The sequence below is a fragment of the Oryx dammah genome, unplaced genomic scaffold (genome assembly GCF_014754425.2).
Source record: "Oryx dammah isolate SB20612 unplaced genomic scaffold, SCBI_Odam_1.1 HiC_scaffold_12, whole genome shotgun sequence".
In the NCBI taxonomy this organism is placed as follows: domain Eukaryota; kingdom Metazoa; phylum Chordata; class Mammalia; order Artiodactyla; family Bovidae; genus Oryx; species Oryx dammah.
Genome location: NW_024070196.1, coordinates 53,228,024 through 53,288,730, shown reverse-complemented (window position 1 = coordinate 53,288,730; position 60,707 = coordinate 53,228,024). Strand labels below are relative to the sequence as shown.

The following is a 60,707-nucleotide window of genomic DNA, read 5'->3' as shown; positions in this document are numbered from 1 at the left end:
CCAGAAGCCTCGAACCAAAAGCAGCACCAGCTCCATCTACCTTGCCACCGGTTTGAAATGTTAATGAAGCTATTTCTGGCCGGGCCTTCACACCGACTTCATTCTGCATCAGGTGTTCAGCGTCTCCTTAAAGGAAGCAGCCCGCCCCTCCGCCTTGTCAGGAATTCATTTCCAACTGTTAAAGGGAACATTTATTTTAGAAGTGCTCTGCTTCTGTGGGGTAACTGACAACCTGGGCTTTTCTTGCTTTGGGAGGGGGGAAAAAAATAGTTTACCGACCCCTTTGAAAAAGTTTTGGTTCAAGCTACCTTCTCCCCCCAGCCATGGGACACAGTGTGGATCTTAGTTCCCTGACCAGGGATCAAACTCACACCCCCTGCATTGAAAGGCAGATTCTTAACCACTGGACCACCAAGGAAGTCCCTTGAGTTACTGTTTTGAAAAATGCCTGCTTGAACACACAGGTCCCATGGAGCTGGACTATTTAGGAAAAGTTTACTCTCTTGCAGGCTAAGGAGTCAGGGTTGCTGAGTGGGAGAGACTTCTTATGGCCCCCCTCTTTCTAAAGACTGGGTGAGGGCTGGGGGTGGCACTGGTCTTGAACTCGCCAGAACTGCCTTGCATTCTGCTAACAGCCCTCCTTGTTGGCACTCCTTGGCACTCCCTCTTAAGTAGAGCTTTTTCAGCCTTGCATCCATGGATGACCTTCCAGGAGATTCTGAAACCCCTAAAACTGCAAAGTGAGGCACCTGGGGCATTTCTTCTTGCTTTCATCAGATTCTCTGTGGGGGGAGGGGAGTCTTTAAATAGCAACAGCTGCTCCTGACTTGAAGGCCAGTATTTCAGGGCTGTTACTTCTGCAATAACGGAACAGGAGTCTTTCAGACTTCATCCACTGTTCCCTGATAACAGAGAACTGAAGTTCAAAGCCAGTAACGCAGTGCTGTGGGCTGGATTCACATTTGAAGTGCAGGGAACCTTCAGCCCACAGTCTGGAGAAAGCAGCAGTTCTAAAAGAGTCTCCAGACGTCATGAAAACTGGCAACCATCAAGGCTCTGCAGAACACTGACTTCGTTGATAAATTCGGAGCCTTTTCTGAGCCTGTTTACAGATGATGACCCGTAAAATGGGCTCAATACCCACCTTATGTGGTGAAGTTTCACGTAGTATGACTGCCCACAAAATGTATTCAGTGTGTGATTAAAACTGCTCCCATAGCGGCTCACCTGTTTGGTCTCCACCAGAAGAATCTGTCTGGCAGTGAGCTGCCTCAGAGCAGTGTGTTGCAAACTTCAGCATCAAGAGTCACCTGGGGCTGTCTGAATGGCCCTGGGGATCTGAGTTGCTAAGCCACTCCTAGGTGATGCTGATACTGCTGGCGTGGGGACCACCCTCTTAGTAGGGAGGTACTCTCGTGCTCAGTCGTGTCTGACTTTTTGACCCCATGGACTGTGGCCCACCAGGCTCCTCTGTCCATGTGATTTTCCAGGCAAGAATATTGGAATGGGTTGCCATTTCCTGCTCCAGGGGATCTTCTGGATCCAGAGATCGTATCCTCATCTCCTGCATCTCTGCATTGGCAGGTGGATTCTTTACCACTGTGCCACCAAGAAGACCCAGGGAGGTACTAGGACATGCTTAAATTAGGGACTTGCTGAGTACATCAGCTCTGACTCAGGCATTCAACTTTACTGTCAGCCTAAGGAAGGGAAACAGACATGAGGACAGGCGACCTCAAGACCACTGACTTAATTAAACAACCAAAAAACATCCCCAAGAGGCCCAGACTTTGCACCATTTTGCTGTTTATTTCAAGTTCACAGAGAAGCTTAAAACATTTGTGGAAAAACACTGAAGGCTTATTTTTCTCTTAAGTTCATATACTTTTCAGTGATAAATACACAGTATTTAACTTTGTACACCTGATGAAAGGAAAATGCATAGTAGAAAGGATCAGGAAGAAAACAGAAGCACTGGGCATGAAGTCAACCACAGAATAGAAAAGTCAGTAGTCCCATGAAACTTGGCCTGTAAAGCTGGAGAGAAGATTGAAATCAACGACCTTGAAACCTTCCCTAGCACCTTGGAAGCAAGTGGAGGTCTTGGTTCTTACCCCTGGTGACAAGAAGCTCCCCTTTGGAAGATGGGTGAGAGCGACAGGTGGAGCCTGTAGGTCTAAATTGCACAGTTCTTCACCTCGTCCTGGAATGCTTGGAGGACGAGAGCCCCAGCTGACGAGAAAGGCCAGGCCAGCGGGTAGATGGCCTCTCCGGCCCCAAGTGCCAGCAAGGGGCTAGATAAGGCTTTATGGGAGCCACTGGCCAGGCTGTGGAACAGATGGGGAAGTGAAACAGGGTGGAAGAAAGATGGATAAAGAATATGTGCTTCTTCAAGGCCACAGGCGCAGGCCACAGCTTGCTTAAAAATTGGTCCCACAGATGAGCCAGTAATGGAAGAGGATAGGCATCCTTTTTGCTTACCTAGAAAAGCTGCTCATATCAGCTTCTGCCCTTTCCTGACAGTTGGGTTTGGGGAAAAAAATCAATGTTTGTGCTCTAAGGAGTGGAGACAAACCCCAAGAGTCTGTGTCCCAAGTAGCTCTAATGCTTTTTGTTACAGCCCTCTCTGCTTATCCTTTTCTGAGTGGGGTGGTTCTTTTCCACAGCTTTCTTTGGTGTTTCTTAGTGTAAAAAAAATAAAATAGTAATGAACATGGGCCTCCCCCAACCCACCTGCCTGAACAGTTCAGTGCTGTCTGATCGCTGGCTTTCCACATGTGAAATCTTCGACGGAGAGTTTCATGGTGGGAGAAATGGCATCGCCGATGCTGTTGTGTAAACACAGGAGGAGTTCTGCAGAGGCTCTGCATGCTACCAGCCCCCGCCCCTCCGGGCGAGCCCCCCACTACCAGGTCAGCGTCCACATGGACCAAGACGAAGAGCCGGCTGACTTGAACCACTGCAAGGTGCTTATTGCAAACTAACCAGACCCACTGTTCCCAGGAGGGGTGGAACCTGTAGATTTAAACAAGCACAGGAGGAAGAAGTACTAGATTACAGAAAGAAAGAAAGCAGGCCAGAGGACCCTCCATCAGATGGGTGTCCTTGGCTCTTGGAAACCAGCCTTCTCTAACTCTGTACTGCTTATAAGGTAGAAAGAAGAGTCTGGCTAAACGACAGTCAAGAGCTTATGAAGATCTGTGGAAGCTCTGTGAACGCCCTTGGCAGCAGACACAAGACCTGCTGCTCGGTCTCTGCAGAAAGTGCCCCTTTCAACATGGATCAGCCAGAAGCTACAAGAGAACTCATGCTTCTGATCCCAATTACTGACACTATTTTCCTCAAGGCAGATTCCACAAAGCACTGGGAATCCCCCAGGCCAAGTCCTTCCAATTTTCTTCCCTCTTGAACTTCACAGTTACCCACATGGGACTCTGGAAGAAGTCACACTTGAACTGCAACCAAACTTCCCAATGTTGGTTGGAAGTAAAAAACGTAAACTTTTTCTTTCTGGACTGCTGGCTACAAAAGGGGACTTCCTGTGCCAAGCCCTGATTGCCTTGGATCCGAGGACTGCTCTAGGTTTCAAGAATCTTCTCTAAAAGGGCATCCTACAGTTATTGTTTAAATCCTAACAGAGCTTTGCCAGTAAGGATGATCATTTATGTCTCAGCTAAATGAAAGTATTCCTAACTAGCCCTCCACAAACTGGATAACTGTTTGTTTCACTGACTACAAAAATCAGCTACTGCTGAAAAAGAAAACAGAATCTTAGCAGCCTCTAGAATACACAGGTTATAAGCAAGCTGAGCTGCTAATATACAGGATAGATGTCATTGGCGCTAACTCTGATCATACACCTGAAGCCATGGGATAGCTCCTGGAAGCTCGAAATTATTTCTGAACTGCTCAAGAGCTCAGACTAGTTAGAAAATTGAAAGTATTTGTTGTTGTTGTTTACTCTTAAGCCATGTAATGTACATGGAAGTGTAGGATTTAATTTCACCCTGAAGTTTCTGTAATTTAACAAGAGATTGACTAGAGCTCCTTCAACTATTTAAGAAAAGTTTCAGCTCTGAGCGGCTGTCATAAACACACTCGTTCAGTCCTTGAGAGGAGATGTCCCACCATAACCACCGAATGCCCTTCTGGGAATGGAAGATCTGCCCCCGGCACCCACCCAAGCTCTTAGGTATCAAGCCCTTTCCGTTTTCCTGATTACTCATTAAAAAGATTTATAGTCCTTCCTAGGAATAAGTTGTGTCGAATCAGGCTGCAGCTACTGAGGGCTAGCCCTGTCCTGACTCCATGAATCCACATTCTAGAAAGTGCCATGGTTTGGGGTTTTCACGAAGTCACACCTGCTCTTCTTCTTTCAAATGCAGCCAAGTATGGCCTCGGACCACACCACCAGAGTTTCGTGCCAGTTCTTCCCGACGTTCAAACCTCACACACATTCACTTGGTATCTCTTGACACCATTCTGAGTTCACAAGGAAGGATTTTTGGCATAAAAACATCTTAAAAAGCAATTGTCCCCCAATGCACGTGGCTTTGGGTCTGCAACTCCTCACACCCGCCCATTCAGCCAGCCAGCGGCCAAAGTCGATGTCATGGAGTCGTCTTTTTTTTTTTTTGTCCCCTTTAAAACAAGAAAAAAATCAAACCAAAAACAAAACAACCAGAGATGACTGTCAAGGCTCTACACACGTGCTTGGTTTCCCGTAGGACATGCTGCTATGGAAACACAGGGCGCCGCCAGCAGAGGAGAGACGCGCAGTCGCGGTCCGGTGCTACTCCATCACCTCTTCCGGCTGCGCAGGATGAGTGTGCTCTAGGGAGCTGGGGCCTGGGACCCCCCAACTCTCCACGCCAGGGCCGCCTTTCATGAGAGCACTTCCTCCTCCCCTACGGGGGCCGGTTCGGGGCCCTGGAGGCTGTCTTCGCTGCCTTGCTTCCTGCTCACCGAACAAAAAAACCCACATTAAGTCCTGGGGCGATGCGGGCAGGACCCTGAACCAATGTCTCTGGCAGTCCTGCACTGCCTGGACCGTTATTTACTTGTTTTTAGAGTCTCTCCCCCCTTTTTTTTGCTTATGTGAAAGTTTCAGAGGAGACCTTGCATCCCTTTGGTAAACGGAAAACCAGCATCATGTGCCAAAAATAGCAAGGAATGTAAACTATAAACATAGATGCGAACCTATGGGCTGACACCTGAAACTATAGCACAGAGCACAGGTCGTATGGGCTCCACACTGGGGCCTGTTCACAGAGAATTTAGGCATCTTCGCTCCCCCAGCTTTAGGCTCTAAGCTCTTGCAGGGCAGGAACCGTACTGTCTTCAGTCTCCAGGTGTGTTTCGTGGGGGACACGAACAGGACCACCCAACTTGGCCTGGCACAAAGCCAGCCTTCAGGACATGGTTGTCAACAGAAACGTGCTGAGCACACAGGCCCAAGGGATGCCTCCAACAGAGAGAAGGGCCCTCATCTTGGCAATGTGTGACCAGAGCAGAAGAGACTAGATTGGTGGGAAGTGTCCCCATGTTCCCAAGAGGCCATACCCTGAAGTGCCCCCAGCTAGAGCTGCCTGGGGTGACGGATGTGGGCTGCATGATGGGAAATGTGAGGGAAAGTCCCTAAGGAGAGGCCCAAACCCTTTACCAACATTAAGCAAAGAATGCCTGTCCTAAGGAGAGCCACTGGGCTTGCCACACAGGACTGGTATCTACTGCGTGCCTTTGGGCAGAAGGGGAACTGCCCTGTGCATGAGGCAAGGGCAGGATGTCCATACATTCCTAGGAAGAAACTCCTCTTTGTTTAAAAATCACACACATTGGTTATCATGTTTCTGCCAAAGAAGAGAGGGTCAAGTCTCTGGGGAGGAGAGATGTAATTGGATATCCAGTGAGGCCCAACAGCTGTCTGCTCATACCAGCTGGTCTCACTACTGACGGGCCATGGGCCCAAGGCCTCCAAAGACTGCCTAAGCCCTAAGAGCTCCAGAGTGCTGGACCACTGGGACAAGCAAAAGCATCCACCCATGGGCTAAGGGCAAGGGCAGGTAATCCCCAGGTGCTTCTGGATGGAGATGAGGGAAGAGAGAGGCAGTAAGGTCTTTTGGGCCAATCTCAGTCTTTGGTGTCCTGCAACTTTGATCTCATTAAAAACAGAAGATGAAATAAACAGACTTGCACAAAAAAGGAAGCAAACTGTAAAACAGGTTGAGAAGAGAGGGGACAAGTACAGGCCAGCCCATTAGGCTTCAACCTGTGACCTTGTAAGGCTCACACCGTAAGTGGGGCCACCTCATCTCGTGGCTGTAGAGACGCCTGAGAACATTGTGGCAGGGATGGAGGCAGCCTTCCCAGGCTGTCCATGATGGGTTCTGAGGGCTAACTGCCATATTGCCTGCGCTGGAAGAGCATAAATGATCCACAGATGGTCTTCCTACGTTACTGTATGAGCACCTGGCTCTGATGGTGGCCAAGAAATTTCATCTCATAAGCCAACTCCTAAAAAACAAATGCTGCTTGCACAGGCATCATTCAGGGCAGCATTATTCATGCGTGACAGTCCCCAAAGTGGAAAATGTATTCATCACCGAATGAATGGAGCAACAAAGTGTGGGTATATCCATACAATGGAATATGGTCGAGCCACAAAAAGGAAAGAAGTTCTGACACATGCTGCATCACAGATGAACCTCAGAAACATTAGGCTGAGTGAAAGAAGCCAGACACAAAGGCCACAGACTGTATGATTCCATTTATATGAAATGTCCAGAATATGTAAGTCTATAGAAACTGCAAGTAGCCTCGTGCTGGCTGGGGGAGTTGGGTGGTGAGAGATGAGGGTACAGAGTTTCTTCTTGAGCTAATGAAAATATTCTAAAACTGAATATATTAAACTCTATTGAGTTATATACTTTAAATGGGTGAAGTATATGGTATGTGACTTATAGCTCAACACAGCAGCTTTTGAGACTTAGAAATGATTGCCTGGAGCTCCCAGCTGAGAATGAGGTGGTGAGATGGGCTCGGTGGGGAGAGTCCCAGGACTGCTATCCTGTCACAGGCACGGGGTGGGGAATGATCATCCTGTCATCTCAGGCTTGCAGGGACAGAAATGCTCCTCTGTCCTGGGAGGTGCTGGGATGGCTAAGCTGGGCATGTGTTTGGAAGAGGATGGCGGACTCGGGGGAATAGATCTGGATCCTCCTCCGAACCAGGGGAGCTTTCACACTCATTTGCAACAGGCTGGACAGGGACTTATTTTCTAGGTCTTAACCCATCAGAGAAGAAGGGGAGGAAGCTGGAGAGCCCCGGTGTGGGGGGAGCCCCTGAGCACAGCATGCCTGCTCTAGGCTCTGACCACCAGCCCAGATCAGGGGCGACCTCGGCCCATGACATAGCTTCAAGGCCGTTGACGTGCACCGAGCCTAGGTGGGTGCCAGACTAGGTCTAAGACCCGGGTGAGTTCACAGGCATTCCGGGTGGAGCGCCATGCACCCGCAGCCCCAGCCCACATGCACGACCCGCCACCGGGTCCAAGCCCCTGGATGCCCCGTTTCCCTCCTGGGTCTGGAGGCCCCGGGCTGGATGAAAGGTCCGCCTGGATGCAGATGTCCCGTGCTCTGCAGCTGCCCCCGCCCCCAGGCCCCGGCAGAGGCGAAGGCACAGGCAGGCAGGTGTTACCTTGGGCTCAGACAGGGGCTCACACTCCCTGGTTGGTTTTTTGCTGGAATCGCCAGAGGGGAGGGAAAAGGGAAGTGAGAAGGGACACTTGGCACTCGTGGCATGCCTGTCCCCCAACCCCCAGAGACACTCAGACCCCAAACACCAGCTTCACGGAGCTGTTGCCAGGGTGGTCAGGAGCAGGACACCCCCCCTCACTGGGAGACGTTTTGGGGGGTGGTGGTCCCATGAGTGAGATTGGCCTTGCTCACTCATCATGGGGCCACAATCCCACCATCAAGCATGCATGCTCTGGGGTCTAACAGCCTGATAATCAACCATTCTCCCACCCCTGTTAAAGTGCATGTACCCCCGGAGAAAAGTAAAAGTTCCCTGTGGATTGGCTGTCAGTCAAGGAGGCGGGCTGGATCCAGGGTTGGGGAGAAACCAAAGCCAGCAGCTTTGCTCTGACTTCCCCAGAGAGCCTGGCTGGGCTGATCTGAGTCTGGACACCGCTGCTGAGAGAATGGGCCCAGAGATGGTGGGGCAGGGCGGCCTCCAGCTCCCCACCCCGGGGATACTCACCTGAGCAGGTTTCCAGGCGCTGACAAGGAACGCTCCTCCCGCCGGCTGCCCTCAAACGGGTTCCCAAAGGAGCGTTTTCGTATCATGGTCTTCACCAGGATCTGGAAAGGAAAGGAGGAAGCTCAGCAACCTGGGGGTGGGGGGACTCCAGGCAACAGCCTCCCTCGTGCCATAGCACGAGTCTTCCATCTTCTTCCCTTCCCCTCCCCTCATTCCCACAGCTCCCCCGACCCCAGCACATACACACCCTGCCCCCTGCCAGTTCCCAGGACTGATTGCTGATGGCGAGCCTTTGAGAAACATCCACCCAAGATACAGGAACAAAAGCCATCACCAAGTCTCACTGGCCCACCAGAATCTTCCACGGCTCCCTGGTTGTCAACAAGATAAGGTCTAAACTCCTCAGTCTGACATCCAGAGCCTGTCACAGTCTAGTCTCAGCCTACCCAATTGCAGGAGAGCTGGCCTGCACAGTTTGTCCAGTGTCCGTGGTACCATCAGTCTCACCTGAGCCATCGCTGGACAGGCCCTCCTGGCCCGTCGACCTGTCTCCTCTTCAAGGCGAGGCTTTTACTGGCGGTGAAAGCTGTCTACAACCACCCCAACAGGCAGCCAATTACTGCTTCCCAGGTATAATCTGAGAGGGAGGGGGATCACTGCACTTTTAATTTAAGTGTAACTCACACAGCTTAAAATTAGCCACTTTAAAGTGTACAGTTTAATGGTTTTTAGTATATCCACATCACCACTATCTAATTTCAGGACATTTACATCACCGCCAAGAGAAATCCAGGACCCATTAGCAGCCACCCCCATTCTTCCTCCCCAGTCCCTGGCAACCACCAATCCACTTTCTGTCTCTATGGGTTTGTCTTTTCTCATTTTGTATAAATGGAATCATTCAGTATGCAGCCTCTGGGTTCTGGCTTCTTTTACTCAGCAAGCATGACGTTTTCAAGGTCCACCATGTTACATTGCTTTATTTCTTTTTATGACCTGGTAAAAATCCTTTGTGTGGATCTACCATATTTGCTTATTTGTTCATCTATTGGTGGATATTTGGACCATTTCCGCTTTGAGGCTATTGTGACTAATGCTACTATGTACATCTGTGTACAAGAGTTTGTATGGACATACTTTCCACACAAAATGTTTTCATTTCTCTTGGGTGTGCACCTAGGAGTGGAATTCTTAGATCATCTGGTAACTCTCTGTGTAGCATTTTGAGGAGCTGCCCATCTATCTTCTACAGTGGCTGCACCGTTCTACAGTCCCAGGAGCAATACAAAAGGGTACCAGTTCCTCGGGCGGGCGGGGGGATGGTGCATTTTTGTTGAGGATGAGAAGCTTTGGTCCCACTCTAAGGAGCTGAGGAGACATCCCAGGATACGGAGGGTGGCCCAGCCACAAGTTGGTGTGATGTGAGGGCAAGAGAGGTCAGAGGTCCTGAAAGCCCTTCTAATCCCGAGAGGCGCTGGTAGACAGCCTGTCCATGGCCGTGAGATGGAACTCTTTGGTGTCTCCCACCCCGCCCACCAGGAGACAGGGTTTGCAGCTTGGTTGGGAAACACATGCCAGAGGAGGGGATCTTTGGGGAAAGGGTCACTATCCCTCTATCATGCCCCTCAGCCACTGCTCAGCTTCCCTCCTCTGCCCCTCAGGGCATCCTTTCTTTTTTTTAAAAAAGTTAATTTGGCTGCACCGGATCTTTAGTTGTGGCTCAAGAGGGTCTTCACTGCATCATGTGGGATTGTTTGTTGTAGTGCACAGGCTCTCTAGTTGGGGCGCTCGGGCTCCAGAGCATGTGGGCTCAGTAGTTAGAGCTCAAGGGCTTAGCTGCAGCAGCATGTAGGATCTTAGTTCCCTGACCAAGGACTGAACCCATGTCCCCTGCACTGCAAGGCAGATTCTTAACCACTGGACCATTAGGGAAGTCTCTCGCCCTCTCCTTTCTGAAACCCATATCTGATTCTCTCATGCCCTGACTTGGTATCTCTCACCCCTATGAGTTTGGAACTTAACCTGTTACGGGCCACAGAGCCATGGAAGGTTCATGGTGATGCTTTTGGCTGCTGTTGTTCATGAAAGAATTTTCAAAGAAGTGGCCTCAACACCTGTAAGGCTCTGGCCTCCCTTCCAAGTAAAGTATGATGTCTCTTCATGCTGTTTCATATACTAATCCTCTGGACTTTTTAAAAAAAGATTTTATGCTAAAAGAGTAGGGGGAAGTGTTTTTAAAAACCACTGATTTACTAAAAGGTGGAAACCACCAAATGTACATCAACTGATGAACAGATAAAATATGCTCTATCCCTACAATGGAACACTATTTAGCCCTAAAAAGGAATGACTGGGTACAATGTGGATGAATCTTGAAAACATTATGTTGAGTGAAAGAAACCAGACACAAAAGGCCACTTACTGTACGATTCCATTTATATGAAATGTCCAGAATAGGCAAATCTATAGAAACAGGGAATATCAACTAGTAGATGCCAGGGGTTGGGGGTGGTTGGGGAGGGAAGAGTGACTGACTGTCAACAGGTATGGGGTTTCTCTTGGGGATGATGAAAATGTTTCAGAACTAGAGACGTGACGGTTGCACAATACTGTCAATGTATTAAATGCCACTGTACTGTTCACTTCAGAATGGTTAATTTTATATTACCAGAATTTGACCTCAATTTAAAGAAAAGAAAAATGCTGAGATAAGAGAACGAAGGCCATGCCCCTTGACAAGCACGCATGGTGGCTCCCTTGCCAAGGCCCAGCTCTGTGGATCCTAGAGCATTTGGGCCCGTTTCACCCTCTCAGTGAGCCTCGCCAGCCCTCAGGACCCAGCAGAAGGGGCTCCTACCCTGCAAAGCCTCCCAGTCCCGCTGCTCTCCCCGCTGGCCTGTCACGGTGTGGACACTCAGTGTGTGATGGCACCAGAGGGTGATTCTTCCTTTCCAGGTTCATCTTCCTCAAGAGGCCAGAAGCCCCATGAGGGCTGGCACTGTCCCGTGCTCATCTCTGTAACCTCATGCCTGGCACACACAGCTGAAGCCCCCACGGCCTCCTTGTCCCCCCAAATTCAGTCTCCACGTGGGACCTTCCTAAGGCCAACACTGACCATGCCACTCCCCTGAATCAAATCCTGCAGGTGCTTCCCACACTTCTGGGACCAAGATTTAAATTTCTGCTGTGGCCTCAGGACTTGTGTGCTCTGGCCCCACCTCCTGCTCAGCCTCATGCCACCCTCCCTCCACCTCCTTTGCCCTGTTTCAGCTGCCCTGACTTTCTTAAGGTTCCTCGTGGGCCTAGCCGCCTCCCAACAAAGGGCCGCTGCATTTGCTGCTCCCTTTTCAGGAACACCCCACCCTTTACCCTGTCGGCCTGAACACTGCACCATCCTCTTAGCACACGCCTTCCAGGAGGCTTTCTCCAGCCCATCACCTGGGCCACATCCCCGTAGGCGGTTCCCCTCGCAGCCCCTCTGTTACTTGCACACTCACTTGTTGGTTCTTTGCCCAACATCTGCACGCACCATCTTGGTTTTATTCACCTCTGTATTCCGTACTCCCACCACAGGCCTGAGACACCACTCAGTGTTCAAGAAGTGTTTCCTGAATAATCAATGCCTATTTCAGACCTCTAGGATCAGACGCCTTCTCCCAAGAATATTCACAACCAGGAACAGAATAACCCATGGCGGGTGCTGGGAGCTCGACGTCAGCTACCTTCCCCACCACAGGCTCAGGACATGGGTGTGGGGGGCGGACGAGAAGGAGTGGGTGGGTGTTCAACAGTGAAGATCATGCAGAGGCCCCTGGTGGGGGAGGAGGATGTGAATAGATCCCCCAGGGCTCAGGTTCTAGAGGGAGAGAGAGAGTGTGTGGGGAAGCAGAGGGCGAGGTGCAAAGCTGGGAGCAAAGGAGCCAGCACTGGGGCTCCGAAGGTCACTTGAGGCTGGACGCAGTATCTGGTCCCCCCCGAGAGCCCTGGACCCTGCCTGCTGGGGCTGGTGCTAACTGAACACACCCAGGACTCCCAAGGTGGCCATGGTGAGGCAGCCCACTTGATTCCTCCCCTAGGACTGTTGCCCAACCCCCAGCCCCCTGAGGGTCTCCCTCCTGGAGTCAGACACCCTCTGGGCACAGCCTTGGCAAGTGGGTGATTCTCTGAGTCTCCAAGGTAATTCTCTAGCTCCATCTTCCTGGATCAGGACCCAAATTTAAGGCCATAAAAGGGGTCCAGTAGCCCCTGAGCAAACACCCACCTCTAGGAGCTGGAAGAGCCACCCTGGCAGTTGCCCACACTGCAGAGATGGGACGAGCTAAGCCGTCTGCTCTGGGGACAGGAGACCCAGTCAGGGCGTAGCCCCTCTTAAGAGACCTTGGCTCCAGCTCCCCCCAGGCACCTGCCCTGATCCTTCTAAAGCTCCTCCTTCTCCCCTGGACATGCTCTGAAAGCAGGAATTCCACAAGAGGCAGAACCATCCCTAGAGAGGGGCTACCCTGTTTAAGTAACCTGGGACCCAGCTGTAGAGAGAACTCAGGCTAGAAGTTGCAGGGCCCCCTGGCCTGCCAGGTGACCAAGGCCCAGGGGCTGGGAGCTGTGGGCGAGGGGCAGGCCCAGCCAGTCCCTGACTCTCAGGCCCAACACCTGTTCTCAGTTCCCGCCCAGGTTCTGGTTCGTCCCTGCCAGGCCACCTGTGGCTCTCTGGCCCTGCTCTTGAGCAGCGGTTCATCCTGCCTTACCACGGTTGCCAGGCTGGGAATGTGTTTGACCGAATTCTCGACCTCCTCTTCGGTCACCTCGACCAGCGTGCAGTTCTCGTCCTCTGATGGCAGCGGCTCCGCCCCATGCCTCGTGACCCAGGGGTGCAGCTTCAACGAAGGACAGGAGGGGTGAGGGGCCGTTGCCACTGGCTCCCAGAGACCCTGCCTGTGAGCAGAGCCAGGGAGGGAACGCGGGAGGGGAGAGCCAGTGGCCTGAGGTCAGGGATGCAAGAGAGCAGGCAAGCCAGGCAGAAGGTGGGGTGAGCCAGGTGGGAGGAAACATGAAATAGACGGAGGGAGGGAGCCACGAGGCCAGAATGTGAGCCGGACCGGATTCTCCATCTCGCCCCGTGTCTTGGCAGAAGGGCCTGGAATTTGCCATTTGCCTTGCATGGTTGTCCGAGGAGCACCCATCACTCCTCTGCAACTCTCCCTGATGCCTGGAAGGCTCAGCTCAGAGTAGGCAGCATCCTTCCCATTTTACAGAAAGGGAAACTGAGGCTCAGGGTGGCACAGGGAGGCCACTGAGAAGAACACAATCAGGAGGGGGCTTTGGCAGAGGTCTGCCCCCCAACTACCTGCCCCTTGGATCCAAGCCTTTATCTGTAACGTTTTGGGCTGCCCCCTCTTCAACTGCTAGTTAGCTGAGGTGCCTAGTTCCTGAAGGAAATCTCTGGATTTCTGAAAGGTCCATGTGTGTGCACATGGCTGCAAGGGATCAGTAGGGATCTTATCTAATGCTGCTCTGGCAACACAGTGGAATTCAGCAGGCCAGGGCCAGAGGTAAACGGTCAAATTGCTCACTAACTTCCTCTCACACCCATTGTATTTTCTCAAAGGGATAGGAAGTGTCAAGGAAAAGACCCGAAGATTTTGGCAGCCACAATGGAGCATACAGAGACTCTGGTCTGGTCTGGGGATGTGGAGGCCATCAGTTCACGCCAAGTGGAGCGAGTGCTAGTTGCCTGGCTGGTAGCAGATCCCACTTCCACAATCACAGTTAACACAAGTCCCAAATCCTCCCCCACCAGCTCCCAGCACCCCAGAGGCCAGAGGGCATGGGAGGGCGGTGGTGCAGAAGAGGGTGTGGCACTGTAAACAGAGGAATGTGGGGCCTGACTGAGGCAGGGTTGAGCCAAAAATCCCAAGCCAAGGAGATAGGCTGAGCCCCTGGCACACACCCCAAGGGGCAGCAGATACCTTGATCTCTGGCACCACAATCCTTGACTCGGGGTTCTTGTCCAACATGCGCGTGATCAGGTCCTTCAAATCCTCGGCTATGTCAGGCCTGGCGGGAGGAGACACATCAAGGGTGGGAGACGTCACCAAGGGCTCGGAGAAGGTAGCGACTTGCGGTACACGAAGGATACTCACTGATCTGGAAATTCCAGGGCCTGACTCTTGATCTTACTGTGTAAACACATGATCCGCTCGTCCATGAACGGGCACTGCAAAGATAGGTCAGGGACAGAGCGGCCATTAAGGGCTGGCACAGCTGTCCTTCAAGGGTGGGCAGCACTCCACATGGGTCACAGCAGAGAAAGAAACAGCCCAGCAGCCCAGCCCAGGGAGGAAGCAGTTCCCATTCCCCAGAGATCTAAAAGGACCAGGAATATCTTTCCAGAAGGGTTAGAGCCTTCCTAACTACACTGGCTTTCCTCTGTAGCTGTGCTTTAATTTACCTACATAAAATGTTAGTCGCTCAGTCGTGTCTGACTCTTTGTGACCCCATGGACCATAGCCCGCCAGGCTCCTCTGTCCATGGAATTCTCCAGGCAAGAATACTGGAGTGGGTAGCCATTCCCTTCTTCAGAGGATCTTCCTGACCTAGGAATTGCACCTGGGGCTCTCCCATTGCAGGCAGATTCTTTAACATCTGAGCCATCAGGGAAGACCATAAAGCAAAGACCGAAAGCAAACACTTACTTCACCCACCTGCCCTGTGAACATTAATTATACAAAGAACAACACAAAAGACAAAGCAGCAGTAGCTGTGATTGGTGAGGGCTCAGCCTGGGCCAGGCATTGTATTGAGGTTTCTCAGGACCAACATCTCATTTGGCTGTTACCTCTGCCTAGAATGGGCTTCCCTGGTGGCTCAGAGGTTAAAGCGTCTGCCTGCATTGCAGGAGACCTGGGTTCTGATCCCCAGGTCGGGAAGATCCCCTGGAGAAGGAAATAGCAATTGCCTGGAGAATCCCATAGACCGTGGAGCCTGGTGGCAACAGTACATGGGGTTGCAAAGAGTCGGACACGACTGAGCGACTTCACTTTCACTTTCTGCCTGGAATGTTCTTCACACCAGTATCTGCATGGCTTGTTTTCTTCCATCATTTAGGTGTCTGATCAAAGCTCACCCTCTCAGGGAGGTCTTCCAGAGCTCCTGTCTAAAATGGACACCCACTCCACCTCCATATGATTTCTCACCATCGCATGTCCCCTCCTGACATTATATTCCATATGTATTGGGGAAGATTTCCCTGGTGGTCAGTGGTTAGGATTCTGTATTCCCACTGCTAGGGACAAAGGTTCAATCCCTGACTGGGGAACTAAGATCCCACATGCCACATGGTGTGGCCAAAACATAATACCATATGGATTTATTCACTGTTTAATTCCTGCATGGGAATGTCAGCTCCAAGAGGGCATGGATTTTTGTCTGTCTTGCTCACTGCTGACACCCAGTGCCCAAGAACATCCCTGGCACAAAGTAGGGGCTCAGTAAATACCTGTTGAATTAATGAATGCTTGAATTATTTCTGCTGATCCTCTCAGAAGCCATAAAAAATAGTAAATACTGGACTTCCGTGGTGGTCCAGTGGTTAAGAATCTGCCTGCTAATGCAGCAGACCCAGGTTCCATACCTGGTCCAAGAAGATCACACATGCCACAGGGGAACTAAACCTGTGAGTCACAACTACTGAGCCTGCACTCTAGAGAAGGCATACTGCAACTACGGAGCCCACGTGACAGAGCTGGAGAGAAGCTCCCACTCACCGCAACTAGAGAAAACCTGCGCACAGCAACGAAGACCCAGTGCAGCCAAAAATGAGTAAATAAATAAATAATTTTAAAAACAGTAAGTATTATTCTCATTTTACAGGAGAGAGAAAACAGAAGCTCAGAGAGGTGCTGTGTCCTAGAAAGCATGAAACTGGGATTTAAGCCTAGACTGTACCCTGAAGCCTGTTCACACACCACCTCCTGGGTGACAAGGCGATCTTCTCACAGAGGGAAGGGCCTGACCCAGGAGGAGCTCAGGGATTGTTTTGGAAAAAGAAACCTTTAAGTGAGGTGCTCAAAAGGCTGCAAAAGGTCACAGAAAGTGACCTTGTCTACTCCTGTCCAAGGAAAATGATGCCATAAAAAATAATAACTTGAGATGTCAGGATTGCACAGGCACATCCATTTGACAACTCATCAAATAGTACACTTTTAACATCTGTAGATTCCCTGATGTGTAAATTTTAGCCCAAAAGATGAAAGCCACAGATAGTGAGCTCTGGCTAATGACTGCACTCTGAAGCATATGTAAGAAGGTATAATTCTTACAACTTTACTACAGGATTGAAAATTTTCTAATCAAATGTTGGGTTGTGGGGAGGAGATTATAAACTTTACTTCTTCATGGGATCAGTTTCTTAAGCTTTTCTCAACAGGAGCATAAGCTCAGGAGAAGGAATAATTCTCATCTTTACTGCTCACATAATCAGTCTGAACTTTAGAATTAAAAATAGAAGCCCCTGAATATGAGTTATATAAAAATAACAAAAGAACAACAAAATGAAGACAAATAGCACTCCCTAAATCAATAATGCCAAATGTTTTAAATTCCATTCCAATTCTATTCTTCCAACAACAGCTTCTAGGAACACTGTTGAGAAGAAAATCAAAGCAGTACCAGGCTCAGAAAGAAAGACTGCAGTTATTGATTAGTGATGCCTATCTCCTGTTTAGAAGTGGAAAGAGGGGCACATTTGCTGTCCTTGACCTAAATTCATCAACTGTATTTACAACCTCTAAAGCCTCTGCCAAAACCCTGTTTTAGCAGGTTGTTATGTACAGCTATGTATATTTGGGAAGGCCTACTTTTTCATATGCAGATCTAACTGTGGAAATAAAATGAAATAACTTTTAAATGAGTAAGTTCTATCTTCCTGCAAGGGTAACTATTAGTCCAAGGGAGCCACCCACAACACCCAGGACACAGGACACCCCACCTTACCTGGCCAAACACAAAGCAGTACAGTGTCACACCCATGGCCCAAACATCCAGTGCCTGCAAGAAAAAGAGAGCTCAGTGTGAGGGGGCAAGGGGCAGTAAAGGGCATAACCTTCTTTCACCTGCCCAGGATCCAATCCTCCAGCTTTCCTTTGGGGAAGCAGCTCTTTTTGACTGCTCAGCCCATGGGAGTTTGAATGGGGCTCTTCCTGCCCATCAAACCCCACATCTAACTGAGCATATGATTCAGGCTTGGCCAATGAAAGCAACACTTTCCCCAGGCAGTGTGATTGGTTCAAGAATGGGCACATGACCCTAAACTGTCCAATCAGAGCAACACTTTGTCAGGCACAGTGATTGGTTAGAGGATGGGCATATGACCCACACTGGGCCAATTACAGCCAATCCTAGGATTTTCATGAGTCCTACAGAAAGAAAAGTGCTCTTTTCCACTGAGGCTTGTAAACTGGTAGAAAGTAGCCCAGAGTCGCTAATGACGTTCACCTGGGGAGGAAACCAATTCAGGAAAATAGAGCTGAGAGATGGAGAGACAGATTCCTCTTTGAACCTCTGAATCTAGCCAAGCCTGAGGCCAAAAGAACCCCACTCCTCATCCACAAATCACTCTTTAAGCCAGTGAGTTAGATTTTTGCCACTTACAACTGAAAGGACCCTAACACAGGCAGAATTGCACATCTCAGGCAGGTCCAAACCTACCTTCCCAGAGAAGATCTTCCGGGTTTCCGAGAGCGACTCAGGAGCCATGAAGGCCGGGGTGCCCACAGTGTTAGAGAGAAGGGCATCGCTGCCCTTGAACTCATTGCTCACACCAAAGTCCGCGATCTTGATGTGCCCATCTTCTCCCACCAGCAGGTTGGAAGGTTTGATGTCCCGGTGGATGATCTTCTGGTAGTGTACTGGGGGCAGGATGGGAGAGAGGGCACAGAGAATCCACACGAGGAGTTCCATGTGGCCCAAACAGCCCAGAGACACAGGCAGGAGGCCCTCTGTTCTTCCAGGGTCCCAGGCCCTTCCCAGCCTTCCCCTCCCAAGCCTGTGAAACACCCTCAGCTCTAAAAGTTAAAGGGAATGTCTAAGGAAGCTGTCCCATCCTCCAAAGTGAGGAGTGAAATACTGACTGCCAATAGTAATCGGTAACCGCCTGCCACAGTTTAAGTCATGTGTGCATGGAGAGCTTTTGCTGAGCTTGGCTCCCAGCTAGAAGCCTTAAAACTTGTGACAGTCAAGCATGTTTTCATTTATTAACACCACCTCACAACCTGTTCACCAAACCAACAATGACTGAAGCAGGTCTGATTTGAAGTGTGAAACACAGCAGGATTGGGACTTGGCTAATGGTTCCTGCCTGGGTGTGCACCCATGGGCAAGGACAATCCTACGATCTGGAAGACCCAACTGTGTTTCCAGGGTGATGATGATGATGATACTGGTAATAGGAGCAGCAGCTTCTTTTACTGAATGCCCAGTCTGGGCCCTCACCGTGTGTTAAGTGCTTCCCATTGACCCCATTTCAGTGTCACAACAATCCTGTGTAATAACAGGCAAAGGGTATGAGTCAAAATGTTTAACAACCAGTAGCAGAAAGGACACCCTGCCAATCAGAACACTGATATCCTGGCTGATTTCAGACCTTGTGAGAGAGATTTTATTCCCATTTTACAGATGAGGAACTAAGGTTCCTGGAGGTTAACAGGATCCCAGGGTTGCTGGGAATAAGGGGTGATGTTAGGAAATTAACAGTGCCTGGTAGAAAGAACTGGATAAACAGTCACTAACACTATTGCTCTTAGTTTTTCTGTGTGGCCAGAAGAAGGGTTTCTGCTTGGAGGGGGTGTCGTCATAGCTCAGGCAGTTCTGCTTCCTGCCCACCTCCCTGTGCTCCAGGAGGGAAGTAAGAAACCTTCCACTCTCCATCCACTATCTGGGGACGCTAACCACCCCCTGGGTGAGAGTCCTCCTGTGGGCCCCGCTTACAGTACTCGATGCCTTTGATTAGATCCTGGAAGTAGAAACGGGCCTGGTCTTCAGAGAGTGGTTTGAGGGTGGGCACTTCCATCACAGGCCTGAAAGGTCAACACACACATGAAAAGCAAACCAGATACACCAGCCTTTGCCCCCTCCCACCACCTCATTCAGCTTTGCAGCTCAAGAAGCTTCGGGCCTCATACCTGCTGGGAATGGGGACACTCACCCTTGGTTGACCAGTTCAAACACTGTAGGATAGAGAAGGGGGTGAATGGTTACACTGGGAAAATGGAAATCCCTCTTCCTCCCCTCCTCCCCAGCTCCCAATCTCCCCTAGAAACACTAAGCACTGAAACTAACATGCGGGGTGGGGAGGGGAACAGTCCACTGAACCAAAACCACAGAAGGTTCTGCTTTTCTAAGTTCCCATCAGGAGACTAGGGGTCAGAGATTTCTGGTGTCCCTGGGACCCCAGGCTGGCTATACATCTGGTCCTCAAAACAGCTGAGGACCCTCTGCCAGAGGAGACAAAGCAGGGAGACTGGCACAGGTGGGGACAGCCTCTCATTGTCTTCTCATACCTAGGTGGGAGGGGGTGGGAGGGGAGTCCCAGGGATACGACTGATGCTAAACCATGTCCTGTCACTCATCCATGTCCTGAGCCAAAGACCTGCCAAATAACAGGTCTAAGGGGAAACAACCCAAATGTGGATTTATGTGGACACAAAAGCAGCAGCCCTAGGGGTCTTCTGAACCCTAGCAAAGTTTCAGTTTAAGAAACAGCAAGAACAAATGTCAATGACCCCTCTCACATTTTCCAAGCTGCTAGGCTGTGTCAGGCTACGTAAATCAAGAATTGTCAGATAATGTTCCAGTTCTTTAGCACTCTGTGTCAGCTGGCGCTCCAACCTGTGACTTCAAATCAAATCAAGACTTGGAGCTAGAGGTGGGGATGGTGATCTCTCTGCCACCTCAAAGGCCAGCTGATTCTGCTCCTCCTAAACAGGGCCTTTCTTGACTCACTGCCTGCTAGCTTCCTCACAGGCTTGTGTATGTAGGATCCCCCACCCCACCATCAAGTATTAGATACACTACGTTGAGGGAATGCACAGGGTTTTTGTTGTTGGAGAGGGGCGGTATTTTTTGCATTTCTAAAAGTTGAGGTGAAATTTCAGAATATACAACTATTCTAAAGTGCATGATTTAGTGGTATCTAGCAGTCCACTGCCTCCAGGGCAAGCATCGCCTCTACCTAATTCCAGCACATTTTCAGTCCCCTGAAAAGAAACCCTGTGCCCACTAGTAGTCACTCCCCACACCCCGTCCCACAGCCCCTGGCAACCACTAATCTGCTTTCTGTTTCTATAGATTTGCCTATTCTGGACATGTCATATACATTGACTCATACAATATGTGACCCCTGGTAACATGCTTTTTCACTTAGCATGTTTTCAGAATTCATCCACATTGTAGCATGTATCAGTACTTTCCTCCTTTTAGTGGCTGTATAATATTCCATAGTACGGCTATGCTACATTTTGTTTACCTATTCATCAGCTGATGAACATTTGGGTTATTTCCACATTTTGGCTATTATGAATAATGCTGCTATGAACATTCATGCACAAGCATTCCTGCACAAGTGTTTATGTGTGGCTGTTTTCAATTCTTTGGGGGTACCTAGGAGCGGAATTGCCAGGTCATGTGGCATAGTTATTTTAATTTTGTTCTGCTTGAACAGATATAACTGGGACTATGAAGCTGTACTTTAGGAAATGAAAAAAACAGCACAGTGGATTTCAAAGTCCCATGGAGGATGGTTTTCGAGTTTTCTGTTTTCTAGAAGCACACACTGGAGCTTCTTATGGACGAAAGGTGTTTCAAAGCTGTCCAAGGGCTGAGATGGCCAAGGGGAAAGAACCAGCTCCTCAGACAAAAAGAAGGCTTAAAGGTTCAGATCAGAAAAGGAACTTAACTCCCCCAGGGCCCCACCCTGTTTTCAGGTTCATCAGCCGGCAATGGCCAAACCCGAGTTAGGGCAAATCTGCTGTGGCTTCAGGCTGTGGTTAGAAGCAAAGGCAATGGCTCTGAAGGTAAGGCTCCCACCAAGAGGAGCTCTGGGCCCCTCAGCTCCTGCTTTCCCACCTTGCAAACTTAACTTTCAAGAGCTGCTTCATGAATTTCAATGCTTCCTCCCAAGAACCAAAAGTCGGTTGGCATGAGGGAAGCTGGCCTGTTGAAACAGGTGTATTTTCAAGTCACTCAGTTTAACTCCTCCTGGGCCTGAGTGGCTGGTGAGACGTTTTTAACCCCGAGAAATACTGATCATGTTCTCTACCCTTTGAGAGTCAGGCCTGCAGGTGCAGAACCCTTGCCGATATCTGCTAACTGGCTTCACACGCTGCCCACTCTGTCCTAGCCAAACACAGCTATGGCTGGAAATGAAAAAATAAAGTATCGGGATTGTTTCAAAATCACTGGAATCAACACACCAAAACCACACGGCTCCTTCCCACTTTGCCACCTCAAGAAGTGAAAAACTGTCCATGAAGCTGCCTGGTCCAAATGGCTTATGCAACTCCTCTTTGAAGCTTGAGTCATGTTCTTTACATACTCATTCAACTCCTCAGCTCAGTACCCTCCAAGGGGGACATGCTTGGCAGTCCAGTGGTTAAGAATCAGCCATGCAATGCAGGCGATGCGGGTTCAATCCCCGGTCAGGGAACTAAGATCCCACATGCTGTGAAGCAGCTAAACCCATGTACCACAACTAGAGAAGCCTGCACGCCACAACTAAGACCCATCACAGCCAAATAAATAAATATTAAAAAGAAAAAAAAATCCTCCAAGGGCCCCCTTCTCTCTCAAAGTAAAAGGCAAAGTCTTACAATGATGTGAAATGCCCTCTGCCATCTGGTTCCCAGGGTCCTGCACAGGTCTCACCTCCGTGAGGCATCCCAGGAGCCACTGTTTCCCAAGCCTCCAACCTGGAACTCCTGATTCCCCTGACCCTGCTCAGGTTAGCTTTTGTCCATGGTGCTGTCACCTTCAAGCTTCCCTGGTGGCTCAGCTGGTAAAGAATCTGCCTGCAATGTGGAAGACCTGGGTTCAATCCCTGGGTTGGGAAGATCCCCTGGAAAAGGGAATGGCTACCCACTCCAGTATTCTGGCCTGGAGAATCCCATGGACTGTATAGTCCATGGGGTCACAAACAGTCGGACACGACTAAATAACTAAACACAGAGCACAGCTGTCACCTCTGAAGCCTACGCCTAGTAATACTTAGGTGGAGTGTATCCATCTGCCCTCATCAGAGCACTAAAATGCCCTGAGGGTGTAGGGCCAGGGCTTGAGTTTCATTCCCTGAAGGGCTTAGATCAGTTCAGTTCAGTTCAGTCGCTCAGTCGTGTCCAACTCTTTGCGACCCCATGAATCACAGCACGCCAGGCCTCCCTGTCCATCACCAACTCCAGGAGTTCACTCAGACTCATGTCCATTGAGTCAGTGATGCCATCCAGCCATCTCATCCTCTGTCGTCCCCTTCTCCTCCTGCGCCCAATCCCTCCCAGCATCAGAGTCTTGTCCAATGAGTCAACTTTTCGCATGAGGTAGCCAAAGTACTGGAGTTTCAGCTTTAGCATCATTCCTTCCAAAGAAATCCCAGGGCTGATCTCCTTCAGAATGGACTGGTTGGATCTCCTTGCAGTCCAAGGGACTCTCAAGAGTCTTCTCCAACACCACAGTTCAAAAGCATCAATTCTTCGGCACTCAGCTTTCTTCACAGTCCAACTCTCACATCCATACATGACCACTGGAAAAACCATAGCCTTGACTAGACAGACCTTTATTGGCAAAGTAATGTCTCTGCTTTTCAATATGCTATCTAGGTTGGTCATAATTTTTCTTCCAAGGAGTAAGCGTCTTTTAATTTCATGGCTGCAATCATCATCTGCAGTGATTTTGGAGCCCCCCAAAATAAAGTCTGACACTGTTTCCCCATCTATTTGCCATGAAGTGATGGGACCAGATGCCATGATCTTCGTTTTCTGAATCTTGAGCTTTAAGCCAACTTTTTCACTCTCCATTTTCACTTTCATCAAGAGGCTTTTTAGTTTTCCTCTTCACTTTCTGCCATAATGGTAGTGTCATCTGCATATCTGAGGTTATTGATATTTCTCCCGGCAATCTTGATTCCAGCTTTTGCTTCTTCCAGCCCAGCGTTTCTCATGATGTACTCTGCATATAAGTTAAATAAGCAGGGCGACAATATACAGCCTTGACGGACTCCTTTTCCTATTTGGAACCAGTCTGTAGTTCTAACTGTTGCTTTCTGACCTGCATATAGGTTTCTCAAGAGGCAGGTCAGGTGGTCTGGTATTCCCATCTCTTTCAGAACTTTCCACAGTTTATTGTGATCCACACAGTCAAAGGCTTTGGCATAGTCAATAAAGCAGAAATAGATGTTTTTCTGGAACTCTCTTGCTTTTTCGATGATCCAGCAGATGCTGGCAATTTGATCTCTGGTTCCTCTGCCTTTTCTAAAACCAGCTTGAACATCTGGAAGTTCACAGTTCACGTATTGCTGAAGCCTGGCTTGGAGAATTTTGAGCATTACTTTACTAGCGTGTGAGATGAGTGCAATTGTGCGGTAGTTTGAGCATTCTTTGGCATTGCCTTTCTTTGAGATTGAAATGAAAACTGACTTTTTCCAGTCCTGTGGCCACTGCTGAGTTTTCCAAATTTGCTGGCATATTGAGTACAGCACTTTCACAGCATCATGTTTCAGGATTTGAAACAGCTCAACTGGAATTCTATCACCTCCACTAGCTTTGTTCGTAGTGATGCTTTCTAAGGCCCACTTGACTTCATGTTCCAGGATGTCTGGGTCTAGGTGAGTGCTCACACCATCATGATTATCTTGGTCATGAAGATCTTTTTGGTACAGTTCTTCTGTGTATTCCTGCCACCTCTTCTTAATAACTTTTGCTTCTGTTAGGTCCATACCATTTCTGTCCTTTATTGAGCCCATCTTTGCATGAAATGTTCCCTTGGTATCTCTGATTTTCTTGAATAGATCTCTAGTCTTTCTCATTCCATTGTTTTCCTGTATTTCTTTGCATTGATCGCTGAGGAAGGCCTTCTTATCCCTCCTTGCTATTCTTTGGAACTCTGCATTCAAATGGGTATATCTTTCCTTTTCTCCTTTGCTTTTCGCTTCTCTACTTTTCACAGCTATTTGTAAGGCCTCCTCAGACAGCCATTTTGCTTTTTTGCATTTCTTCTTCTTGGGGATGGTCTTGATCCCTGTCTCCTGTACAGTGTCACGAACCTCCGTCCATAGTTCATCAGGCACTCTATCTATCAGATCTAGTCCCTTAAATCTATTTCTCACTTCCACTGTATAATCATAAGGGATTTGATTTAGGTCATACGTGAATGGCCTAACGGTTTTCCCTACTTTCTTCAAGTCTGAATTTGGCAATAAGGAGGAGCTACCCTATGTCCGAGGTCAGGGGCAGAAGCCGGGAGGACCCCATGCCCGAGGGGCGGCAGCCAAGAGGAGTTACCTCACGTCCAAGGTCAGGGGCAGTGGCCAAGAGTGCCAGGCTGTGACAGCGCAGGAACAGCCGAGAGGAGCTACCCCACGTCCGAGGTCAGGGGTGGCAGCCGAGAGGAGCTACCCACCCCCTGAGGGGCTAGATCAGGGCCTGACAAACTGTGACATTTGTTAAATGGACAACCCACCTCCTCAAAAACAGCTCAAAGCCATTCAGAGTCAGGTCTGGGGCCTCAGGTGAGCGAACAATGCTGGGGATGCCATTCTGGGCCCCAAATGACCTTTTATAGTTTGTGCTTTCTTCTGTGTTCCCCCAAACTTCACTCGTTTGCCTACCATGGTTATAATCTGGCTACATCTATATACTATGTAAACTATCATTTATTTCACACTTTTAAACTGATTTAGTATGAAATCTTTTAGTCTTAGGTAATAAAATCCATGAAATCATGAGTTTAGTGTGCTGGTTACAGTTTTTCCTATATAAATGGTAAAATAAGTCTAAAAAATGTTTTAAATGGTTGTCCATATACCACCTAAAGTGATCTCATATATTTATTTTTTTCAAATCACCTTTCTTTTTAAACTGTATTTATTTTTGTCTGTGTTGGGTCTTCATTGCTGCACGCAGGCTTTCTCTAGTTGCAGCAAGTGGTGGCTACTCCTTGTTGCAATGCATAGGCTTCTCACTGTGGTGGCTTCTTTTGTTACAAAGCACGGGCTCTAGAGCACAAGCTCAGTAGTTGGGGCACATGGGCCTGGGTGTCCTGCAGCATGTGGACATTCCCAGAGCCAGGGATCAAACCCAGGTCCCCTGCACCAACAGGCAGATTCATTACCAATGGACCATCAGGGAAGTTCCTGTCTCATATATTTAAAGTGGTGCAGGTACCACATTGAGAAATTGTGACTCTGTGATATTCATATTTTTATATGAATGTTTCACAATTTTTTAAAGTTTTCATTTCTGACAGTATTTATTGTGTACTTCTAAAATGTTTCTAAAGGAAGGTTTTTAAAGTTCTAAAATTTGAGGACAACCTACACACTAGATGCTCCTAAGGAACTGGCATTAACTTTTCAGGTGCAATAATGGTATTCTGGTATTGTGAGGGCTGCCCAGATGGAGTGAGAGGTAAAGAACCACCTGCCAATGCAGGAGACATAAGAGACGTGGGTTTGACCCCCGGGTTGGGGAGATCCTCTGGAGGAAGGCATGATAATCCACTCAAGTATTCTTGCCTGGAGAATCCCATGGACAGAGGAGCCTGGCGGACTACAGTCCATGGTGGTGATGGTTTAGTCGCTAAGTCATGTCCAACTCTTGCAACACGCCGTGGACGTAGCCCTTAAGGCTCCTCTGTCCCTAAGATTTTCCAGGCAAATATACTAGAATGGGTTGCCATTTCCTTCTCCAGGGGATCTTCCCAACCCAGGGATCGAACCCAGGTCTCCTGCATTGCAGGCAGATTCTTTACTGACTGAACTACTAGGGAAGCCCCTACAGCCCATAGGGCGGCAAAGGGTCAGACACGACTGAAGTGACTAGGAGATGCAGGCTAAAGTTTTTAGGAACTAATGTGTCAGGACGTCTGCTACTTTACTTTTGGATGGTTCAGAAAAAAAAGAGAAATGGATGGGTGGATGGCTAAACTGATAAAGCAAATATGACAAAAAGTTACTAACTATTGAATCTGGGTGATAGGTAAACAGGTATTCCCTGTACTCTACTTTCAACTTTAACATTTTTCATAATAAAACCTGGGTGAGGGAACTTCCCTCATAGTCCAGTGGCTAAGCTTCTGAGCTCCCAATGCAGGGGGCCCAGATTCAACCCTATGGTCAGGGAACTAGATTCCACGTGCCACAACTAAGACCCAGCACAGCCAAATTTAAAAAACAAACAAATAAAAAATACCTGGGTGGGGGCAAGAGAAATAAAATGTCCTAAGCAACAACAGCATCCTTGGAATGAAACCATAGCAACTACTTTAGGGGAAACTGAGCTCTGAGCTCCAGTTCCAAACCAGACCCATTACTTTATGATTCATCCATCACTCCCTGTGCAGCGAAGGATCGTGCTGTGCTCATCCAGCAGACAGCGGATTCCGGGCTGGGCTTGGCCCTGCCCACACCACTCATCTCCTTGATACCCCTCCTGGCTGTCATCTGTACCCACTCGAAGTACACAAGTCTGTCTGAATGCGTCGCCCAGCCACTCATCACCGGGACATGTGACCTGTCGATCATGCCTTCCTGGGCCTGAGCGTCTGCTTGGCATTACTCCTGTTTTTCCCTCCCTCACCAGTGCTTGTACTGAGAGCTGAGCACTGTCCTGTGTTCCTATCATTTTTTAAAATGAGGTCTCTGAGGACATACCTGAGTCCTTCCAGGTCTGTGTGCAGGACCCTTCAACAGCCCCTCAAGGCTCCAAATGCCCCACCATGGCCACCCACCCCCACCCTAGGCCCTCCATCCTCACCTTCCCTCCCTACCTGATTTTCTCTCCTGCAGCCACATTTTTTAAACTCTAAGCTCTCACTAGCCCTGGAGCCTTTGACCTGCTATTTCCTCTACCTGGAATGCTCTTCCCCAGATTTAACAGGGCTGAGTCCTCGACATTCAGGTGCTAAATGCTCACCTCCTATCTGCAGTGGCCCCTCCATCTCTCTCTCACATCACCCTGTTTAATCTTCTTCAGAGCATCAGTCTGAAGTTGATCATCTGCTTTATTTAAAGTTATCCCTCGGTATTCACAGGGAATTGGTTCCAGGAACCCTGTAGATACCAAAATCCACAGCTGCTCAAGTCCCTTATGTAAAATGGTGTAGTAGTTGCATATAACCTACACACATCCTCCCCTATACTTTAAATGATCTCTGGATTACTTTATAATACCTAATACAATGTAAATGCTATGTAAATAGTTGCCAGTGCATGCCAAATTCAAGTTTTACTTTTGGGAACATTCTGGAATTTTTTCTTTGTAATATTTTTGATCCACAGGTGGTTGAATCTGCAGATGCAGAACCTGCAGACACAGAAGGCCAACTATAGTTGTTGACTGGATGTTTCCCCTGATCAGAACACCAGCTTCATCTTTCTTACTCATCATTGCATCCTTAGTGCCTAGAACGGTACCCAGCACACAGTAGGCACTCAACAGATATCAGAAGATGGATGAACAGGACACCCAGATAAAGTCCCAGCAAGAACTCCTTTCCACTTCCTGCTTTAAACCTTGGGTGCAGCCTTCTGTGTGGGGCCCCGCTGGAACAGGAAAGGGTGGGAGATGCCAGGTGCAGAGGCTGGATGGAGAGTACCCCTGGGCTTTGGGCAGGCGTAGCTGCCTGAGCAAGGGTGGCAGAAGGCAAGGGCTCTCTTACCCATGTACAGATGGTCCTCATTGGGGTCATCCAAGACCTGTTGGCACAGCCGCATGGAACAGGCCGGAGATGAGGAGCAGGGGAGAGGAAGAGAGAGAAAAGACATGAGCAGGGAGGAAGCAGCATCCACATGACTGCACTTGCCAACGGGAGGGCTGTGCTTTCCACTGTTTTTCCCAGTTAAGATGAAGGGCACAGGAATGTGTGATCCAAATGGCCATCTGGAAAATAAGCAGTTTCTAGCCCAATCTACAAGGGTCCAAAATACCCAGAAAGGAGGTTACATAAGGGAGGGGGCAGATTCCTCCCCTGGAAAATGTCTCAGCTTGAATAAGAATCCCACTTGTCTCCTAGGAGACAATGGATCGGCTGTCAGAATTGTCAAAATTCAAATTCTGTCCCCATCCCCCTGCCCCAGCAGGAAATGATGTCCTCTTGCCTGGAACTGCTGCAGTGCCTTCTTTCTCTCTTTCACAGCCTTCCTGTTTTCACTTTATCATAATTTCTATCTTCCTCTCTTCAAAGGGCAGGCACCAGGTTGCATCCACCTCGGCTGCCTCCATGGTGCCCTGTACACGACTAGGGACCTAGTAGATCCTTAGGGAATGTCTGACGAGTGAATGAACAAGCAAGCTGTCAAAGGGCCTTGTTGGGAGCCCACACACAACAAGGCATGAAGGAGAAGAGAGATCCCGCCAGGACCCAACACACACACCAACCAAGCGCCCTTGAGTTTTCTCTAGGACGGCAACTCAAGCATCCATGGGTTGAAATTGTGAGAGTTGTTGTGACAGATGGAGATGGCCTGCAACTGCCATCTCTCCTTTTGGGAAGAAACAAAGGCAGGCTCCTGGGCTAGACTGATCCTCCCACCTCTTGACACATCATACTCAACTTCCCCAGTCACCCAAGAGTCACAGGACAAGAACCCTGAGAAAGGGATGCACCCGAGGCAGAGGCCCAGGACAGCCAATCTGGAACCCCTAAGCCCTGCCCTTCCAGGAAAAGTCAGATCCAGGCACTTGCCTATCTAGAGTTCTGTTATTTTTCTTTTAAAAAAAATCACATTAATGTTGTGACTTTTTGTTGATTATTGTTTATTTTAAATGAATTAAAAATTTTAAATGAAATTAAAATTTAAATGAATTTAAAAATAATTTTTAGCTTCTCAATTTTAAATCCTAATGTGATAAATATTAATAAATATAACCCCCATAAGCAAAAGGTTTTGCAATCTTCAATTATTTTTAAGAGCATGGGGTAGAAGGGAGGTTCAAGAGGGCAGGGAGTTTATGTATATTCATGGTTGATTCACACTGTTGTATGGCAGAAGCCAATACAACATTGTAAAGCAATTCAGTTCAGTTGCTCAGTCATGTTCAACTCTGTGACCTCATGGACTAAAGCAACTATCTTCCAATTAAAAATAAAATTTTTTTTAAATGCTTCCAAAAAAAGAGCATAAGAGGGTCTGGAGACCAAAAAGCATGAGAAATGCTGATATAGAGCAGCTTTATAAGTAAAGTTTTATCAAAACATAGCCAGGCACATTTGTTTACAGGCAAATGGCTGCTTTTATGCTAAAACTACACACGTATGTGTAGTAGAAAATGAACTAGCTCCAAAAAGACAGACAAGTAAAGGGCAAGCCTCAGTACTCCTCTGAGGCTCAATTCCTTCATCTGTAAAGTGGGAGTAATAAATAGTCTAAAAAAGGGGCAAGAATTACATGCAATGACAGGGTGAAGGAGCCTGGAGAAGTTAACCACCACTCAGCCCTGTAACAGGCTGCTGGAGGTGACGTGGCTCTCCCTGGGAACCAATGGTGTCGCACTTTGGTAATCACAGAGCCAAGGCTGGACCATCCCCATTCCTCCCTCCCTCCTCCATGTCCCCCTCATCTCACCTCTACCAGCTTCACTACGTTGGGGTGGTCCAGCTTCTTGAGGATGGCAATTTCCTGGTACACCTGCTCAATTGGGCCCCTGGGCTGGATGCAGCCCCCAGGGGCTGGTCGGGTACCTCGAGGAGGGGGGCGACCTGGAGGAAACATGAACCATCCCAGAGTCAGGACAAAGAGACTCTCCTCTGCAGAGGGGGACTGTAAGCAGGACAATTTATGGCGGGGGCGGGGGGGTGATGTCTCAGAGAGACTGGAGTGGCTGATGCCACCAGGGGCTTTAATCAGCCTTCTTTTCATCTGTCTTCTCTGATGCTGGAAATTAATGAGGCTAGAGACCCAGTTCCCTTGCCCAGCTTTCTGTTAATTCTCTTCTTCCTGTCCCATGCTCTAGGTCACAGTGAGCATCAAAAGTTCACTGAGGTACAAGGAAAAGAAGTCTGGGGTCTAGTGGAGCAATCTCAACATTCCCTCTCTGGGGCTTGGTATTCCCACTCCACAAGAGGGACAAAAATATTATTCCTTGCCTCCACAACTCACGTGGAAATAGAGGAGATAAGTCAGGGATAGGAAAAGAAGTAAGAACTGATGAGAGGGAAAAAAAGAACTTGCTTGGCCCAGTAGTGACTGACAGTCAGAAGGTCACAATGATGGAAAGGTCCACAGTGAAAACACTTACACTGCATATTACATGTAGGTGAAAAGTGAAAGTGAAAGTTGCTCAGTTGTCCAACTCTTTGCAACCCCATGGACTACAGAGTCAATGGAATTCTCCAGGCCAGAATACTAGAGTGGGTAACCCTTCTCTTCTTCAGGGGATCTGCCCAACCCAGGGCTCGAACCCAGGTCTCCCACATTGCAGGTGGATCCTTTACCAGCTGAGCTACCAGGGAAGCCCTATTACATGTAAGTAAGGATCTAAATGTGACTAACAGAACCGAATGTAGATGTGTCAGCCTTGGAAAGTAAAAGCCGAGGTGCAGGTATCAGAAGTGGGAGGTGGAGCAAGGAAAGGCAAGTTCAAAGGCAAGAAACCTGATGCACCTGCTGGAACAAGAAGGAAATGACAATGGCAGTGACAGCAGGGAGCTGAGCATCCTGGTGTCACCTCATTGCCCAGCTGGGGAAAGGGAGGAGAAAGGACTGGTTTAAGCTGTGCTCAGAGAAGGTCAGAAGTAAATGTCGGAAATTACTAAATCAGGAAATAATGACATAAGGATATTATCTGGTTCAGAGTTCAGATACGCAGGATCAGGGTCCTGGTAGTGATACGGTGGAGTTGGGGGAAATTACATTTATCTATTTTCTCTTTTTGGCTCAAGCAGACATTTTGCTCAGCTCCACTGGCAGAGAGCTTATGCTGGAGCTGCCTCTGATATGCTCACCTACACCTGATCACATGTAGTAATTACCAGCTCCTAAAAGAGCTAAAAGTGGTGGGTGGGGTGCCTATAGAGAGAGGGAGGAATACAGCAAGAAATGTGTGACCTCCATTATACATCCTTCTGTTTTTTTGCATGTTGTAGATATAACTGAAATACCTTATGGTAATTAAATTTTGTAAATTGAGCATTTTAAAATGTGTAATGCAATGCTTTTTAGTACATTCACAAGGTTCTGCAACCTGAACATTTTCAATGGCCCCACCTCAAAAAAAAACAAAAAACACCATATCTATCATCAGTCATACCCAACTCCCTCTTAACCCCAGGTTCTAGAAATCACTAATCAGCTTTCTGTCTCTGGATTTACCTATTCTGGACATTTCATGTAAGTGGAGTCATACAATATATGGTCTTTTGTGTCTGGCTTCTTTCATTTAGTATGTTTTCAAAGTTATCTGTGTTGAGGTATACATCAGAATTTCATCCCTTTTTATGGCTGAGTAATACTCCATTGGCTAGACAGACCACCTTTGGTTTACTCATTCATCCGCTGACAGGCATTTGGGATTGCTTCTACATTTTGGCTATTTTGAATCACACTGCTATGAGCCTTCATGTATGAGCTTGTATGATTGTGTGTTTTCAGTTCTCTTGGATATATATGCCTAAGAGTAGAATTGTTGGGTCATATGGTAATAGTACGTTTAACTTTCTGAGGAACCACAAGACTCTTTTCCTCTAACGGATTTTTTTTTACTTGATACCTATATTCCTTTCATAAATATTTTTACAAAAAAATGAATTTTTAAAAACCTCAGCCAGAGGCCCAGCACTATCTTTGGGGAATCCACCCAGGGCACACTCTACAGGGGACACCATTCAGTGAGTCTTCCCTGTCTTGCCCCAGCCTCTGCACCTAAAAACAAAGGCCCAACAAACTCACGTGGAAAGCCCGCCTGTCGGATCAGTTTCTTTTTGGACAGCACCTTCATTGCCTGTGGGAGAAAAGACCCCGCATCCTGATTAAAATGGAGAGGGGGATGGAGGGAGAGTTCCTTCTACTCCTGAGCCTGCCCAAGCTCTCGGCGCACCAGCAGCCTTGGGACCATGTAGTGAGCACCTTGCCGTTGGAATGGGTCAATTCCATGGGTTATGTGGAGGCTGGACTCTCGGGGTCCCTCCAGCCTAGAGGGTACTTCTGAGGTTCCAGATCGGCTCTCCCAGCTGGGAGACCACAAGCCCTGGGATTGGCTACCACTGAATCAAGACATGAGTGAGCTGGCATGATGGGCAAGGGATATTTCACATGTGGAGAAACTGATGTTCAGCATTTAGGTCATTTGCCCAAGGACACACAGCTGGCACATGGGAGAGTCAGGATATGAACTACTGGACCAATTCCAAAGCCTCAGAAACAAGGGCAATTCATCTCACAACCACTTAGTTCTTGGTGCTATGGAGGATGTAGAAAGGGCAGCCCAGAGAAAGGATATGAGATATTTGCTGAATTTATTCACTCAATCTTCCTGAGCCAATCACTTCACCTCCCCACTTCCCCACTTCCTTCCTAATGCACAAAATAAACATGACCTAAGAATAAAATGAGACAACAGCTAAGAACATTTTCCAGGAAACCAAGTTCTGGATAGGAGGCCTTTTCTCTGGACAAGGAGGAGGGCAGGGAGGAGGATGTGGGTACTCACGTAGTAGGTATTGTCATTTTCATTGTAGGCCAACTTGACCACGCCATACGAGCCCTGGAGAAAGGGAGATGCCCGTGACACAGTATCTAGAAATTATGATCCACAAAATCAGGACCCTAATACAGAGGTGACCAAGTGGGAGCCTATTGGCAAAATCTGCCCTGTATTGTGTTGGATCTCTGGTTTTTAGAATGTTTGAATTAATGGCCAACATTTAAAACAGTTCAGATATAAAAATCCAGATTCTGATGTGGCTATGGAGTCATAGTCATTTCCATGTGTTAACAGTTTGCCACAGTCCTCACCACTCCCTATGGTATTATACCTAGCATGTTTTTTTCACATATATTACTCACTTGCTCTCTATTGGCATTTGAGTTTTTGAATTTTGATACTGTCTGTTGATACTGTCCACGTGATACTTTTGATACTGATGTAAAAGCAAAAACAGATATGAGAATACCTTAAGAAGGAAAAAAAACCAACACCAATGTTGGTGATACAGAATTACTCGGGAAGCTTTGTGAGCTTTTGTAGAAACACAGAGTCTGATGTAAAAACAAAACAAAATAAAGCAAAACAGACGGGCCATTAATAACAAAACACTCCCCCTCCCAGTCTGTTCTCCACGGATTCCTTGCTCACTCCCAGCTCTAGTCAGGTAGAGCCACAGTATTCAAGACATCCTTGGTAGGTACGGAAAACCAGCCTGTCTCCTGGGATAGTTACCTTTCCAATCTCATCCTTCAGTGTGTACTGATTCAGCTGTACACAATCCTGGAAAGTAAGTAGAAACGCACAGAATATGAATTGTAAATTTGTAGCAAGATACATTTTTCACAAACAAACGCCTTAACCAGAATCCAAGTCAAGAAAGGGAACATTCCTAGCTCCCCAGAAGCATCTCCCATATGCTGGCCCCTGTCCAGGGTAACCATTATCCTGACTTCTAGTACCACAGTTGTTTTTGTTTTGGCCATGCCACAAAGCACGTGGGAGTTTAGCTCCCCAACCAGGGACTGAACTTGTGCCCAATGGAAGTATGGAGTCTTAACCACTGGACCTCCAGAGAAGTCTCTACCAGCACAGTTTTTTTACATTGTGAGAGTGTAATCATATAGTACGTACTCTTTTAATACCCATTTTAAAGGTTCTTCCCACTTTTCAAAAGTTCATTTTATTTACTTATTTATTTAAAGGTAAAATTAAACAATAATCCATGACTGTGCTATTCTGTTTAAAAAAATGCAAAATGATACAAGAGGAGAATATCTGAATGGCCTTAGGGCAGAGAAAGGTTTCTTAACAGTTTCTAAAAGGGTCTCTTTTGTACAAAAAGTGCAAAATATAAAAGGAAACAAATGATAAATTGGATTTCAATCAAAATTAAGACTTTCACTCTTTGAAACACTACTAAGAAAACAAAAGGCAAGCCACAGACTGAGAGAAATGAATTGCAATACATATTCAAAGGACTGGTAACAGAATATATAAAGAACTCCTATCACTCATCAGTAAAAAAAAAAAAAAAAAATTGGCTAAAGATTTGATATTTCTCTAACAAAGATATACAAATGATCAAAAAGCACATGAAAAGATGCTCAGCATCATTACTCATCGAGAAAATGCAAATTAAAACCACATTCACCAAATTGGCTAAAGTGAAACAGACTAACCAAACCAAGTATTGTTAGAATGTAGGGCAAATGAAACTTTCAGAGGCTGCTGGTGGGAATTTAAAAGGTACAGCCTGTTTGGAAAACAGTTTGGCAAAACTTCTCAACAGGCATTTCCCATATGACCCCGTCACTCTACAACCAGGTGCTTACTCAAAAGAAAGAAAAACCCGTGTCTATGTAGAGACGAGTATACAAATGTTTACAACAGCTTTATTTGTAGCAGTCAAAAGCTGGAAACCATCCAAATGCCCATCAACAGGTAAATGGATAAGCCATGGTATATCCGTACAGTCCAATACTATTTAGCAATAAAAAGGAATGAACTACTGGTATGTGCAAAAACATGGATAAATCACAAAAATCACTAATACCATGAAAGAAGCTAAGCAAAAAAAAAAAAAAAAAAAAAGAGTACATACTAAATGATTCCACATATATAAAATTCCAGATCTTGAAAGCTAATCTATAATGATCAAAAGCAAGTCAGTGGGTACCTGGGAAAGGGGAAGTGGGGGAGGGATGCATTGCTGGGTGTGCTGGAAAGGTCTGGGATCTTAATAGGGGTGATGGTTTTACAGATGTATACATACATCAGAACTGACCATACTGCACATGTAAAATACGTGCAGTTTATCTCACTTCAATTATACCTCAGTAGAGTTAGGGGGAAAATGTTACGTGACATAGGAAACTGGGAAGACAAACATGATAGAAAGCAAACCATCAAGTGTTACAGAGAGGCCCAACTTGCCCTTGAACCCCCTCCCAAGCCCGAATTCTATCCCTCTCCCCGAACCTTGGTATCAGTTTGATGTATAAACTTCCAGGTCTTTTTCTGTGTACATGCACACATACATGCGCCTGCAGAAAATACAGAGTACTGTTTTGGAATGGGGTTAGGGGAGGCCTAAACAGTGTCACACTAAATCAGTTCTCAACTTTCTTTGACTGGAGGTAGTTCCACGTCAGATCTGTATCTTTGACCTGGCCAAGCCAGGCCCACAGAGCTCTCCCCTCACTGGTGGGCTTTTTCGTTTGTTTCATGTTTCTCTCCAGTACTGTTTCATTCCCCCGAGTCCTGAAGGGATGTGACGGGCAGAGGTGGGGCCCTGCAGAACTGTCTTAGGGGGTCTCACTGCCTTCGAATCCAACCCCCACATACTGCTGAATTCATCTTCAAGAATCCACTCTGACCACGTCAGCCCAGCTCTCTGCTGTTTCCAGGGTCAAGTCCTGACTTCATGGTCTGGCCTTCAGACCCTTGAAAGCTCTGACCTTGGCAGAGATGACTAGTTGCCCACCAAATACCAGTCTCTCCTTTCTTCCTTATAACTGGAACACAGTGGCAACATTCCAGGCTGGAAAACTGCATTTTCCAGCTTCTCTTATACCTAAGGTGGCCACGTCACTATGTTCTGGCTAATGTGAGACAGGCAAAATCGCTGGGTAGAGTTTCCAGGAAAGAGGACTGACTCAGGAGGCAGACAGCTTTTGCCTCCCTTCCCTGTTCATTCTTCTTGCCTGGAATGGAGCTGTGAAGGCTTGAGCCACAGCAGCCATCTCGACATCATGAGGTTTTAAGGACCAAAGCAACAACAGAACCATCTCACCAATACCCAATGCCTAACCCTATGCATTTATTTTACATGATAAATAAGCCTTATTGTGTTAAAGCCACTGTTGTTGGGATATTTGTTTCTCTAAGTTGATATAAACTGAAATTCTCCCTCCAGCCTTGTTGCCACAGTGTTCTCCTTTGGGGCCCACACTCTTGCTAACTGAATCCCCAACCTATCCTGAATTCTATGGAAAAGAAATATGTTGGTGTACCTAGCTGGTACTTAGCTGGATTATGGTAATCATACTTTTAAAACTAAAATATTAGAGGAATGAGACTACTTCTGCCACCTAGGTGGCCTGTGGCTAGTTAATAAACTAGGAAATGAAACAAACAATAACAATTTAAAAATGGCCTTCTCCCTTGGGGTCTTTGCTCATGCTGTGCTCACTCCCCTGCAGTGAACTCTCAGTGTGTACCCATCTCCAACTGAGAAAATTCTACCTACCCTCAGAAGGTAGTTAAATATCAGCTCCTTTAGAATGTCATTCTGGATTTCCAGCCTTCTCCCAGTTAAATTTATTCCTTCCTTCAACAAATATTTTTGAGCCACCAGGCACCAGGCACTATGCCAGGTGCTAGGGACCCTGTGGTGAACAGGACTGTTCCTAACATCCTAGCTGGGGGTGGCAGGGGGACAGGCAATAAACAACTTAACGGACACACAGATAATCAGATGGTGACAAGTGCTATGAAAGACAGTCAACAGGACAGAGAGGGGCTGAAGGCTGCTTAGAAGGGGTGTCTGAGAGGCCTTTCCAAGGAGGTGACATTTGAGTTGAGATTTGGAAGCCAGATGGAGATGGCCTTGAAGAGATTTGCAGGAGGGAGGGGTTTCAAACAGAGGGTACAAGAAGGTAAAGGCCTAAGGGAGAGAATGAGCTTGGACATCTGAGGAAGACAAAGAAGTGGGTAAGGTTGGAACCCTGAGTTGGTAGTACAAAGGCAGGAGTTGGGGCAGGAGGTGGGGTAGGGGTGGATCAGGCCGTGTGAACCAGCTGGGGATCTGAGTTTCAACCTATCTCCCAGAAGTTTATGGTAAAAATCATGGGAGAAGTGCACTCACAGTGCCAAGGACTCTCACTGACCCGTCAGCCCCATTTCAGAGTCCCTGGCACAACTTCTAACTGCCATCGTGAGGGTCTCTCTGCTAGAGGCTCTCTCCGACCGAGAGATGCTCTGGGGTCCAGGGACTGCCAGCAGCTGGTGTAAAAGGCCCAGCTCCCTTGCCCTCAGGTGGAATAAGTCTGGGGCTCATGTACTACACTGTCCCACACGGCTGCCCAGAGGCAGGGCCCTAGTTGTCCACAGTGGTAACTGGCTCCATCATATATGTTTTATTGACATCTCTCCGGGTTTCCTAGGGTAGCCTTTCCAATCAACTGGTTGCACCGGGATCCTTCTGGGGGACCCCAGCCCAAGGTAGAGACATTCTGGGTGCAGGGTAGGGCACCAGGGGTCGCCGCTCACCCACCTGCATCCCAGTGATGGAGACGTGGTGCGACTCCACCGTGGGCCGCCGGGGCAGCCGCGGCGAGGACTGCGGGGAGCCCACTGGTGAGTGGGGCAGCGCCGGGTAGACGCAGCGCCCATTGGCATCCAGCAGGGACCGCTCCTGCAGAGAGAGCTTGCGACTGGAGAGGTGGGGCCGGGCCTGAGACCCCGAGGCGTCAAGGGTGATCTCTCCGCCATGGGCCTCCAGGGGCCGGTCCCGGGTCAGGCCGTGGTCCACAGCGCAGGCCGGCTCGCACTCCGTGACCACGATGAAGGACTCCATGCCCAGGCGAATGCTCAGGGAGGAGAGGCCCCGCAGGGCCTCACAGGGCTTCTGGCCTTCGCTGCTGCTGCTGCCGCCCCCGCCCCCCAGCTCATCCTGGGGGGCGGCCCTGTCGTTGCTGGGCTGGCTAGAGACGCATGATGACATGGTGCATGTGCGGACCTCATGCAACGCAGACGCGCCCGGGCACTCCCATCCGGCAGCAGCGCCACCTGCAGGAAGAGGAAGGGTCAGCTGCCCCCACCCTGGGTGGCAGGGCTAGCCAAGAGGGGTCTCTCCTGCTGGCCCAGGCCCATACTTCATTCCTGCTTTGAGTTGACGTCCTTGAAAAAAAAAAGCTTAAAAAACTGTGTGATCATATATCTTTTGAGTCTATATACAAGGGCTTAGGCCACTTTTCCTCACTGTATCCTTTTTTTTTTTTTTAATATATAGTTGATTTACACAGCAGTTACATTAGTTACTGCTGTACAGCAAAAGTGATTCAGTTATATATTGTATACATTCTTTTTTATATTCTTTTCCATTATGATCTATCGTGCATGTTAAGTCGCTTTGGTTGTGTCTGACTCTTTGATACCCCCATGGACTACAGCCCGCCAGGTCCAGAGAATTTTCCAAGCAAGAATACTGAAGTGGGTTGCCATAATCTCCTCCAGGGTATCTTCTTGACCCAGGGATCAAACCTGTGTCTCCTGCATTGACATGCGGGTTCTTTACCATCTGGGAAGCCCTATGACTTATCACAGAATACTGAATCTACTTCCCTGTACTATACAGTAGGCCCTTGTAGTTTCACATTTCCTTATTTTAAAAGCTCCTCCTCACACAAAACAAGAATCCCAAATTCAATTCCTGTAGAAACTAAGTATGAGAAAACCCCAAAACTGAGCACCCACACCCCTACAGAGGTGGCAGCTACTTCTAGTACAAGCCAATTGTTGTTAAGCAAGGACTGGAGCCTAGAATTGTCTGGTTACCTCCTCACCTCTTTTTTTTTTTTTTCAAAAGAAGATCTAAAGCCAGGATGTTAAATGAGATCTCTTTTTTTGTTTGTTTGTTTAAATCAGCAGTTATTTTAAATATTTTAAAATGTGGGGCAGGTGAAATGAAACACTTTTGCATGGTGACCTCTAGGCTGCATCATTTCACAACAGCAACAATTCAGACAGCACTTTACAGTTTATAAAATATCTTCCACATATCAGGATAATTTCACAGGCACTCTACGTTGTTGGTTTGCCATTATAACCTCATTTTGTAAATGGGGAGACTGTGGCTCAAGAGAGGGAGAGGGATTTGTCCAGGTCTCCTAATGTGAAGACCATGCACATGGGAGTCCAGTCGCCTGGCCTGATTTCAGGCCAGCGATTCTCAACTGAGGAGTAAGGGGTCAGGGGTCATACCAGAGGAAGAACAGGTGCTCAGAGAGTATGTGAGCCTGCGTGATTTGTGTTGTGTGAAGAGTCAGGCTCCACATACCTATGATCTAATGTTCCCCTAGTTCAGCCCCCAACTAGTACCTGCAAGATGAAAGGCAAACATGAGATTTAAAAAAAAAAAGTTAATATCAAATAACTTGGTGGTTCCTCAAAAGATTAAACAGAGAATTACCATATGACCAAACAATTCTGCTCCTAGGTATATACCCAAATAGCTTTACTCACAACAGCCAAAAGGGAAAAAACCAACCCACACATCCACTGACAGATGAATGGATAAGCAAAATGTGGTCTGTCTACACAATGGAATATGACTAAAAAGGAACTGACACAGGCTACAACCTCCATGAACCTCAAAAAATGATGCTAAGGGAAAGGTGCCTGACACAAAAGATCACATGTGCACAATCCTATTTTTATGAAGTTTTCAGAACAGGCAAATCCATACAGACAGGGAGTAGAGTAGTGGCTGCCTAGGAGTGGGGAGGTGTTGGGGGAAATAGGCAGTGACTGCCAGTGGGTATGGGGTCTCCTTTCGGGGTGATGAAAATATTTTGAACCTAGACAGAGGTGATGGTTACCCAACACTGTGAATGGACTAAATGCCACTGAATTGTACATTTTTAAAAACTATTTTTATTTGAATATTTATTTAATTATTTATGTGGCTGCAGCAGGTCTTTGTTGCAGCATGCGGGATCTAGTTCCCTGACCAGGGATCGAACCCAGGTCCCCTGCATTGGGAGAGCAGAGTCTTAGCCACTAGACTACCAGGGAAGTCCCTGAATTATACATTTTTCTAAAAGTTAATTTTATGTTACATGAATTTAGGAAAAGAAAAAAAAAGATTGACACTCCCTCAGACTATCAATTCCTTCTGTCTCTGGGACAGAATATTAACCTTTGGTTCGTATGTTTGACAAATTCTGCTGGACAAATGTCACAGGTACCACTGGAATTCAGGAAGTACATCCACAGATGGTAGCTCCACACTGATCACCCACATCACGAAGGTGCCAGGAAAACAGTGAGGACTGAGGAGTTATATATTATATATATATATAATATATATATGAATATATGAATATGAATATATGAATATATATATTCATTCATATTTATGAATGAATATAATGATATCTCTTTAAGACACTGGGTGACAGTGGTGGCGGGTCGTGGAGAAGAAAGTACAGATAGGAGCAGAAAGCCAGTGCTTCCTGGAGGGCCTGGTTGAGGGCCAGAGAAATGCAACCTGCCCGCTTGGGACAGTCCTCTGAGAAGTATTTATGGAATAATGTCTATGTATGCAATCTGGACCATGACTGGGCAGATGGGGGTCCCTTGAGGAGCAGAGAAAGACCACTGGGAACGGCATTAAGGAAATAAAAACAGCATCCTAGCCCATACATGGCATGATTTATGAACCCACAGAGTTCCATGTAAAGGAGTGACAAAGTACCCAATAATGTGACAAGCTGCTCAGCCTCAGTTACAATAAGAGAAGTGCAAATTTAAACTACAAGGAGAGTTTCCCTGGTGGTCCAGTGCTTTAGAGTCTGCCTTGCAATGCAGGGGACACTGGTTCGATCCCTGGTCCAGGAAGACTCCACATGCTGCGGGGCAACTAAGTCCATGCATCACAACTACTGAGCCTGCGCTCCAGAGCCCACGAGCCACAGCCACTGAAGCCTGTGTGCCCCAGAGCTCGTGCTCGGCAGCAAGAGAAGCCACCGAAATAAGCAACCTCAGCAATGCAACCAGAGAGCAGCCCCTGCTCACCACACAGCCCCAAACAAATAAACTACAAGGAAATGGTTTGGTGGGCCATCAAAAAGTTAAGTGTAGGATTATCATTTGACTTAGCAATTCCATATATATATATATATATATATATATACACACCCCAAAAACTTGAAAGCAAGGATTCAAACAGAAACTTATACACCCATGTTCATGGCAGCATTATTCACAATAGCCCAAAGCGAGAAACATCTCAAGGGTCTATCAGTGGAAGAATGGATAAACAGAATGTGGTTTGTTTAGACAATAAAATATCATTCAGCTATAAAAAGGAATAACATTCTGACACGTGCTATAACATGGATGAGCCTTGGAAACATGCTAAGTGAAAACAAACCAAACATTTAAAAAGCCAAATACTGTATGACTTCACTTAGATAACAGGCAAATTCAGAGAGACAGGGAGTTTAGAATAGAGGTTACCAGAGACTAGGGGAGAGGGAAACAGAGAGTCATTGCTTAAGAGGCACAGAGTTTCTGTTTGGGGTGAAGAAAAAGTTCAGGAAATGGATTAGCAGTGATGGCTGCACAACATTCTGAATGTAAACAGGGCCACTGAATTGCACATCTGAAAGCAGGTAAAATGGTAAATTTTATATTATATATATTTTACCAAAATTAAGAAATAATAAAACTACCAAAAAAAACACCTTTTTTCCAACTATCAGATTGGCAAAGACAAAAAATACAGTAACAGCACTATTTTCATGGGGAGGATGATCAATCCTAGAGGCAATCAACCCTGAATATTCATTGGAAGGACTGATACTGAAGCTCCAATACTTTGGCCATCTGATGTGAAGAATCGACTCTTTGGAAAAGACCCTGATGCTGGAAAAGACTGAAGGCAAAAGAAGAAAGCAGCAGCAGAGGATGAGATGGTTGGATGGAATCACTGACTCAACGGACATGAGTTTGAACAAGCTCCGGGAGATGGTAAAGGATGGGGAAACCTGGTGTGTTGCAATCCATGAGGTCACAAAGAGTCAGACATGACTGAGCGACTGAACAACAACAAATGAATTAGTAGCATCCTTACGCTTCCCTGGTGGCGCAGAGGTTAAAGCATCTGCCTGCAATGTGGGAGACCTGGGTTCAATCCCTGGGTCGGGAAGATCCCCTGGAGAAGGAAATGGCAACCCACTCCAGTATTCTTGCCTGGAGAATCCCATGGACAGAGGAGCTTGGTGGGCTACAGTCCACAGGTCCCAAAGAGTTGGATACGACTGAGCAATTTCACTTTCACTTTATGAAGGAAAATTCACCATTATCTAATAAAATTCCAAACACACATACCTTTGACTTAGCAATTCTGTACCTGAGTATTCAGCCTATAGGCAATCTCACACATCAAAAATGATATACGTACAAGATTCTGTTGGTAGTGTGGTTTGAAATGACTATCCACGGTGGACTGAGTAAATAAAATGAGGTAATGTAGCCCAGGAGAAAATCATGCATTTATTTTAAAAGAGGTGACTCTGTACACCCTAATATGAGTTAGCTCCAAGACATGCTGTTACGTGGAAAAAAACCCAAGGCACTAGCATGCTGCTGTTGGCACAGGGAGAAAGGACCATACATCCGTACATAATCGAGTAGGCACAGCATATTGCTGAAAAGATACACAAGAAAATGATAACAGTGGCCTCAAGAGAAGACAACTGGTTTGCAGAAGTTGGGGTGGGGGCAGGGTGGGAGGGACTAAATTTTCACTATATTTACATTTACTCCTATAAAAGTAAGTATGCAAATATTAACTATTCAGAAATGAATTTTTAAAAGAAAGTTAACTGTAACCACAAGAGGAATTAGGATGATCAGGCCTGACTGTAGGAGCAGTTGGAGGAGGAAACAGTTGACCCTGTCTCCTAACCCTCTGTCCCACTCTGGCTGTATCTGAGAAAAAAAATCATTAAATGGTTCCCCTGTCTTGGCTTTCTCTTCAGTGAAAGAACACAACCTGAGTTCAGTGTTCTCCATAGTCCCAGTTGCTGTTAATTTACATATCCTTTTTATCATCCTTATTTCCCAGGAGTGGAAAAGCAGAGCCCCTGAAGTTTGACTGCCTGGGGTTGCAGCCTCGGTTTTCTTATCTATAAAATGGGCACTCACCCAAGAGTCATGAGGATTAACTGAGCTAAGAACTCAATATTCATATTTGGTGCATGCTTAAAGTGCTCAAAAACCTCCTCTTCCAACAAAAACCTACTGAATGCCCACAACCTGCCAGGCTGTGTTCCAGAATGTTCTTCCTCCTGTGTGTGTTCTGTAGCCTTGGCATCGAGGGCCTGCCTCCCCTCCACAGGCCCGTCCTCCTTCCCAGGGCCACTTCTGACAGGGCTGCAGAGTTCCTGAAAAGAAAACTAGTCTGGCAGCACCTGAGAAAGTTAATGGAGAATTTTTTTTTCTTGCCAACGGGAAAACAATTGCTTATCGATCGCCACTCCAGGCCAAGGACACCAAGCCATCCACTCCCTGCAAGGCTGCTTTTAATCAGTCCCCATGACAAGCTAGTGTCTGGCCTGTGCCTTGGCTCTTGAGCCTGGAGGAGAAAGGAGGGGGAAAAAATGTAGCTGCTGGGGCAGGGGCAGCGGTTAGGATGAAAGTGGGGACCCCTGTGCTGGAGGGGCAGGTGTGTCCAGGTCTCAAGAAAGAGCCCTAAGGGACACAAACCTCAGTGCCTCAAGGCCACCTGGAGGCTACTCACTGGGTCTGCAGCGAGGCCTGGCAGTCAAGGCCTTTGGCCATTCAGCACCACTGACCCCATAGAGTCTAAGCCGGAGTCTGATTGGTTTTAAGGTCACATATCCTCTGAGGTCACAGCCTTTAAAGGAGCTGATGACAGTTATCAGCACTGGGGGCGGGGGGTGGGGAGGTGGAATCACACTAAAGACAATGGTTTGCATTATAACAGCTACATCCAACTGAGTACTTCTTTACCAATCATGGTTAAGGCTCTGTCTAGGTTATCATTTAATCCTCACAGGCCCTCTGCGAGAGAGGGACAGCTAAGCATTCGATTTTGGGGGGGCAGGGTGGGAGAGGTGAGGTTTGAGAAAATTCAAAAAGTCCCCTCCTCGAGCCTCCTGCCCAATCCTTGGGTCCCTCCCCAGGCCCTGAAGCCTCCCTACCGCCCTTGGCTGGCAACCCCTCCCTCGACTCCCTCCCCTCTCACAGGTGGCTCAAACTGACGACCAGAACCTTCCTGGAGCAGATGGACCAGGCTCCAGGCCAGGATGAAGGGAACACTCCTTCCTCTGCCAGGAAGCCAAGTGCAGGGGCCTCCAGGAAACGCGCTCCCGTTTCCTGGGGGCAGTTTCCAACCTGCCCTGCTTACCAAGTGCCAAGCCACCACCACAGGAGCCTCAGCACAGCAAGGAGCCAGCGAGCGAGCCAGGGATATGCCCTGACCCGCGTCACAGGGTCCTCTGCAGGCTCCCCAGAGGTCCCAGCAGACACTCCGGGACAACAGAGGGGCCCAAAATAGCTGTGCGGATGCTGCCAAGGCCAGAGACGATGTCCTCCCTGGGATAACAGGCTTGGCCAGCCACATCCTCTCTCACCTGGGGAAACTGAGGCCTAGCGAAGTCCAAAAGGAAATTCACTCATCCATTCCTTCCTTCAACAAGTAACTACTGGGGACCTATTATGTGCCAGATAAACAGAATAAATGTAATTTCTGAAAAGCAGGCGTACAAGTGACTCTATAAGCACAAACTGGAGGAGAACACCAGGATAATATCAAAGAGAACAACACAGGGACCCAGGGAGGGGGGCAGTCTGAGTGGGAGGGTCTGGGTCAAGAGAGGCCTCACTTGGGGCAGTTACATTTCGGCTGAGACCAACATGGTGAGTAGGTACTAAGGTGGCAGCAACTTGTTCCAGGAGGAGGAAAGAGCTTCTGAGAAAGCCCTGCACCAGGAAAGAGGTGGGAGAGGAGAGGGAGCAGAAAGAAGACCCCTGGAGCTGAATGGGGTCGGGGGACAGTGGGCAGCTGGAGGGGCCAGAGCACAAGAACTTCGTGGGAAGCTGATGGGAGCAGGCGGGGTGGCCCAGGCAAAGCCACAGAGGCCCCACTCGGCACCTGTTACGGGTTATGGAATTGTGTCCCCCCAAAAAGATATGCCAGAATCCTAATGCAATATGACTGGCACCCTTAAGAAAAGGGGGAAATCTGGACAGACCCACACAACATGGAGAACAACATGAGAATGTGAAGGCAGAGACTGGGGTCCTGCACCCACAAGTCAAGGAACGCTCAAGACTGCCAACAGCCACCAGACATCAGAAGAGAGACAAGGAACAGATTCTCCTTCACGGCCCTGGGAAGAACCAGCCCTGTAACAGCTCCATCTGGGACTTGTGGCCTCTGGGACTTTCAGCCTCTGGAAGTTCCGGCCTCTTGGACTTCCGGCCTCCAGGACTGTGAGATAATGCATTTCTGTCGTTGAAGCTGCCCAGTTTCTGGTACTCTGTCATGGCAATCCTAGCAAACTAACACAGCTCCCCACCCAACCACACAAGCCTGCTGCCCCATAGGCCACGAGGCAGAGGGTGTCTCCCAGAACTTAAGTGGGAGACCTGGGAGGCTCAGCTGTAGCACCTGATGCAACGCTGAGACTTGACATCAGCTGGAATATTCCAGATTCTGGGCCTTGGCCCAGCCAAGCAGTCTTTATCAGACTCAGTGACACAGACTCTTAAAACTGCCTCTCCTTGTGTAGTCTTTAGTTTGGAGGCATTGAAACTGATCGTCTCCCCCAGAGACAAGGGTCCTTCCTTGACAAAGGACATGAGGGATGATGCTGGCTTTTTCTTTTCTTTCTTTAATCTATTAGTTATTTATTTATTTTTGGCTGCGCTGCGCAGCTTGCAGGATCTTAGTGCCCCGACCAGGGATTGAACCAGGGCCCTGGGCAGTGAAAGCACACAGTCCTAACCATTGGACCACCAGGGAATTCCCATAGTGCTGGCTTTGGAGTGAACAGACTCCATCCCCATCACAGTCCCTGGAGCCAAAAGTCCCTCTCATGTGATGGCTGGCCACCCAATGTATTTTGCTTGGCCTACACTGTCTTTAAAACTATTTGAATGAGATGCCAACATTTCAGAGCCAGGAGATTTCAGATAAAAAATCAAAATGTCCAGTCTCTTGAAAAACTGAACACTGATAGCACTGGGCCTGAATTCTCTCCTGGCAACAACTCCCTGTAGCTTTGGACAGTAGACACACTGGCTTGCATGCCACAGTCCTCACCGCTCCCCCTTGGCTTCCCAACGCCAAGGACAGGCTGAGTGCCATGTTACACATCCTCCTCCCTTTCCACCTCTCATCACCTATCCCACCCGTACAGGCCCTACTCTGAGATGCATTGGACCTTAGTGCTATAAAGGGCACGCGTCAGTGATCACCTATTCCAACCATTTCATTTCACCAATGAGAAAAGGAAGGCTCAGACAGATTTATTGATTTGTCCAAAGTTACGCAGTGTTCCAAGCAGGGCTAAAACTGGTTGAGTTTTTCAGAAAGGAGCTAAAAATGCAGGTACAGCCTTGCAATGTCCACATATTGTGTCCAGAAGGAAGTCCAGGCTGAGCCAAAATCTCTAACAAAGAGAGATATCTAAGCCCATTCCTCTGGCTCCTTGACACTCCAACCTGTGTGAGAAGCGAGAATGTGAAGGTACGGTGTCTTACAGTGCTCTGGAAGATGTGCATGGGCACAGAGATGTCAGTGCGACTTAACTTGTGAGAGCGTTGCCTTTCCCTTTCTTATTTATTGGACTCCAGGACCAAGAACTTTCTAGAACACTGCCAGCACTCAATAAATACTGGCCAGAGGTCACTGTTTATTTTATTCATCCCAAGACCACTCAGAAGGTCAGACGCTTTCTTTAGCTGGCCTTGAATCCATCCAAGTTCCTTTAGTATGATAACAGCAGCCTGATTCACGTCTGGAACGGATCCTTCTGGGTCAAAGGAGACTCCGTGGAGCTGGCTATGCTGTCAGCTTTAGGGGCTCCACTATGACTCAAGCCTGGTCAACTGGGCATCAGCTGCTCTATTCAAGTGATTGTTTCAAGAGTGCATGTGTGACCCAAGTCAGTCTACTAGAGTCTTATTCTAGGATTTTGTGGAAGTATTAAGAATGTCTCTTTCTGTGGAACACAGAGCAGTGAAGATGTACTTCTAGAGTTACCAGGGGCTTGAGAGAACCCTTCGTTAGAATGAAGCTGAGAGAGAGAGGAGAGAGACAGAAAAGAATTAAAGTTGGAGACACTGTGTGGTACCTGGATCCAGCCCTGCCTGAAGCCCATATATCCCCAGGAGTTTTTACTCTACATGAGCCAGTAAATTCCCATTTACTGCATAAGCTAGTTTGCAGTTGGTTTTCTGATATTTACAACCAAAAGTCCTAACAGATAAATGATACAGAGTTGACTGAGAGAAAAGCTTCTCCACTAAGCTCCCCGACAGATGATCAGTTCCCTACACTTTAAGGCTCCCAACCGGGCCAAACTGCCAAGCAGCTGAAACCCCTGACAGCCTTCACATTGACAGTTTGGCAGACACCAGCATTTTCAAATTGCTTTTTAATTTTTTTTTAATTTTAACAGGAAAAAAAAATCAAAAACAGGGAAGGAAAGGGCTTATCAACAGGGTGGAATGAAGGGAAGAAACTGACTAGTATTTTTAACACAAGAATCAACAAGTTGAGAAAGTGGCATTAACATATAACAGAGGGAGCTCAGCCTGCCAGTCTGTGATGACCTAGAGGGGTGGGAAGGGGAGAGGCGAGGGAAATTCAAGAGGGAGGGGACATATACAGATTTAAGGCTGATTCACGTTGTTGTAGGCAGATACCAACACAACATTGTAAAGCAATTTTCTTCCAATTAAAAAAAAATTTTTTTTAATGACATCACTCTAGCAGCAGCCATAGTAGCTGTAGATGCAATAACAGTGATAACTAGCACCCCACTCCAGTGCTCCTGCCTGGCAAATCCCATGGACGGAGAAGCCTGGTGGGCTGCAGTCCATGGGGGTCGCTGGGAGGTGGACACGACTGAGCGACTCCACTTTCACTTTTCACTTTCATGCATTGGAGAGGGAAATGGCACCCCACTCCAGTGTTCTTGCCTGAAGAATCCCAGGGACGGGGGAGCTTGGTGGGCTGCCGTCTCTGGGGTCACGACTTAGCAGCAGCAGTCTTTAGTGCTAGCTGAGTGGCAGGCACTACACCGTGATACACCGTACATGTATCATCTCATTTAACCATCACAACAACCTTATGTGTTAGGTACTATTATCATGCTTATCTCACAGATAAGGAAAACTGAAACACAGAATCTGACTGGCTTGTACCAAGTCACACAGTGATTTGGGAAAGTACAGGTGTGAAATCAAAGGCTCCCAGAGAGGGGGGAGCATTTGTGATAAAGGGCACAGCCCTTCTTCTTAGCTGGTCACCTTGAGGATAACAATGCCTACCTCACCTACCACCACATAGGTCCCTGCACACAGCAAATGCTCCCTAAATAGAAGCTGTTGCCAAGAAAGCACTTCAGTGGCTATCCAGTTCAAGCCCCTTTAATTTATATTAAAATAATTTTTTTTCTAATCACACCATGCTAACTTAACTCTTTCCATCTTCCCTTCTAATTCTTATCCATATGCATCACTTTTTACAAAATTAAAAGCAGAATGTGCCTATAATTTTGCATCCTTGCTTATCTGTGTCAAGAATTTTGCACATACTCTCACAGCTTTCATAATCAACACACTAGGGCTTCAAAAGTAGTGGTTGAGACCCAGGGAGGTGAGATGACCTCTCCTAGGCAGCCCAGCAGGTCCCAGGCTAGGCCAGGGTATGACGCCTGACCCCTGCAGTGTCCCCTTCTGCCCTGGATGCTGGTGGAGTAAGAACCTCCACTGTCTTAAGAGTTCCTTGACAGCTACTGTTAGGTCAATAATGAAGTATCGCAGAGAGAGAGAGCATCCCCCATCTCATGCCAGGTACTTAAGGCCAGGTGTGTGCAGATGGTCCTTGCCTTGAAGAGCATGAATGAATGGGTAAATGTGGGTGTGGACGTTGAGGGTATTTAGAAAAGTGAGGTAGGAGTCATCTTACTTTCTCTTCTCCCACTGAATCCCTCCCAGTCTTTTACTGAACCTAAGGAAGAAGTCCAGCAGTTCATGAGGTCCCAAAAAGAGCTGGACATGAATGACTAAACGAGGACAAACAACAAGGAAGAAGTGGGAAACAATTGAAATTTCAATTTGTAACGAAAAGAAAAAGACTTGACTCCAACATTCTGCAGCTTGACAAATCAGAGGGAGGGGGCCGACTGGGAATTTACAGGCATCCGGGCCTCACCCACCCACAGCCCTTCTCCCTTCCTCTTCCCTGCTGTTTGGAGGTGATGCTAAATGTAGCTTCCTCCCTTCCCAGCTTCCAGCACAAAGCAGTGCCAGCCAGGGGCAAAGAAGGACTGGAAGCTGGCTCTGGGGGTCCAATCGTGTCCCCCACACTTGGACCCAGAGGGCAGTAGAATTGTCTGGGAAAAAATCTAAATAAAATCTGTGCCAGAGGCCTTAATGGCAAAATCCCAAAGCAGTTTTAAAAACTCACAAGGGAGGTGTCCTTTCCTCCACACCCTGCCCTGCACCAAACCACTGGTTCCCCAGTTAAACTTCTCCAACAGCGGCTTATCTCAAGCATCTACCACTGTGTGCCTTCCCCACCCCACCACTCACTTCCCACCCCCACTCACTTTCCACCCCCCTACACTTACTTCCTACCCCATGCCCAAGCAGGAGCAGCAGAGGGGCAAGACCTTGGCCTTCCTCCCCATTTCCTTGGGGGACTATCAATGTCTCCTCTCCAGGTTGGAATTAGCATTTTTATCTCTGCAACCGCCATCTCTCAACTATTTACAGAAGCCAACAGGGATAAAAAGGGACAACATAAAAATAGTTGCTCAGCAGCTTTCTGGGGGTGAGGAGGGTAGGGGCACAACAGTCTCTTCCCATTTTCTTTCTTCTTTCCTTTTCAAAACGGAAAAATGCTAGAATTGTTCATCTTTTCCAAACTGATCCTCAACAGTTCCAGACCACTCACTCAGGCGCTCCTTAGGGACAAGGATCAAGTCCCAGCGTCCCTTGGTTCCCAGGACGGAGCTTGTCACCAGCCCCTCCCACAAGTGTGGGTTCAGTGAAAGATCACCAGCGCCCTGCTGCCTCATTTCTGCCCCTGGGCCTCCTTCCAGCCTTCCAAAAACCATGAGCCAGTCAACAACGAAAATTTTTTTTCCTCTATCCACTTTTTTTCTCATCCTTCAAATGTTTCATAATTGACAAGAAAAATTCAGCAGCAACACTACACACATGACTGAAACTGAAAACACTGGCAGCTAAAATAATTCCTTCCCCGTTTTGGTCACTAGCATCCCACAGCAGGGAATGCCAGAGGTCTTTTCTGTGAAGTCAAACAGCACTCCTTTTAAATATGCCCTTCTTTTTGGTTTTATCAAGGAAGGGATCCAATCAGAGAAGGAAGAAAAAGTAACCATTCAAAATCTTTTTTTTTTTTTTTTTTTTGAGAGCACAACCATTTGGAAATCATTTCCACACCATAATCTCCCGGGGAAGGTTGATTCCACTCCATGAGGACATTGGCATCATTTGGCAGCATAAGGAGGCCAAGGGAGACATGAGTGCTCCAGATGAGAAGGTATGTCAGGAAACTATACAGGTCTCAGGGGACTTGGGCCTTGATTTTCTCATCTGTAAAATGGAGCTGCAGCAACCTACCTAGAGGGTAGCTGTAGAGTCAATCTTCTAGAAAAATGCCCAGCATACAACATGGCCCATAAGCAATGCTCTCTCTAAAAAGACTACCTTTCTCCCTTCTTCTCTGCACTCCACTTTTCCCAGCCATCATATAGGAGGGGTTGAGGGGATGGAATTCTCTGGGCTTCCTCCCAGCTCATTGATCACATCACTCTATTTCCATGTTCTTGGTGGGCTTTCCTGGCAAAGCTATCAGGACCTGAGCTGACTCCACACCTGGCCACAGGGTGCCAGCGCCATCTGTCTGGTGAGGCTTTCTCTACTCTGTGGATTTCCTTACCTGGAAAAGGATCTCACAATATATATAATAAAATCACACAGGAACCTGCACTTAACAAATCATGACTGAAATGAATGAAACTGAATAAAATCCAGGCTCTCCCTGAAAATCACACTGTGAGCTGAGCTGGGAAGTGATGGGCTTAGACTGGAGCTAGGAGGGTGACGTGAGAGAGTTTTGAAAAGTAAGGGAGTTTCCTTGTTCCAGGAAGCTAGTCTCCAGCTGATTTCTGAGAACCTTTGTTCCATCACTTTCTCCCAGGAAACAGAGTGACAAAGTAATGTCTTGTACCCAGAAGTTTTAGTTGGGGGCTGCGGAGGCAAAGAAAAGTACAAAGTTTAAGAAGCTTAAGAAAGTACAAAGGCCTTAAGAAGCTCTTATGGGGCTTCCCTGGTGATCCAGTTGATGGGAATCCACCTACCAATCATCCAGGAAGACTCTACATGCCACAGGGCAACTAAGCCACAACTTCTGAGCCGGAGCTCTTGAGCCCAAGCTCCACAATAAGAGAAGCCACCGCAGTGAGAAGCCCACACACCTCAACTAGAGAGTAGCCCCTGCTCACCGCAATGAAAGCCCAAGTGCAGCAATGAGGACCCAGCGCAGCCAAAATAAGTAAATTAATTAATTAAAATTTTAAAAAGAAAAGAAGCAGCTCTTATGGCAGAAACAATACAAGTGTCAGTCAACAGATGAATGGATAAACAAAATATGGTGTATCCATACACAGATTATTCAGTCATAGAAAGGAAGAACTGATATATTCTACAACAAGGGTCAACCTTGAAAATATTATGTTCAATGAAAGCCAGACACAATAGGTCCTACATTCCTAACAGATCAGTATATACCAAGCACAGCCTGAAGGGAGAAAAGTCAGTTCCCAAAGGGAAATGGCGATTTCCTCAACTTTCCAGTTAAGAAGGCACAGAAGTGAGGCTGAAGGCCGCTGTAGCCCTCATCTGGGTTATCTGGCCCAGCCCAAAGGGGAGGAGCTACTGGGAAAAGCAAAACATCTGTGCAAAATAGCAAACCAAGGCCCTCTGACCCAAAGGAAAATCTGAAATAGCATTTGCCCACAATCCCCGGCATCAGGAAACGAGAACCATACGCTTCCCACAACCACCATGATCCTGAACGAGCTACTCAGCCTCTCCAAGGCCATCCATGAAATGGGTTCATGATGCAGTCAGGGCAACTCTGTGGCCCACGTTAAAATCTCAGCCAAAAAGCCTTGAAAACAGGCTTGGCCTGCCCCACCCACCCATCCCTTCCTCCTGAGACAGGCGCTTCCCCACCAACCAGCCCATCTGGGAAGCAGTTCTCAAGAAGAGGATTCCAGGTTACTCCAGAAAGTTCCCTCTATTAGGTCATCCCATCCTACTCCCCTCCTCTCCTCCTATCCAATCTCCACTTTTCAGCCCATCCTTCAAAGTTCAGCACGAATGACACCTCCTTCAGGAAGCCTCCTGTATTCACTCCTGCCAGAAGGGATTTCTCCAGAAACCCCACTGCCCTCTGCTTCCTCATTCGCACAGCACTTATTCCTCCTGGTATTTCTCAGCAGGAGCACTCTTAGCCATTTACGGCAGGGCAATTCTTCACGCCTGTTGTGAATCTGGCCTGCCTGCAGGATATTTGGCATCCCCAGCTTCTGTCTACCAGAAATCAGGAGTGCTCAGCTTCATGTTGACAACCAAAAGTCACCCCCACACTTCTCCAAACGCTCACCAGGAAGGTGGAAACACCTCTGATGAGAACTACGGCATAGTTATTAGTGAACATACTTGTCTACCAGCCCACTAACAACCTGGAAACAAACACAAGCCCAAGTCGATCGGCATCACCACCGTGGCACCTCAGGCTGTTCTAGCAAACATTTCTGGGCTCCTCAAGAAGCCTAGGGCAGCCTTGCAAAGGCCTCTGTTCTAGAACAGGTGGTAAAGTGCACAGGCTTTAGGACCACAACCTGGGTTGGCTGTGTGACCCTGGGCAAGTTACTTAGCCTCCCTGAGCCTTTCTATAAAATGGGCTAACTCCTAGCAAACTGCAGGATTGTTTTCAGCCTCAGTTTCCTCATCTCTACTACAATGGAGATAAAAATCCCCACCCTACAAGATTTTGGTAGGCAATAAATGGGATAATGCCTGCAACACACAGTACAGTATTTAACACACGCTCTCAGTCAATCAGTCATGTCTGACTCTTTGTGACCCCATGGACTGTAGCCCATGGAATTTTCCAGGCAAGAATACTGGAGCAGATTGCCATTTCCTCCTCCAGGGGATCCTCCCAACCCAGGGATCGAACCTGCTTTGGCAGACAGATTCTTTACTACTGAGCCATCTGGGAAGCCCATCTAACACATAGTAAGAACTCCATAAATGCTGGTTATGAACACTATTATTATTATCCAAGTTAAGTAAAGTGAAGTCGCTCAGTCGTGTCTGACTCTTTGCGACCCCATGGACACCAGGCTCCTCTTCTAGGCAAGAGTACTGGAGTGGGTTGCCATTTCCTTCTCCAGGGACTCTTCCCAACCTAGGGATCAAACCCAGGTCTCCCGCATTGTAGACAGACGCTTTACCGTCTGAGCCACCAGGGAAGTCGTTATCCAAGTTAGGGGCCCATCAAATGATGGGCATTACTTTTTATCACAAAAACAGGCTGTGCCTTCTCCCTACAAAAGGCTGCTCTCTATACAGGAAGGGTTTAGGACCCGCGGTACGGAAAGAAGTTCTAGGATCCACCAGGAAGCACGCACAGTTTGTTCTTAAGTTGAATGTTTTGTGAGGCGCTTTGGGGAGGTGGGGTGCGGGGGGGGGGGGTAACCCCCCCCTCGTGTTGCTGCCCCTGCCTCCTAGGAACAAGGGACTCCCTATGGGGACACAGCTATCTACTGCTCTCTCCCCTGGGGGCAGAGCCACCCGAGGGGGGTGGTAAATGACAGCAAAGCTCTAACGCACAGAAGTTTCTATCTCTAGGGCTGTGGGAACTTCAGACTGAGGAAGGTAAAAGTTGTCCCTAAGGAGGAGGGCACTGCACGACCCACTCCGGGCCAGCGTGCCCCTCTTACTGCGGGCACCGAGATCCCCGGCCCCGCAAGCATCATCCCTCTGCCCCAACCTTAGCAAGGGAGGGGCTTCGGCGCCACCTCTTCAGCGCCAAGTGAGAGCAGCAGGGCCGCTGGCAGAGCTGTGAAAACACCCCGCTTCCCAAACTGGGCAGTGCAGCGGGTGGGGAAGCCAGGAAAAGCGCAAGGCTGGAACCGGGCGTCGGGCGGGGCGGCGGGGCGGCGGGGGGGGCGCGGCGGGCAGCCCAGGCACCGAAACCAAAGCTGAGCGGGGACCGGGCCCTGTATCCCCGCGTCCCCAAGAGTCAGGTGGAGGGTACCGGCGAAGGCACCTCCCAGCGTTCACAGAATGCAGCGGCCCCGAGGTGAATTTAGGTCAAAAAAAGACCGAGCCTGTGAGGTTCCGGCTGAGAGAAGGGGGCGGGGGCAGAGAGGGCCCACAGAGGAGCGGCTGAGGGGCCCCGGGTCCCACAGCAGCCGGTCCAGGGTCCCGCCGCCAGATGTCCAACCCACCACGGCGCCGGTGTGCACCCCCCCCGAGACAAGAGGGGAGCGGGGATGGGCCGCTCAAAGTCTGTCAGCCCTCTCCGCCTGCGCGCCCCGGCTTTCGCCACCTGTCAAACGCGAGGGGGTGGGCCTAGGCCGCCTCCGAAATCCTTAACTGCCCCGACCGCCGGTGACAACGGTTCCAAACTCCGGGACCGCCCCTGCCACCCTGGGCCGGGCGCGGCCCAGCCGAGGCGGCCACCCCCAGGCCCCCTGCGCCCCGAAGACGCAGGAGAAGGGGCGCCGGGGGCCGCGTCCCCACGTGGCGGGGCGTGGGGCGGCGCACGTGGGGTCCCCTCGGCCTCGGGAACCCGGGGTCGGCCTCAGGGCTTTGTCTGCAATCCGGGCCGTGGTCCTGCACCCTGAGAGGACGAGGGCGCCCGCCGGGGCTGCGGCGGCCGTGTCCCCAGCCCCGCGGCCCAGCTCCCGCCGGCTCACCTGGGCTCCACGCTGCCGCCGCCGCCGCCGCCGCCTCCCGCGCTCTGCGTCCCCCGCTCGGCTCCGCTCTGCTCGGCGCGGCCGCGCGCTCCTCTCCGCGGCCCTGGCGGGCGCGCGGTGGGCAAGGAGGGAGGAGCCGGCGGGTCCCGGCTCGGGCGCGACGCGGCCGCGGGCTGCGCGGAGATTGGCTGCGGCCTCTGGAAACCCTGGCGCGGAGCCACCCGCGCCCGCCGCGCGCCCCCGAGGGCTCGGCCGCGCGCCGAGGAGGGGAAGGAGGCGGGAGCCTGAGGAGACGAAAGTAGCGGCGAGGCTGAGGGCAGGGAGAAGACAGGGGAGGAGGCGGAGGAGAGGGAAGTGAGGCAGGGCCTGGAGCGGGGTCGGGAGAGGTTGCGGACCCGCGAGGAGGGCAGAAACCTGCCGGGGCGCGGGAGCGCGGGAGACGGCGCTGCAACTTTGCCTCCGCCCGCGGCGTCACCTGCCCGTCTTCTCCCCGCCGCGACCGCCGCACTTCGCGCAGGCCGGACGTGCCGGCTGAGCTCGCTTCATTTAGTCAAACGCGGGGACTGCGGGGCGGTGGCTGAGCCACGGAAACTTCCCCAAACCTGCGAGTCACCCGCGGCCCCGCCTCGAGGCTCGGCTCACGTCCCCGGCTGCTACCCCTGCCCCAGGCGCCCGGCGGTGGATGTGGCCTGGATTTCGGATCAGCACTCGTTCGGGGGACCCCCTTCCGTCCCCGCCTCCCCAGAGACCGCTGCTCGGGGGCCCCCCCTAAAGGCTGGGGACTGTGTTCCTTTCCCACCGCCACTCCACCTGAATGTACCGAACTACAGGAAACCCAATGAAGTTCTGGCTTTCCCAAAGACTACTTGAGATGCTTTTTGTGACATACATCATATTCTTCCCAAACATTTTACCCCTTTGGCGCGTGACTTCACTGAAACCCTTGGAGAGTGTTTAGTCTCCCAGCTGGGTGACAGCGCTCCGGGGAGGGGCTTAAGACCTCACAAGGGCTGCCTGACGCCGCCTGTCCTTGGATGGTTGCAAAACTCAGTCCGGAGTCAAGGTCCAAATTAAAGGTTCGATGTCCCTTTCAGTTTAGTTCCTCTGGCATTTTCACGCAGCAGAAGCGCTCACAAGCAATTCAGAGCGTTCCACTAAGATGACCACCCATTCTGGTGTTATTCAACATGCCAGCGTTCGTTGGTAAGAATAAAAACCTGGGAACAACTGTCCTAAATGTTTATCGGGAGAATGGATCAATGAAACGTGTTATATAGCCACTTGATGGGATATGATGCAATAGTTCAACTGAATGCCTCACATCTATTTGTACAGACGGCAGAGAGCTCAAAACAAAATGCTGAGTGAAAAAGCAGGTTGCCGAACACAGTCTTTGTTGTTCACAGACACATTCCCTACATACAAGTGGTTTTTTCATTGTTTTATTTTTTCATACAAGTGTTTGAAAAGGCAAAGGGGAGGGGACATATGTATACCCGCGGCCGATTCATGTTGATATATGGCAAAAACCCTCACAATTTTGTAACATAATTATCCTCCAATTAAAATGAATAAATGAATAAAAGCAAAAAAAAAAAAGGCAAAGGGGATGCGTGCAAATGACAATTTGCCACTAAGATAAGGAGGTAAGGAGAGAGAATAGACATGGGAGCCATAAGGAATGTTGTAAAGTGTCAGATGAAAGTGAAAGTCACTCAGTCCTGTCTGACTTTGTGACCCAGGCCAGAATAAACTGGAGTGGGTAGCTGTTCCCTTCTCCAGGGGATCTTTCCAACCCAGGGTTCCAACCCAGGTCTTCCGCCTTGCAGGCGGATTCTTTACCAGCTGAGTCACCAGGGAAGCCCAAGAATACTGGAATGGGTAGCCTATCACTTCTCCAGGGGATCTTCCTAACCCAGGGATCAAACCCAGGTCTCCTGCATTGAAGGTGGATTCTTTACCAGCTGAGCTACGAGGGAAGCCCTTGTAAGGTGTCATGGCTTTTACTTATAAATGAATTTGAAGCATATGGCAAAATTAATTAACAGTCAGTTCTGAATGGCAGATGCATGGTTCTGTTATTTTTCTATTGTCTGAAAAAAAAATATTTTGGGGGGTTGATGGGGAGCATTTTGAACATGTCTGACTCTATGGCAAGGGTCAGCAAACTTTTTCTGTAAAGGACCATGTAGTAAATATTTTAGGCTTTGCAGGCTCTATGGTCTCCTTTGTAACTAAACTCTAACATTCTGGCAGCCATAGACAAAAGTAAGTGAATGGGCATGGCTGTGTTTGAATAAAACTTTATTTACGAACACTGAAAGTTGAATTTCATTTAATTCTCAATGTCACAAAATATTATTGTTTTGATTTTTTCTTCAACTATTTAAAAATGTATAAACCATTGTTAGCTAGAGGGACATATAAAAATAGGTGGCATGGCAGATTCAGCCCCTGGGCAATAGTCTAGCAACTCCTGCTTTGAAGAAACCAAAATAAATATTGATCTTTCCCTGTTGCTTGTTAAAATATGCAATTCTATGTTTACATTGTGTTACTCAGGTGTCTGTATTTTAGTAGAACATTGGAGCTAATACAGGCAAACACAGATATATTTGCGTGTGTGGTAGTCGCTCAGTTGTGTCTGACTCTTTGCAACCCCAAGGTTGCAACTCAACTCAATGCAACCCCATGGACTGTAGCCCACCAGGCTCCTCTGTCCATGGAAATTCTCCAGGCAAGAATGCTGGAGTGCGTTGCCATGCCCTCCTCCAGGGGATCTTCCCAACCCAGGCATCGAACCCAGTTCTCCCACATTACAGGTGGATTCTTTCCTGTTGAGCCACCAGGGACAGCTATGTAAAGTAAAAAGCTAGTTATGTGAGAAATGTATGTCCATTCAAATCTAAATTCAAACCAAAGACCCACTTCTGTCTGGAAGAATTTCCTAAAATGCTGTGACCCAGGCCCTCCTTTACTTCTCCCCTTTCTTAGCTCCTACAGCAAGGACTGGCCCACTTACTTGATGCTCAGCAACCATGTCTTCTTTTTCTTTTATATATTTAGTTAGTTATTTGGCTGCACCAGGTCTGATTTGCGGCACTTGAGATCTTTAGTTGTAGCATGTGAGATCTAGTTCCCTGACCAGGCATTGAACTCAGGCCCCCTGCATTGGGAGCACAGAGTTTTAGCCACTGAACCACCAGGGAAGTTCCCACTGTGTCTTCTTTAGTCTTTACTTTTCACTCCTGCCTTCTGACTTGCCTGGAGTACAGGTAAATACCACAATGAAACATTTGCTTACTGTGAACATTGTGGTTGAAAGCAGTGACTTTGGAGTCAGTCAGACCTAACTGAAATCACAGCTTTGCTAGTTACCAGCTCTCTAATGCGAAGAACTGACTCATTTGAAAAGACCCTGATGCTGGGAAAGATTCAAGGCCGGAGGAGAAGGGGACAACAGAGGACGAGATGGTTGGATGGCATCACCGACTCAATGGACATGAGTTTGAGTAAACTCTGGGAGTTGGTGATGGACAGGAAGGCCTGGTGTGCTGCAGTCCATGGGGTCACAAAGAGTCAGACATGACTGAGTGACTGAACTGAACTGAGCCTTGCATGAGTGACTTTGGGTTCATCAGCTGTCAAATGGGGATAATACTCAGAGGCTTGGCTTGAGGTTTAGATACAATATTGTGTGTAGGGTCCATTGATGGATAAATGGATAAAGAAGATGTATAATATTTAAACACAATAGAATATTACTTAACCATAAAATAATGAAATCTTGCCATTTACAACAACATAGCTGGAAGATACTAGGAGGGTATTATGTTAAGTGAAATAAGTCAGAAGGTAAAAGACACTATATGATTTCACTCATATACAGAATATAAAAAACAGGAAAACAAAGCGAAACTCATAGACACAGAGAACACATTGATGGTACCAAGGGGATGAGGGTTGGGGATGGGCAAAATGAGTAAAAGGAATCACATGTATGCTGATGACTAGACTTTTGGTTATGATTACCGTGGAATGCACAGAGACGTCAAATCATAATGTTGTACACCTGAAACATAATGTTACATAACTATTTTACCTCCAAAATAAAAGATAATAACTCAGTGCCTGGCTCTAAAGTGCTCAAAGCTACTATTAGTATACTTAGCACAGAGCTAAAAACCCCATCAGTTAGGTGCAATGCTGATTAAAGTGAATCAGAACAGAGCTGAACAAACACAATTGCCTTTCACTAACATTCAGCCGCTCTTATGATAGGAGTCATCCCACTCAAGGGAACTGTTTTCTTCTTAAAAGATATGAAATTAAGAATTGGCTTTGCTTTTTGAGTTTTCTTCTCCAAGAACACCAGAGAAACCTATTCTAGGCAAACAGCTCTTGTTGTCTTGACAACACAGATTGCCAAGAAAATAAGTAAACAAAGCATCTGAATCTTATTTTTAAGAAAACTTGGAAAGTACAAGGGAGGGGATGAAAAGCAAGACTTTAAAATTATCTCACCAGGAAGTCATCAAACTCCTGCCAAGACTCCGTCTTTTCCTTTCTGAACTGTTCTGTGTTCTACTCATGTTGTCCACTGGAATGTTCCACCTCCCAAACCTTGAACATCCAGATAGAGACAGCAGAATTAATCGCACCAATGTACCTTATTTGATGAATTCTCTCCCATTCAATAAGACAGTAGAAAAATGCTGGGATTAACAACAACAAGAAAAGACACTGGCGGGGATGGGGGGCCTTCCCTGGTGGTCCAGTGGTTAAAACGCCAGGCTTCCAATGCAGAAAGTGTAGGTTTGATCCCTGGTGGGGGAATTAAGATCCTGCATCCCACATGCATGACAGAAAGAGAGAGAGGAAGGAAGGAAGAGGACCCCGAGAAGTTTCTTGGTTTTCTTCAACAGGCAGTGAGATTAATATGTGTGTTAGTCCCGAACATAAACAACAGTATAAAAGGGGAAGTCATCAGCAGGAGCATAGATGAAGTTCATTTGCCTTCTATGTATTTTGAGGAAGA

At 48.1% G+C, this 60,707-nt stretch overlaps 1 protein-coding gene and 1 non-coding gene across 5 annotated transcripts; both read right to left on the bottom strand.

Annotated features, from left to right (window-relative positions):
* Window positions 1-1,788: 1,788 nt before the first annotated feature.
* On the bottom strand, window positions 1,789-55,774 carry CAMKK2 (calcium/calmodulin dependent protein kinase kinase 2). Of its 4 annotated transcripts, XM_040250683.1 has the most exons (17): window positions 55,670-55,774; window positions 37,933-38,447; window positions 33,891-33,938; window positions 33,162-33,215; window positions 32,402-32,453; window positions 30,080-30,213; window positions 28,174-28,210; window positions 19,457-19,478; window positions 19,240-19,328; window positions 17,962-18,161; window positions 17,248-17,301; window positions 14,397-14,470; window positions 14,223-14,310; window positions 13,002-13,130; window positions 8,260-8,360; window positions 7,696-7,738; window positions 1,789-4,957 (listed from the first exon to the last, which is right to left on the bottom strand). In XM_040250683.1, the coding sequence occupies exons 2-17, from the start codon at window positions 38,380-38,382 to the stop codon at window positions 4,793-4,795; spliced, it is 1,740 nt and encodes a 579-aa protein (XP_040106617.1). In that variant the 5' UTR covers window positions 38,383-38,447; window positions 55,670-55,774; the 3' UTR covers window positions 1,789-4,792. The 4 variants fall into 4 exon arrangements, with proteins under 4 accessions (XP_040106617.1, XP_040106619.1, XP_040106618.1 ...); XM_040250685.1 differs by lacking the exon at window positions 7,696-7,738; XM_040250684.1 differs by lacking the exon at window positions 13,002-13,130.
* TRNAG-CCC lies at window positions 40,382-40,454 on the bottom strand. The gene has a single exon. It is a non-coding gene; the product is annotated as a tRNA-Gly (tRNA).
* Window positions 55,775-60,707: the final 4,933 nt, after the last annotated feature.

What these genes read in the sequence shown, in the direction of transcription:
- CAMKK2 (XM_040250683.1), bottom strand. Translation starts at nt 38,382, where the DNA reads ATGTCATCATGCGTCTCTAGCCAGCCCAGCAACGACAGGGCCGCCCCC. An exon ending in TTCCCAGCCTGGCAACCGTG is followed by an intron (nt 8,361 to 13,001) that starts GTAAGGCAGGAT and finishes TTTCCTTTCCAG; the next exon opens with ATCCTGGTGAAGACCATGAT. An exon ending in GCGCCTGGAAACCTGCTCAG is followed by an intron (nt 7,739 to 8,259) that starts GTGAGTATCCCC and finishes TGGCGATTCCAG; the next exon opens with CAAAAAACCAACCAGGGAGT.